The following is a 72,089-nucleotide window of genomic DNA, read 5'->3' as shown; positions in this document are numbered from 1 at the left end:
AAACCATCAGAAGCTATGGGATTTCTTCTAATGGGAAAATTAAAGCAGATTTCAGAACTTCAAAAGCTACCCTGACACCAAAGTGCATTGCCACCCTCCAGCCCCCTGTGCCTTGCCCAGCCAGGTGCTTTAACCTGACCTTCAGCTGGCCTTGAGCCTTAACTCCCCTCTGCTGGCCACCTCATGGCTCCAGTTGTCTGGATTCAGGCATGATGAATAAAAGACACTTCCACTTTGAGATGGGTGTGAGGGCATCTGATGTATCACATGAAAACCTCCTCCTTGCTGGGGAAAACAACCCTGAGCAATTTCTCAGGAGCAGCAGTGATCCAGAAAGGGAGAAAGCACGTGCATGGTAAAAGGAAAATAATTACTCCCTCAGCACTGGTGTATTTATATGGATTACACACAGCTGTGCTATGTTTGAGGTTGGACACTCTTGGCCTAGGGATACAAGAATCTCCATCCACTGGTGCATGGCGGCTGTGCTGAATTCCCTGAAGTGTCCTGATATGGCCCCAAATGGCCCTAAATCTGGTGTTGTACTCTTGTGAGAAAACACCAAAATTTGCACAAGAATCTTTTGTAATTGTTTTGGATTAATCTCAGTCATGCCAGTGATCCTGCTGGCATGATAACTGACCTTTTTCCTATTTCCCCTCTTCTGTTTAGTGTAGGAGTGATCAGCTTTCAGTCAAAGCTGGTGTTTTTATAAACAAATCTGGAAGCAAATTCAGTCTCTTTGTCTATAATGTAGTTTTCATTGATGCAATAAGTTTGCAGAATTAATATCTTCTGAGAGTCTTTATTTGTTAACAAGAGCAAGGTTATTCTAGTGAAGCATTTCTACTGTAGTACTTTAAATACAAAGATGTTTTAGTCTCTCAGATGTTTAATCTCTCATTACACTTAGTGGCTTAAAATACGTGACTCCATCTGGGCAGTTGCAGGCATAAAGAATTTATCATTTGTTAAAAACCATTCATATCCTTCCTGAATCTACCCTTGGTTTGCCTGTAGCTCTGGGAAAACCAATCTTTTCTTTTTTTTTTTTTACAGATGTCTGCAGCCTCCTGCATTACACTGTCACTTCCAGAAAATAGGATTTCTCACCTACAGATGGTGAGGAGAGAGGAGGGTAGCCGTGAACATTAGGCTGAAATTACTTGTCAGGTTTGATCAATTCACAGAAAGACAAAAATCCCTTTTGAAAAGGCACAGTTGATTTTTGAAGATTAGTGGCAGTGTCCTCGCAGCTCCTTTGTTTGGGTGAATTTTACAGAGTGAGTTTATTACCTGAATGAAGGATACATTTGCATGTAGAGGGCGCATAAATGATTTAATTCTGTGCTGGACAGTGCAATAAACAACCCCTCCTGCACACACACACACACAAATATATACACATTCAGCTACCCAGGACTTATGGTACAGGGGGTGGTTCTTTACTTTGTGTTTTCTTTTCCCTTTTATTGCCTTGTAAGTATTATTATTTGACAAAGCACTAGGGAAGGAGTACATGAATCTATTAAAGATAACAATGCTCCATTGTGACACATGAAAGCAGACAAATAAATCTTCCATAATGTGGAATAGCTGGTCCCTAGCTCTTCAAAGAATGAAGAAGAAGTTGATCTTGAAATGAACACTAATCTGAATCCTGCTGTTCTGGGGTGACTTCTTGTTGCAGCAATTTCTCCTTACAATTTAGCCATGCTATGATGTATTAATTACCATCTGTGTGCTCTGTTTAATGGGAGCATTAAGAGACAATACCTGTTTTGTTCCCTCCCAGAGTAGCAATTATTCCTCTAAATAAGGAAGATGAGTGAGTGTGTGAGATGAGTGTGCCTGTGCCAGAAAGCACAGCAAACAGTTCCTGATCTGCTGCATGCTTTTATGGTCCACCAGCATAGACTGCTAACAGGCAGGTAGTTGGCTCTGTCTGACAGGAAGAAAACAAATAAGGTATTTCCTGAGCACTTATCTTGCTGCTGTGATTTTTCAGCCTGGTTTGAGGTGTAGTTTACACAGGCCTGCATCATTCAATGTCCTTATCATGCCCAAAACATTGGGCAATTTTGCCTGAGAGCACCAGAGTTGGGGGTGGCTCAGCCTCACCACCAGCAGCTGCAGCCTCACCACCAGCCTGGATCTGGATTCAGCTGTGCCCATGCTCCCAACAGACATCAGCAAGTCCTCCCCTCTGCCTTGTCTCCCTCCCGGGACAGTGGGATGTCCATCCCCAGGGAAAGTCTGTGTGTGAGCCAAGGGGGCAGACAAGGAATCAGTGCTGTGCCACACAAACAAGTGTCCCAGGCTAACCTGCAACTGCCAGGTGGGTTTTGGGTGTAGAGGTGACCAAGCTAAAGACACGGAGCTCCCAGTGGTGCCTGCAACAGAGATAACAAATTGGGAAAAGGAGTCAAAGTCCCTCTTTATAAAAAATATCCTGAACCCCCATCTTGGGCTGTGTGGAAATCCACTTGAAGTGTTACGAAAGCCTGCTCTGACCCACTTTGTTTGCTGATCACGTGAGCAGCCTCAGGAAAAATAAAGCAACGCTTGCTTCTAGTTGTTTTCTTCTTTGTCCATTACAATTTCATTTTCTAAGATTAAGGAAAAAACAATTGAAGACCCAAACAGCCTCATGTTTCTGAACATTTTGCAGCAGCAGAAAGAAACAAAATGAAACAACCCCTTAAATTATTGCATTTTCAAAAAGAATCATCATCTCATTGTGCAGATGGTGTGCTCCAAGCCCTCATTAGCATCTTGCTCTATTTTTAGTCCCTCTTCTTGCTGCACATGAAATCTGGCTGTATTAAAGGAGTTACCACAATGCCTTCCCCAAATATCATTTTGGTCCACAAAAGGCACTCTGCCCCTTCCTGCCTGGGGTTTTAAGGCACAGCTGACTTCTCTGCAAATCAGTGTCTGCTCTGCAACCACCTCTGTGTTTGTTCTTGGGTAAATGGAGGAAAATCACCTCTCACATCTTCCTCCATCATCAGCAATTTTTGTGTGTCTGTTGTGAAGTAAGTTGTTAATCCTGAAAGTGATGAAGCTCTCCTGTTTGAACTTTGATGAAAGGAAGGCTAGGATTGCTCTGGCAGGCCAGAGAAATGAGGACAATGAAAATCAGATTCTCTGTTTGCTGCTGGACTGGAGCCTAGTGCTAACCCACAGCCCAGGATGCTCCTTTGGTAACCTTTTGTTATTGCCAGGGGGTAAATGCATGACCTTCCTTGGCAATTTTAACGTATGGGAGGAGTGCAAGCACAAAGTACCCTTTGCTCCTAGCCTGTGGTGTTTGGGATAGGTTTCAGTCTGGTTTTCCTGGAGATTTGAGCCCCCAAAAGAATGGAGGTTGATGTGAGCAATGTAAGGATTTTATTCCTTGCCTCCCAAAATCAATGTCTAAATACCTGAAACGTATCACATCCTCTAAGTGCTCTACCTTCACCCTCCACAAGAGAAACGATAGGTCATCTGAGCAAATGCAGACACTTATCTTCCACTTGTCTAAAATCAGAGAGGGTAACACCCATGCTTCATGTCCATTGGGAGAAGCTGGTTCATATAGTCCCTTCAAGTCCACTTCCATTTGCAGATACAGCAGGGAATTTCAGGTGCCTCCACTCTGGATCAGATACCAGTTCTCTTTCACTTTTTTTCTGAATTATTTAGCATGAACTCGATGCCCCTTGCAGTTAAGTTCCAGAGGAATGAATGGTAATGAGGCAGTAATCTGAACGAGAGACAACAGGTCAGCTGAAGGTATCCTGCCCTAAGAAGAGGGTGGAGGTTGTTTCAATAAACCATGAATATTCATCTTGCATGTCTGGTCAGTTTTGATCACTCAGCTGAATTTTCACGGCAATTCCTATCAAGCTTCATGAATGCCTGAAACAGGTTTTGGCAATAAGAAGGCAAAGAAATAAAAATTATGTTAAAAGGAATTGACAGGCAATAGGGTTAGAGATCCTGCCCAAATCTGATCTTGCAAATAACCAGCCTGAAATTAAGTAATTAATCTGTGAAGGTCTTTGATAACTTATGTGGTAATGCTGAAGTATATTCACCGTTAAGTGTCCAGAAGAAAAAACCCAAACAGACAAAAATCGATGCCCAAAGCCTGCAAGAACTGAGAAGCAGATTCATCTTGTTTCCATTTAATGAAATGACAGAAAGATTAGAAAATGCCAAGAGCCCCTTTCTTTGTTTCCCTACAGGACCAGCTTTGGGCTAGACACAGGTCCAAAACTCTGATTCCTCTGCAGATTTTCAGGTTCCTGCCATAAATTGCAGGTGGTGTAAAATCCAGCTCATGAGGGACAGCCCAAGCAGGAGTACAGGGGCCTCTGTTTTGCCTTTGGTGATGGTGACACTTTTCTCTTCAAACCAATTGTGACTGTAGAAGATTAAATGTAACAAACAAATTGTAAGACAAGCTTTAGCAGGCAGTGCATTTTGGCAATTTTTCTTTTCTTCCTAGTATTTCATTTCAACTGTCTTATGATGCACCACCCTCTTCCTAAAAGTAGCCCTCCAGTGCAAGGAGGTGATACAAGCTGAGAATGTCAAATAGGATGAGCATGGGACACATTGTGGAATGTTTTACTGATTCCCATAGAAAGGTTTATTGCTGCTCTTTCATGTAATACATCATCATAAGGGTTCCTAGAAGATTATATATACTGGTTTAGATTAAGAAATTCTCTCAGAGGTACCATTGAATGTTAAATTAAAGCACTTCGTGCAATGTAACACATTAAGTCAAGGTCAAATATTTGGGTAGACAGTGGCATATGAATGAAAACAAATACAGTGACATACAATGTATGTCAAAACATCTATGGAGAAAAACACTGCTTAGGATATGTACAATAAATAACCTATTCCTATGTTACTTTCTTTACTTGAATTACAGTCTGGCATACTTTACCTGAGTTCAGGTGGGTTATTTGTGCTTGTCTTCAAGTCTGTGCTTGACCAATGGCATCCTGGCCAATGGTATCAGCAATAGTGTGGCCAGCAGGATCAGGGCAGAGATTGTTCCCCTGCTCTTGGCACTGGTGAGGCCACACCTCAAAGCCCGTGTTCAGTTCTGGGCCCCTCAGTATAAGAAGGACTCTCAGGTGCTGGAGCATGTCCAGGGAAGGGCAATGGAGCTGGGGAAGGCTTTGGAGCACAAGTCTGATGAAGAGTGGCCAAGGGAGTTGGGGTTGTTTAGCCTGGAGAAAAGGAGGCTCAGAGGGGAGTTTATCACTTCGAGAACTGCCTGAAAGGAGAGTGAGGGTTGGTCTCTCCTCTCAGGCAACCAATGACAGGATAAGAGGACAAAGTCTCAAGCTGTTCCAGCAGAAGTTCAGGTTGGACATCAGGAAGAATTTCTTCATGGAAAGGGTGGTAAAGCATTGCAATAGGCTGCCCTTTGAAAGGGATTGAATCCCCATCCCTGGAGGTATTTAAAAGATGTGGCACTGAGGGACATGGTTTAGAGGCAGCCTTGGCAATGCTGTGTTAATGGTAGGACTCAATGATCTTAGACGTCTTTTCCAACCTAGACAATTCTGTTGTTCTGTAACGATCAGCCTTGCACTGTCTATCCAAAAAAAGAGAACAGTTTCCATTTCTCAAAGGATTCATTTTCTTGACATAGTAGCACAGTGATACTGCTTGAATTTTAAGAGGAAAAGTGATTTTGCAGTTCTGTCATTGATGCTCACAGACAGACAGACCTCAGCGTCTCAGAGGATCATCTAAGCATTTGGAATAAGTGACCTGAGCTGTCATTAATAATGCAGTAGTCATTTTCCAGAAAACCCTCTCCTCCATAGTCCTCTGCTGAGTTCCAGAGGCGCTCACCTTGCCAGCCCAGCTCCAAGCACTCCTGAGTGCACTCCTTGATGCCTCTTTCTGGCTCTCTGGAACTGGAAGGATGTCTCCCAGGCTCTGGCTGGTTTTCTGCTGCCGCGCAATTTGCGATGCCTTGCGCTACTTTGCCTTAGGGTTCAATGTGTCTGTCCTGGGAAATGACACTGTGTTATGACATGTGGCATCTAACACAAGGCTGAAGAGAAGCCCAGGATTGCCTAACCCTCTGGGGATATGAATGCTTCCACAATTATGCTGATATAATACAAAGGTGGTTTGGGTTCACTTTTTCAGCTGGAAAATGTTCATTTTAAAGGAATTAAAGAAAGGGCCTTTAAGCATTGGAAGGAAATGAGATTGCTACCTGTGGAAGAATAAGGATAGTTTTGTGGGGTGTTTGGGCTGGGGGCAAGGCTGCTTGCCAGGGAAGAAGTGTGGTGGTGGGTTAATGAGAGGATAGCCAGCTCTTCTCGTGGGTGGTGACTTCATACCCCGTGACACTGAGCTGGAGCTGCAGCTTGAAGACTGTGGTCTGAGGGACTGAGGATCATGCTCAGGGTCATGTATCTCCATGAACACAATCAAAATCTCCCCTAGATGAAGTGATCTGAATGTGGTTATCACCACTGGATGAGAGGAGAACAGTAAGCCATAGGGATTTTAATGATAATGAAGATGCTTCCCAGCATCACCACTGTTATTTCTTCCTTTCCCCAGAGAGCCTGAAGCTAAAATTTTTTGAAGCTCTCCTGATCACAGCCTCACATAGGAGCTAGCCAAAAGCAGTCTTTAACTATGCAGCCCTTTTCCAGCACACTCCCACTAGAGTACAAATAAGTCCCCAGTCCAGTTCGATTAGTGCTTCTTTGAGCAGAGACCCCCATCGAGTCTTTTAACTTGCAATTATACTCTGAAAGGTCACTCTGGGAAAACTGTGCCATGAGGCTCTGTGTTTATTGACTCCCTTCCCTGAGCAATTTGCTCAGTTTACACGTAATGAATAAAAGCTGTTCTTGGCTGCTGCCCAGCCTGACTGGTCTAATAGCCAAGTTGTGTCAGCCTTCTACCAGGGCATTAACACCAAAACTAAAGGTTGCTCCAGAAAACATGTTGACCTAGGAGTGTCTTTTTCCTGTCACCTTTACATTTGGACACGTTACCATATCCCCCGTCTACCATAATCAGTATCAGGATTTCCCATTTTTGCTTTGAGCTGCTGCTGAAGTCCACTAGTCCTTGCAACCGAATTAAATTTTGCTATCCTTTGTCCCACTGTCAATTTTCACCTTCATATTAGCTTCTAACTTAATTGTCATGGTTCAGACGCGTCTCTAGAACTGCCTGTTGTGTCAAGGCACACAGGAGAGGAGAAAGGGGGTTGTTTTGTTAGACAGTATATCAGCCTTGTAGATGGGTGTAAAGTGTAGGGTTGATTGAACTCCAGGATGGGCAGCTGACCCACCATGGCTAAGCAAGAGCCTTCACCTGACAAAGCAATGGGACTGCTACGGTGGGATGGCTTCTGACGCCTGTGCTGGCTTGTGCTGTAGTCAGATCACAGACTCCCAGCAAGTGCAGTGTGAACCTAACAGCTTTACAGGTCTGGGCTGGGAAGGATCATCCTCATCTCGTGGCCAGATGGTGCAGAGGGGGTTTCTGCAGCAAGTCTGCACCTAGGGGAGTATCAGTGAGTCTGGAGAAGAGCTACACTGTGCCTATAGAGGAAAGCCGTGTCACTGAGGAGCTGGGAGCCCATCTCCCCTGCCAGCCTGCAAGGCCAAAGGGGAAGTGCAACCACCACTGCATATGGAAACTTCCTAAGTCACGACAGGGCTTCCACTTAGGTTGCAAATTGAGTGAAGATGAGTGTGTTTTGCAGAAATAAATCCTCTGATATGTGGAAATGTGATGTTATGGCTCATATACAAGTATTTCTCCATATTTGAGTCAGTGCTCTTTGGTGTTTCTCTCTGTGCACAGCCAAGGGCCCTCCAGGGTGAACACCCCTGTGGTGTTCACCGCAGGCCTCAGTGCCTGGGCATCTCCATGGCTGATGGTTCTGGTTCATCCAGGTTTCCAGCAGAGAGAAGAGCAGTCAGGAGGCACGGGTGAGGTGTGATCCAGCACAGACACTATGATCACATGCTTGCCCTCAGTACACCAAGGACATATCTCATGCAGAAATACTTTTTCAACGTGACTTCTCAGTGTATACACAACCGCAAACACATGCCGGTCCTGAGGGATAGGCTGTAAGGAAAATGAGTTTGCCATAATCCACAGCCTGGCTGTCAGCATCAGCCAGTGTAGACATACACTGCTGGAGGGCCCAGGTTTCATCTTCACTGGTTTTCAGCATGGGAGTTTATCACATGCAGTCACTGTACAATTGCAACAACAATTTACAGTCTGCCAGGAATACAGCCAGTCCTCCTCATACCTGGGGCTGTCCCTGTCTTCTGCCAGTCCAGCAGAGGACCTGCATGGAGGCTTACCCAGAGGAAGCTGAATAAATCTCCTTGGCAGGTCTCACGCTGGTCACACCTTCCAGTGGATATTTATGCTCTTTTTTTGCAGTCCTGCTTAAGTATTTCTTAGTGAAAACTCTGGAAGTGACAGTGCAGTAGCTGTGACATGCTGAAGTTAAACCCTCTCTGCCCACTGGAATTCCTTTTCCAAGGACACATGCCACAAGAAACTGCTGCCCAGAGGCAACAGCAATATATTTCTGTTTCACTCAGGACTCTTGCACCTGATTTTTCTTTTTTTCATTCATCATTTCTTTGAGTAATCAGGGTAGTCCTGAGACTGTCACTCTTCTGGGTATCTCACTCGACATCTCAATTAGGCAAAAACACAGACCTCTTCTGAAACTCACTTCAAGTAATGACCCCTTTCAATATCAGCTGCTACTTTTAAAGATGTTATCAGCCCTCACTCTGTCATTATTTTGTGTTAGTATATTATACAATTATTCCTCTAGTTCCCAGAGAACTCTCTCTGGATCAGAACCATACTGTGGAAGTTGCAGCAGCACCAGCCATGTTTTGTAGTCTACTGTCATTGTCAGAAGGCAGAGAGGAACCTGTATCCTGAAACAGGAAATATCTGATGGTGATAAGAACGGGCCTAATATTTCTGATGTGCCAGATCCTGTTTTAATTCTCAAAACTAAGGGGGAACTCACACTGATTTTGGATGTTGTTAAACTGAACCACTCTAGGATGGTAGCATCCAGTTTTGTGGCCCAGCTATTTGCCACAGTTTGCTAGGAAAGACCCAGACTGATCCCTGTGGGTGTATCTAGTGGTCCTGCTGTGAAAGGCAGAGGCAGAGATGTGAGGCTTGCCTGCATCCCTTCCATGCACTCACGTTGAGGAACCTGGCAGAGCCTCTGTGGAGCCTTGCTGTCTCGTGCCCCGAAACCATCTCAGCCTAAAAGTCGGTATTAGTAGATATTATGGGAACAGTCTCAGAGTCATCAAAGTCTTCAAGCTAGTTGCTTGGGAGCTGTTACCGTCAGTGGCTGAAGCAGAGATTGCAACATGAAGAAAATTTCTACACAGACTGTGCTTGCCAGTCTGGTTTCACCTTGAACAGGTGGGAGATGTAGTTCTCTCCCCACAGTCTGCTCACCAGGCAGTCTGATTGGAAACCAAAGGTCCTTTCCAGATTTGTTTAATACATTACAGTGTTTGCTTTACTTTTTAAAGTGGCCTCAGCAGAGAAACAAAGAATACCTGAGTTTTTCTTGAACTCAAGCCAATAGGATCTGGCTGACAGTGAAATATCTCTTGCAATGCAGACATCCAGTCTCAGCAATAAGAAAGTGCTTTTAAGATCACCTGAAAACTCTGCCCTAAATCTCACATTTGCATTTGAATAAGTTTATTTCTTTGTCTAAAAGCTCTGATTTTTCAGTCTGTACTGCATGGATGTTGAAGCACTTCATCACTGTTGCTATGAAAGTTCAAAGCCATTTATCTTCAATAAGGTTACTTGATGCAATTTCTAGCAGGAAGAACCTCTCTGTCCTGGAGCTTTCTACAAGATTAAGTGATGTATTCAGATAGGCAACGTCTCAGGAGGATTTTCCCTACCTGGAAGACATAAAGCTTGTTCTGGCTGAAGGACAGCAGGCTTTGCAATTGGTGTTTCCCATTTGCTTTCCACTACAGTTTGTTAGTTTCTTTCTTGGGGCCTGGCGTCCTTTTGTGAGAGTACTGTGAGTAGAGCCATCTTTGCAATGAAAATTACTCCTCATTCTTCCCTTGAAGATGATCACTGCCTCCTTATCTTTCACATATACTTTCTGGAGTGGCAGATCCCAAAGGAAGATAAGAAAGCTCTGCATTAGTCGATTGCCTGTGTGGAGAGAGAAAGAATGAGTGCTTGTAGTCCTAGCCAGGGGTATGATGCTTAATGTGATGTTCTGCCAAAGATTTTTTTGTATGGTTTTCAGCAAGTAGTTTATTGTCTTGATGGGAGCTATGCAGGTGAAAAACAGCAAAACCATCAGGTGTCAGGACCTGGAGGAATCATTAGCAGCTGCAGGTAGCTGGGTACCCACCAAACCCAAAGGAGCCGGGCAGGACTGGGGCTCAGTGTTTGTACTCACGATGCAGCAGCCTTGTGCAGGACCATTCACATGCAGACCCAGCTGACCTGATCACCTGCACTGCTCCAGAGACAAGGTTCCCAGGAGAGGAGAGACCTTGTAGCCAGGTGGAAGATGGTGATGAGAAGCATCTCTACACAGAGCCTTAACTCCTGCTTTTTGCTACTCCCAGGGGGTCCAATCGCTTTCCTGGCAGCCCTGCTGTGACCGCACTCCGAGGCGTTCCTGTTGAGTAGTTTCTGTCTGGAGGATGAGCTTTGCCCTCGGGTCTATGTGCACGCCTCTAGAGCCTGCAGGTGCTGCCCTGTGCTACCCTGCTGTGAAACCCTCTCTGTTTCTGCAGGCTCATCTCTGCAGAAGATGAATCATATTTGTGTGTGAAGAGTTCTGGCAATGACACATGGCAATCTTTGTTTTCCACCCTTCACTCTGATGGTGTGAGAAGACTGAGTTTATTGAAAAAAAATTTAAAACTTATGCTTGTGTCTGAACAGTTCAGAATCTGCAACTCTTCCATGTGAGAAGGTGTTTCTGATTCAATTGCAGGAGAAACACATCTGAGTCTGTTCTGACAGACTCTTCGCCAATCAATGTGTCTTTTAGGTGTGTGTTGGGCTAGAAAAACAGATAAATCACATATACTACAGTGCTGTCAATTGGATTTAGTTCCTCTGATGCACAAAAGAGAGACCCATGCAGCAGCATCCAGCAATTTACTGTAAGGGACTCATTTTGCTATAACCCTAACTTGTCCAGAATTTACCACCTCTTGTTCCTTCAGTAGTTTACTGGCATGTATTCATAAGGATGGTATGAAACAGAGGGTGTGATATCAAGTCCAGTGAGAAGAGGACTACTGCCCTACTTCTCAACAAGCCCTACAGCCAGCACTGGCACAGCAAGGTCCTTTGTCATTTTCAAGATGATGAGACTCAGAATGCTTCAGCTGATTTATGAGGAGTCATGGATATATGATGTGAGCTTAATTCATAACGGACTGAGCTGAAAGCACTAATGCTGTTATACTGCAGATCTGACATTTACATTCACACGGTGTCTGGTGAATAGTGCAGAAGAACCAAAGCAGGTTTTCTAGTGGGTCTGGTAGCAATCCATCTGTCTCAGCCTGATGAAATTATTGTTGCAATTTACTAAACTAAGCACAAGAAAATCCATCTGTGAACAGAGAGATATAAAAATCCTAAAAATAAAACCACAAATCTAAAGCCAATATTTTGTCTATGTGAAAAACCAAAAAACAACTGAAATCCCACCAAAACAAAGAGGGAACATCACTCTCAGGTAAGCAGGAAAACAGAGTTTTGCAACAGCTACATAGCAATTTTGAAAGATCTCATTTTCTCCTGCACCACATAAAGGGTACTTCCTTCCTTCAAAGAGATGTAAGGCTGTGTTCTTCACAGGAAGGAATTCAGATTTAATACATTATAAAGATGCAAAATATTGGAGTACAAAACTCGTTTTAGAAGCTCTGATTTCAGATCAAATTTAGGAAGCCAAGCTTCAGCTGCCTTTCTAAGCAGAGTTCTAAATGATGTTATACCATGAGCACTGAAAGAGTGCTTGCAAACTGAATTTCATCATTGGTCCTACTTGCTAGTATTTTAGGATTTATGTCCTACCATGCAGAATATTTGCTTCACCTTTGCTTTATGGCAGTATAAGTTTGCTTATAGGCTTTGAATTATGATGGAATTAGAATGTCTTCTATGGTAGAAAGTCCTTAAATATACCTTAAAACATTTGCACTTCATGTTGAGATGCTTATGAAAGCTGGATTTAGGCAACTGTATCTCATTTCTCCCGAAATATGTCTTCCTTTTCTTTACTGGGAGCCTTACTGGACAGATTTTCATCAGTACTCCAATGCCTCTGATTTTCTGAAATCCCTGCCAGAGCTGGGTCTTTGCAGATGTGAAGAAAGCTGATAAAGGAAGTAACTTGGTTGGCTTCAGAAAGCAGTGAGAGCAATTTAAACAATGGCATCCAACAGGTACAAATGTGAGAAGGCAAGACGTGCCATGGGCTCTGCAAGTCAAAGCATGAAACCACAGCTGAGGGCTTGAGAATGGGCTGAGAAAGGCAGCTATCAGATGAGGGGAGAAGACTGAAAACAAAGTGGAAAAGCTGAACTGTTGGTGGGGTCACAAGAAAGCTCTGGGAGAAGAGCACATGGGGTATGTGGAAGTTTATGTTGGGAAGGTCACATTTCCACTATACCTCCTTCAAAATTAGGGTGCTGGCAAGACATGGAGATACCCATTCCAGAGAGTGGATACTGTCACACTCATCCTGCCAGAAATACACTGGTCCTTTGGCAAGGACCATGCCTCAAAATAGCTACATTTCAGTGGATAGTTCAATAAAAAATGTTGCCAACTAACAAAGAGATTGAAAAAAAATTAATAAAGGAATATACCTCTCCCTAGAACTTGTGGTCAGACATCAAAAGCATCATTACATTTGGTCTCTACCCCAGTGTACAAAGAGCTCAGGAAGTTTAAACTAGAGGAACTGGTTTTATTGAGGTTTTATTGCTTTTACTTTGTTTTAATTCAGCAGCAGAATAATTGTTAGAGGAGCTGGAGAAGCCAGTTTCAGTCCACAAAAGCACCAATGATTTATTTATTGCTATCATTTGAGGAAAGGGCAGCATTTGCTGGTCCTGAATATTTAACATGGCAGGGAAAAAGCCAGCCACTCTGAAGCCTGTCTGTTCCAGTGAGGCACTGCAAATCAGTATGCCACCCTTGGCCCCCTAAATTCAGAGCTGGGAGAGCTGGGAAGCTATGCTTCAGTGCCTGCTTACAGGGCCTGAGACTTCCTCAGATCTCAGCCTGTGTGGTCATGAGCAACCTGTTGAAGAGACCCTCACCCTTCTCTGACCTGCTATGAAAGCCCAGGTAAGGAGACATCTGTGCTTCAGAAGACATTTACCTGCATGGCATTCATCTCAGGAAAACTGCAATTCATTTTACTTCATGCATCATTTATAATAATCCTCAGGAGAGCGACGGGTGGGAAAGATCAGCATCAGTGTTTTTGCCTACCCAAAGCTACAGTGAGATGCATTTTGAAACACTGAAGAACTGTTCCTAGCTTGTTTCCAGCCCTTCCTTGGTTTTCCAAGGGGATCCAGCTGTGAGCCTCTGTCTCTGTAGCTACTAGCTGACCCAGCCCACCAGATGTGTATTGAAAAAGCATTCGGGAGCAGCCAGACCACAGCCACACACAGGCAGAAGGGAAAACAGGAAAAGACAGTTTCCCATGCTTCTCGTGTGTCACACTATCTGTTGAGCCCCCTCCTTCAACACGTCACCTACTGCAGTGGGATTTCACTGCTGCTGTTGGCTGTGGGGGAACAGGCCTGACTGCAGAAGGGAATGAGTGACAGGACATGGCCAGCACCTGCCTCCAACTGTCCCCCAAGGAACCATTCAAGGAAGAAGCTCTTAGAGAAGCCTGTGCCTTTTTGTGGCTGTCACCGTTTGTGAAACACCCTCAGGAGAAGGAAGTGACATTCACCCCTCACCACTGCCCCACAAAATGTATGCAAGGGAAAAAACATTGAGGTTTTGTTTTCAAAGGAGCACATGTCAAATCTCAAAGCCAATTTGAAAACGGGTGTCTTATCACTATTGCTGTAAATCAATATCTAGCAGCACAAACTGAGGGTCTAACTGTCACAGAATTCAGTAGCAACATCAGTATCCAGCTTAGGACCCTTCTTACACTTTGTTTTTTGAAAATCTCTTTTTGAATGCTTAAGGAGAGCTAAAAAGATGAATGTCCCAATGGCTAGGTATGGTTGTATCCATCCTATGGCCAGGCCATCTAGCAAACTGTCCATGCTGTTTTTGATACAAGAGTGAGATTTAACCATGCTCACTGTGACCACCCACTGGCTGTCATTCCCAGTTTAATGCAGGATGAGGCTTCCCAGCCCTCTGCTCAGCAGAGGGAGTGACATTTTCTTCTAAGCTTTCACTGTTTGGATGAGAAAGTTGTTTCCTCAGAAGCTGAAGGGAGCTCTGAAACTGCCAGCCCCCACAGAGCTTGTCTGTGCCCAAAGCACAGGAGCTGAATCACTATTGCTAATATGGAAACCTGGTACTCTTGTCCCGTGGTGGAATACTTGACCTTTCATCAGGCACGGGGGCCTCTGGTCCATTAGGCAGGTATTTGCAGAGCATGGTCAGACCAAAGGTTCCTGCGAGTCACCCTGGGTGTTCTTTTCATTACCAAGTGCTCTTTCCAGTGCTGCTGGAGGGTGGCAATAAACTGATTAGCCTCTTTAAAATTTCTCATAAAATTGTATTAGCAAAACAGTAAATACATGACACAGGGACCGTAACCACGGGATGTTTACATAATGCCCACTGTGGACAAGTACTAAATACCATAAAAGACCTGAGACCCACCCCCCCAAACAAAAAAGTCCACGAGTTCTGGCTCTCAGAAGGCAGCTAGAGCACCATTATTGTTACAGTTGTTCCTCCTCCTGCTCCTCCCCCTCACATTTCAGCTTCAGAGCTGTGAACTTTGCTGGTGGTTATCGCAATTCCTATCGCTAGGCTTCCGTTGTCAGAAAAGAGTTGAGCCAGGGAAGTGTTCAGCACGAGGCAGTCCCCGTCCGAAATGACAGAGTCAACACACTCCAGTATCGACCTGGGCGTCGCCTCCCACTTGAGGCGCCTCTGGTTCCTGTTGAGCTCCAGCCGGTAGGTGAAGTTGTTGGCTTGGGTGGGCGTGCCAATCAGCATCATCGTGGCGAAGAACTGGGGGTGGCCCTCATACTTCTCCTGCTTCCTGAGGACCAGCAAAAACTGGTGGCCAAGGCAAGAGTGCATGATGATCCAGTCCGTGGGTGCGGGCAGGTGCATGTCCGTGGCCAGGAAGACAATCTCCGCGCCCTGAAGGTTGTTGATGCGGTGGGTCTGCCTCAGGTGGGACACCACCACCTCCAGGTGCCCTTCCCACGGGCAGGAGAAGAGCGGGCACGTGCAGGGGACCAGCTGGGGGTCGTGCACCACTTCGTGGTGGTGGCAGGGAGGAAGGATGTCTTGCTCTGTGGACGCCTGTGCAGCTGCACAGCGGGTCGGTGCATACTATGGGAAGAGAGAAATTAAATGTGAGAGCAAGTGGGCCAGAAACCAGTGCAGATATGCACGGTGCAGACCCCACAGACACCAGTCACCCATACTCCTCCCAATGCAGCACCAGCAGGGGTGCAGAGAACTCAGCACACCAGAATACACACAGAACTCGGGGATCAGAGGCAGTCCTCTCCTGGATCTGCACAGCACGAAGAGATGGCAGTTGCCTTGTTCTCCAGGAGAACAGACAAACTGTTCGAGTCATGATAAGTCACTTCAAATGAAAATGATGTATGTGTTTAAACAGCAATTTCATTAGTTCAGGGTAAAAAATCTGATTAAAAGGAAAAAACAACCCAACAAAGCAAGGACAGCATGGGGCATTTTATATAGTTAAGACTCTTGCTGCTCAGAACAAGGGAATGAAATATGTATGGCATTATTACTCTTTAATGAAACATACAGGCAAATACAGGCATTTTTCCTGAAACAATAGACTTTATTACATCCATAATTTGTGAAATAAATGTCAGTTTTTACTGTATATGATACCGTCATTACTTTTTTGGTCAATGTGTTTGTGCCTAATTGATGCCCTTACCATCATAAATCTTAAATTGCTCTCAAAGGTGATTGGATGGCAGATTTAGGGCATTTCCATACTAAAGTAAATTTGGATTAAGGTAGGACAGCTCGCTAAAAAGGCAGCAGCTCTTGCAGAACACTTCCATGTGAGGACTGAAAAGAAAACTGCTCTGTCTCTCTCAAGTGGATGTTTTTGAAGAGAAACAAGACTTACTCACCCAAAAGTGTATTCACATGTAATGTTATTCAGGAAGAGTAATGTCTCTCCACAGTAACTGTGTGCATAGACAAACCCTAAGGCACAGGCATGCTGGTCATGATTCATCTTACCCGATTTTGAGCGTTTGCTTCACCCACCCAAGATGGAAACCTGGTTACCTGAGAGTGCCTGCAGCCTGTATAGTGAGGCAGCCCTTAGAGTGCAGGATTCAGATCTTAGTTGGAGTAGTTCAGCTTCTCAAGGTGACACCAGCTGATGCCAGAGACTGAGGTCCAGGCTTCCTAGTTGTGCCTCAATTTTAGCTGTTTAAACATTTTTCTCTCTGAATTCCTTTCATAAAGGTACATCTCTTACATCCATTAATGTTCCTGATAGCAGTATGTACATATATTGGGACATTTTGCTTTAACCTGTGTCCTAGGAAGATTAATGTAACTCCCTAAATAACATCCCACATATCCTTATTTTAATATATGAACCCAAAATGACATGAACTACATTATAGTTCCAACATTTAACAGTTGTTCTCCTCCATGCCACATTCAACTCAGTAAATCTGGGATTTTTGAGCAGAGGTTTGTTTTATCCAGGGGCCAGCATAATCCTTTATAATGGGTGGTAGATTTGCTGCAAAGGGTGCGTTGTCTTGTTACAGATACCATGAAAGCTTTCATTACAGCCTTCCTGTAAGCAATTTTTCCTGCCAAAACTCACACGTTCCTTGACAGGATGTTTTGGAAGGCAATCTCTTGGGTAAACTGTCCTAACTCTCAGATGGCCAGGGCTTCCTTGCCCACCAGGATGACAATTCCATCTATTCTCATTGTGTCAGTGGCTGCCAAAGGTTCTGATGGATAGAGCAGGGTTGTGATTGCTGTTGCTGTGAAATTCATGGCTCTTCTGTTGCTGTGAAATTCAAGGCACTGAAAGTCAAAGGGAGCTGTTTCTTTTTCCTCTGGCATTTGATATGAAGAATAATTGACAAGTTAAGCCTTACTATTGAAACTGGCAGCTTTTTCTTTCGGCAATTATTACTTCAGTAGTACTGTTCTACTTTTCCCTTCCGCATATTTTATTTGTTTTGCTGTATAAAATTCAAGAATATAAACTTTCTGAGAAGATAATGAATTGAGGACAGATAAATGACTATCATTGTCTGGGAAATAAAACAGGTCATTATAAACTAATCAAGGTTTGTGGCTTTAGCTGCCTGCTTATCGCAGTGGGATTACTGGTTCACACTTAATTCTACATTAATTTTTGCATCCCATTAGGATGAAAGTTATGGTTAATTTAAACTCTTTTTGGTGAAGGAGGCTACTGCAATGGCAGATCGTAAAAGCCTTTAAAAAAAAAATTGCTGAAATGCTAATTGCCTCATAAAATGATTTCTAATCTCCCAATCTAATACAGTGGGTGTGAGCAATTACTTTCTCTCACCAAACTGTTAATGTAACGTTAGTGATTATACTAATTAAAACTAATGAACTTGTACTCACATGCTGATAAACCTCTCAACCACTCGACAAGTTCCAGCCTTCTATCAGTTTTATTTAACTTGCCTTTTGGAAGATGAATCTTAAATTAACCTCTTGACTAACATTCAAAATTAGGTTTTGAAATTTGAAGCTTTATAGACTGTGTATAATTCTTCTCCAAAGATTACCAGAGTCAGAGAAACCATTTCCACTGAGGATGAAATTGAATTTAAAAATGCATTCTCCTAATTTGATGAACAGGGAGAACAATGGTAGCTCGTACATCTAAGCAGCATCCAAGGTAAGAAAATACAAATATCTTCAAAAATCATTTTATGACAAACACAGTTCTATGGCTTGGGAACTGAAAAAAATAAATTACATAAATAAATAAATAAATAAATAAACAACTTACACAATATACCTTTCTTCTTTCCTAAACTTGTGAATTTTTGTGTGTACATACATAATTATGAATTTCCTGTCACAACTCACATTTCTGAAATATTTCCATCAATCACTTCAACAAAGGATTTCTGGTCTAACTTTGTTCATTTCAGGGTTATTGAAAATTCTGGAAACTCAGCACAAGCCACAGATGATATGATCTATTTCTATTCTTTGACTTGGTAAGAACAATCTTCAAAATCTGGCTTCTGAATTGCTTGACATTCCTGTTTCAAAATTCCAAATTTGTAGTATTTTGAAAGAAATGTTTAATAGTTCCCTGTCACTTTTAAAAAAATATCTCAGAGAAAAATATTTTATATTTACTTTTGAGGCATGAGTGTAACTATTGGAGTGTGCTCTTGTTGGTCATTCATACAGCTGTGAATTGGAATGCTAAAACTGAAATGCAAAACGGGCAAAAAATGTTCATCTTGAGTGTATTTAATGCTTGAATAAATATTTATGAGCAGTTTTTCCATGTTTAATCTGCTCCAGTATTTACTTTCTACCATTTATTGCCCGATTACTTAATAAAATAAGGTTTATTATATTGTTGTGTCAGTCCAGTATTATTCTCAATTATCTTTTAGCCTTTGGGCCAATTTCAGTCAAATTGAACTGTGGGATGGAATTCTCAAATGCTTTAATTTTCAACCATTTCTGAGAGAAGAGGCATCAGGGTAGAGCAGCATGACCCTTTCATGTCTCCAGGGAGGAACAGCTGGCCACGTGGGCAGTATTACATTGACAGACAAGAGAGAACCTAAACAATGGCAGTTTGATCCCAAATGGATTATAGACACCAGAGAACTCACATGAGACAGTGTCTTTATGAACAGGAGAAAAGGCTTCAGCCAGAGTGCTCCTCATTAGATGCAACATAATCCCACCATGAGGCACCAAAACCCCAGGAAACCAGGCTCTGCTGCTCACAGAAAAATATCTTTTTAATGATGCAGCTTATTACAGAGCAGTTCTTTTTAAGAACAAGTAATTTGGTAAAGAGCAATTTATAAACATGTGGTGCTTTTCTTATGGAAAAATCCCAACCAAACCATGACTAGATTTGGACTGGGACACAGGTTTTCTGCTAAAAAATGCAGCAAATTGCTTTAGATGTGACACATTTGTTCTACCTTTGATGTTTGAGGGTAAGTCCCTAACCTGAAGACTGTCAGCTCCTTTTACAGCCCATGAAGAGTGCTGGAGTACAATTCACTTGCTCCAAGAGGTACTGATGTAGCATCCCCCTGGACACCCTCTCAACCTGCAGAGAGGACCAAACCCATCCTCAGCACAGACCCACAGAGGTTTTTACTGGTTTCTAGACAAGAAACAGAAGGACAAACCCTGTTTTAGTCAGGAAAGAGCTGCACCACTATGGGCTTCTCCTGCTGTGCTGGAGACAAGGCAACCCATGGGAGAGAGAAATGGATGGCTGAGGGTGTAAATCTGTGGCTCCCTACCACCGCTACAACTACAATGACTTGAGTGAAAGTTCAGGGGAAAGATGAAGAGTAGATCCAAGAGTTAAATACCTCCAAAGAGGTAAAGAATACACAAACACATCTCTGAATCTGCAGCTGCAAAGCTGAGACATCCACCCAGGAGAAGGGCTTTGCTACTGCTCCTCGTGCTCTGAGGGACCTTTGGTACTGGAATTAGTGAAGTCTTTCGCTCAGCTATGGTGAAAGTAGTGGAAACAGAGGCAGCAACCAACACTGCATCTCTGCTGGCTGAGCTCATGGCCCTGTGGGATGCAGGCAATGGATACACCACCATCCCTCAAGCCTTGCTTCTCTGCTGCACTCTGGCACAGCTTCAGCAGGGAGACCAAGTGCAGCTTCAGAAGCTAAATGCCCTGCCATTGAAGTTCTGACTTAAAAATGGTGAATTTGCTCAATATAAACCCCACAGGGTGAGGGAGAGTTAAAAGCAATGCTCCTATCCCATGGCTGAGGGCCTGGACACTGATGACCTGGAGTATAAGGAGGGTAACACCACCACACTGTAGAAGATTAAACACTGCTCAGGTCTTCAGAGTAAAGATTAAGCATCACCTTTCAGCACTTTCCAATGTTCCTCAGTGTTATACTGGAAACCTGGATGCCTCATTCATACTTTTACTTACTGTAATACACATAATGTGCAAAAATCAGCCTTTCTCATCCCTGTGAGCAGTGCCAATGCGTGCCTTGAATATCCCAAGGAGGGAGGACAGGGACTGGTTCACTGCCCAGTAAGTAGGTGTTTCTGACAGGAAAGCAGGAGCTGCAAATAATAATCCCTTTCCAGACACTTCACACCCATGCAACTGCATTTTCTCCAGTGGTCACACACTTTGCAAACACTCATCAATTCACCCATTGCTGGGCTCTTTGCTTGGGGCAATCAGTGGAGTGGTCTGAAGGTCACCACGGTGGGGCTTCTGAGCAGGGTCACACAGAAAACTGCAAAGATGAAAACAAAGCCACCAGACACACCAGTCAGCCCAAAACAGAAGACAGTGCTCCCTCTCTACCCCAGTCCAACCCTAGCACACCCCGAGACATTGTAATCTAACCCCCCTTCCAAGAGGAAACTACTCCTTCCATGTACCCAAACTACTTCCTCTTCATCCACAGCTTTCTTGGCTGGCTTACGGGAGAGTTGGTAGGAGCTGTGCATGTTCATGGCAGCTGCAACCTTTAGTGGGAGCCAGGGATTGAGAGGGGCTGTGCTCACACCCCTTGTTACAATTCCACCTACCTGCCTGCGACAAGGAGCAACAGGAGATGCAGTCACCCTGTAGGTAGGCAAGCAGCTGGAAATGAGACATGAAAACTCAGTGGATTTTTGACAGTGACCTAAAGATTTCTGCAGACAAGGGGGAGCCTGGCCTGTAGCTATGAGATTGTTTTGAGTGAGCAGCTTCCAGGGTTTTCAGCAACTTCCAGCAACCATGGCAACTTTTAGGGTTTCTGCAGAAATAAATAGGCATCTTCTTTGCCAGTGAAATGTGCCATTTATTCAGTTTTCTTACTGTCTTCTTCCTATTTCTTGGCTTCTCAGGGGCTGACTGCTTCTTCTCATCTGTGTGGAAACTGCCTCCAATAATTTTTTAATCCTCAGCTTCTCTCTGCCTCACAAAAGCTTTGCCACCCCCTAACATCCACCTCCACATTACTTACACCCACCTCACAGGGACAGAAGCTCAAAAGAACTATAAAGGTGACATGAAGAAAGTAGTGAGTCTTTTAATCCTGGTCTTCATTTAATTTATTTTCTGCTCTTTTTAATATGCTAATGAGATTTTTTAGAGTCTTTCAGATGAAAGAAAAGAGAAGAAAAAAACCCCAACCCCCTCAACCTATTTTGTCAAAAGCTGTACTTTCATATCTGAAATTAAGAAATCCAAGCCAGGGCTCATGATGGGGATTTATTTAAAATTTTAATTACACAAAATCCTGTTCATTATGAATGCATCGGTTGAATTTCTTAAGTACTGAATATTAGTTGCAACTTTGGCAGTGGAAGGATTTGTTTTCCCTACTATCAAATGGCCGTGAGAGGACAACTTCAAGCTCATTTTACTAATCTCACTTTGCAACATAATCAGGCATAACTTGGTGACACAGCACAGGGATGTGTTAATGGCTGTCCTCATGCTAATTACACACCTCTAACTATGCAGAGAAAATGCAGCTTTAATCCATGCTGCACCACACACTTCTCTCTATCGGATGACACCAAATTTTAGATGAATCCACATATATATTGAGGTATTTTGGAAAAAAACCATTGTTTTTTTGGTAGATCTAGCAAGTCTATGATTCATTATTTTAAATGTATGCCAGGTGAAAAGAGAAATGTTATTATCAAATTAAATCCCCTTGCTTTCTTTTCAAAAAATAAAATATTTCATTTTTTTTCAGCATTAACTCCCATGCAGTTTGGAAGTACAAGCAAAAAACTTCAAGAAACTCAACCTTCTTTAATATATTGAAAACAATGTAATTATAATGAAATATAAACAGGATCCACACTAGAACATTTCAGTCTATAGATGCTTTCCAAGACAGACCCATGTGGACACTGGTAGGATGGAACAAGGTCATGCTCTCCAGCTCTCCTACTTCAAACCTATGTTTGATGAACCCTTCCAAACCCACATGGATATCAAAATTTCCCGTGTTTCAAACTGAAAGGAGATGCACTACCTTGCTGACCCTCAGCCAAAGCTGCAGCAGGGTAATGGACACTCAGGAAAATGATTCTGATTTAGCTGCTGTGTTTGATGGATCTAACCTGAGATCACTCTTTGTGCTATCTTTGGAAAATAAAATATACTGATTAGATACAAGCAAAACCGTGTGCACAGGCAATTTCTGTGGAGCATCTGGCAGTTATTTGCTAGTCAAAATAAAAAGCCAGTCTGGAGGGTGGGACATGCCCTTGGGAGCTGATTTTCAACTTGTATTCTCTCTTCTGCACTTTAGGACTGGGCCCAGTGCAGCGACAGCAAACCACAGCAGAGTGTATCTGATGCTGCATTGCAACTGCTGATGCACTGGGGTGTGCAGACATTTACCGTCTTCTCTTTGGAGTAGAAGACTTTATGCCTTGATTTAAGCAAGGGTGATGCCTCTAAATGCCATCCCCTTTGGCCACACAAGGCAAGTATCAGAAGCCAAGGCACACCCTATCAGCTCTTTCTCCACAAGGGCAGGGGGTAACCATTTTTTATCAGCAGCTTATTCATGAGACACTGCTGATCCTGGCTCAGGGTGAGGGAGTGAGCAGCCTGCATATGTACAATAGAGATAATCAAAAATGCAGAGTTATCTGAAGATTTGCTTCATCCTTAATCCACTTTGTATTTTGGATAAAGCCTGTTCACAAAATGCAAAACCATTATAGACTTTAATTAAAAGCAAAGTGATAAAGCACTTCCAAGCAGCATCTGCTCTGTCTGATAGGGAAGGCAGAGTTCACAAGAGCCCTATATCTGACCTGTTGATTTTGTGGTTTACAACCACACTGAAAAAGAAATTAATATGGAAAATAATTAAAAAAAAAAAAAGGAAGAAAGAAGAAATGATTGCCCACTGTGCTCATAAACATAGCAGTTCAGACTGCCTCTAAATAACTCATCATCTGATATTCATTTACAAGTTACTACAGTAACAGCGTGTCTCCAAGAGAAGCAGATTTGCTGGTGTCATCTGAGATAATTAGACCAAATCCATCCTGAGACAATTGAATTTCTCCCCTTCCATCAGACAATTTCCAGCTATCACAATTATATGACATGTAAATCCATTAATTGGTCTTCCAGAGATGCACCCCAGGAGTGCCAAAGGATGGCACAAACATTACTGGTCTGCTGGAAGGAGAGAAGGGCTGAGCTGGTGGTTGTTGAACAAGCCCACAGCCTCTCTTGGTGGGACCTGTGTCTCCAATCCCATCTCTGCACCCCTGCTGGCCAAGGATTTGCCCTGTGGTCTATGTCACATTGCTCTCTCAACACAGCAGTGTCCAGCTAAGCCTGTGCCACACTGTCACAGTGGAGTGCAGACAGCAGGCTGGGGGCAGGTAGGCGTAGTGAGGAGGGAACACAGGGCCCTCAGTGCTGCCAGCCCTGTCTCCCTGTCCTGTCCCATAGGCTCTGCCTGTGCCTACACCTCTGTAGCAGTCACTGAACAATGTATGAGCCATAAAACACTCCACATCTTCAGTTAAGGCTTTCTCCTGAGAGCTGTTTCTGAGGAAATGCAAGGGTGTCCTAAAGTACTGCCTGTCTCCCTCTTGCTGAGGCATTCCTGGTACCAGCAAGCAGTGGCATCCCAAACCCACCCACAGTGGTGTGGAGGGGGTCATGCTCAGGTTATAGATGAAGGGAAAACAAATTGTTTCCAGCTCAGAGTAACTCTCCATTCCCCTGCACATCTCTGCCCCTTCACTAGTGACTTTCAGCTTGCCCTAGATCTGGATACCTTGCAATGGAGGTGTGGTACTGAAAAAACGTCTCAGTGTTACAAGACAATCCAAAATTCATCCTTATTCCACTGTTAGATAAAAGCGTGTCTTGAGTTTGTGTAATCAGGCTTAAGAAAGGGGGAAAAATCCACAAAACAACCCAGAAAATCCATGTGAGCTATTAGCTTTGGGCATGAAAAACAAACAGCAAGTCTGAGTAAATTAATTTAGTTTGTGTAATGTATGCAAATGCTTCATTGACATATTCTTTGCAGTAAGGAAAGGGGGCATTTCTCTGGGAACATTAGTATTGTGTCTCAAATATTCTTTTAATTTTGTGCAAATCATAGCCTGTTCCTTCTTCATCCTCCCCCTCAAATTCTCAAAGAATAGTTCTTCTAGAAGTTTTCTTCACAAGGGGAGGATGCAGGTAGAAAGAAAGAACAGAAAGGGAGGCTCAGCTTAGCCTGAGAAGACAATGTTCCATTGCTATTAATAGACTGAAAATTTTAAAGGTTTTATTAAAAAGAAAAAAAACAGCAAAAAACTGAAAACCAAAATCCACAACAATCTTCTCAGTTAACATTCCTGCTTATAGAAAGCTACTGTCTATCCTACCCAGGAGAGGCTGAGTCAGTCACTCTCTATGCTGTGCCTCCTGCAGCTCTGCTGTTTCGGGGGACAATCCCCTGGATCCCCTGGCCTGCTGGCCCCTGCCTTCTGACCTCGTGTGCCAACAGCAAGAGGGAGTGTAAAACCACCGAGTCACAGAAGGTTTGGGGTAGAAGGGATCTTTGAAGATCATCTAGTCCCAGTGCCCTGCCATGGACAGTGACATGTATCACTATATCAGGTTTCTCAAAGTCCCATCCAAACTGGCCAATTCCAGGGATGGGGCACCCACAGCTTCTCTGGGCAACCTGTTCCCCTGGCTCACTATCCTCACAGTAAAGATTTTCTTCATTATGTCCAACCTAAACACGCCCTCCTTCAGTTTAAAATTGTTACTTGTTTAAAATTGTTACTACAGACCCTCGTAAAAAATGTCTCTCCATCTCTTTTTTCAGCCCCCTTTATAAACTGAAAAGCTGCAATCAGATCTCCTTGGACCATTTTCTTCTCCAATCCCATCTATTTCATCCTGTCTTCATAGGAGAATTTCTCCAGCCCTCTGATCACCTTCATGGCCCTTCTTTGGATCTGCTCTAATAGGTTCACATCCTTGTCCTGGGATCCCCTAAAGATGGATGCAGTATTCCAGATAGGGTCTCACAAGAGTGGAGTAGACAGGCAGAATCACCTCTTCTGACCTGCTGGTCACGTTTATGTTTATACACACCAGGATATGGTCGTCTTTCTGGGCTGCAAGTGCATATTGCAGCGTCACATCTCATTTTATGTGGACAGGTACCCCCCAAGTCCTTTTCCACAGGACTGCTCCAAACCCACCCATCACTCAGCCTGTATTGATACCCAGGATTGACCTGGCCCAGGCTCAGGGCCTCACACTTCAATTTCATGAGATTCACAAGGCCCTGCTCCTCAAGCCTGTCAAGGTCCCTTTGGATAACATCCTTTCCCTCAAGTGAATCAGCTGCAGCACTCAGCTTGATGTCATCTGCAAACTTGCTGAGGGTGCACTGGTCCCACTGCCTATGTCACTGATGAAGATATTAAATATTAAATTAAATATACAATATTAAATATTAGAGGTCCCAGTATGGGACCTTTGTGGGACGCACCAGTCATTACTGGTTTCCACTTGGATATTGAGCTGTAACATTGGCTGTTACTCTTTGGATGCTGCCATCCTGTCAATTCCTTATTCATCCAACAGTCCATCTGTCAAACCCATACCTCTCTCCAACTTGGAGGTAAGGATATTGGGGGGATTGTACAAAAACCCTTAGAGAAGCTGCAGTAGATGGCAGCCGTAGCTCTTCCCTTGTCTGCTGATGCAGTCAGTTCATTGAAGAAAGCTACTGAAACAGTCAGGCCTGATTTGTCTTTGGTGAAGCCATGTAGGCTTTCTCTAATCACATCCCTGTCTTCCACATGTTTTGACATATTCCAGGAGGATCTGCTCCATGAATTCACCAGCAGACATGGAGGTGAGGCTGACTGCTTGGGTATCACTAGGGAATGATGAGGTTGTTCATGGGGAAAACAGGCACAATCAGAGGTTAGAGACCCATTACCCAGCAGAGCTGCAGTCCCTAGAGTCTAGTTATTTTTAAAGTCAGAAATCCATTAGCATAGATTATGCAGCTCTGGCTGCAATACCACAGGCTCCTTCTATCAGCTCTGGTCTTTCTGGTTCTCCATTTCAAATTTCCTATTTCAGTGCAAGTGGAGCACCAGGAAAAGGGGGCAGAGGACCACATTTCTTATTCAAAGCTGTTCTCACTCTTTAGTGTCCCTCCTCACACCCTCACTTGTCTTGTGGCAAGGTTTTATGTGTTAACTTCAGCCAGGTCCTCCCCATGCTGGCAGTTTAGTACATGTTCTTATAAACTTGTCTGGCTGTACAATACTCTATAACGTGCACATCATAAAAGTGAGTAATTTTACAACTATTCTGATACACTTACGGGTTTTGAGGATTTGACAGTGGGGTAGATTTTTAAAATTTATTTTCAGCTTTCTACAGAGAGCTTTTTAGAGAGCTTTCTGTGTGACACATTATTGAACAAGATGACAGCACTCATTTCATCACATGGAATGTGTTTCAGCCTTTCTTTCCCAGGACAAAAGTACAAACTCCTCTCTTTCTTCCCAAAGTGCTGCACAGAGGAAGCGTGGTTTCTCAGGGATGGGATGGAATGTAGTGAACCTCTACTCCCCATCTCTCACACAGTGCTGCCTGCCTGTCCTCACTGCCCTCTGAGGGTGCCCTCAGGCCACTGAGATGCCTGCTGCAATCCCTTCTCCCTGCTGGGTGTGAGCCTGCAGTGAACAGCGTGGCTTTGCTACAGGAACTGCATCAGTCAGGGTGAGCAATGCATCCCCTGCTGGTTTCGGGTATGACTGGGAGAGCTCCGGGCAGCCCTCCGGGATCAGGCTTAACAAGTAGGAATGGCTGTGTGGTGTCCTGTGCAGTCTGTCTTGCCAAAAGCATGAATAATGTGTGAAAGTGACTGCTAGAGGGACACCCACACTCCCAAGAGGAACCAAACCGCTCAAGTATTTCTACAACTTCACCAGCAGCTGCTGGCTCGGTGAAGGCTGTTAGGCACCTTCATGCCCCTGTCAACAGAGCTTCCATCTGTTTTTAAACCACTTCATTTCCCTCCTTTGCACCCTATAACTATGCAGTGATGGCTTACCCTGTAATTTCCAAATCCACAGCGAGCCCATGCTAATTCAGAGTAACATCATTTAGATCCACAGGGTTTGCAAAGACTTCAAGGATAAAGATAATATTCAGCCAAAGAACCACTGTGACAAACAAATGGCTAACTTCTGGATGGGATTTGTCTCATCTAAATGTATATGTCTAACAGATCAACATGTTCAAATCTGACCTGCTCATCTGAAGCTCCCTTAATAACAGAGATAAGATGTACCTTCACAGAGAAATTCGTCATCCCTATCTTGAACATGTCCATCTTCATGAAAGATGATATTACCATGAGCACCTGCAGGAGATGTTCACTTCTCTTCCTAAGCTAGAAGTGGAGCTGGGGTCACTGGCCCAGAAGTGGGCACCAGGCTTGCAAAGTTTCACCATGTTCAGTTATCAGCAGCCACTCAGACTCCGAGCAGCAAGGGTGTCAGGACACAGGCACTGTGACTGTTTAATGGGTGATTATGAGCTGCCTATTTGCCTAATGCAGAAAATCCCTTGAGCTGACACATTTTCTTCCCAGCTAAGGGCTGGTCATCCTAATTTTCAGGCATCTAGATTTAACAGTGAAATAAAACTAATTTACAGCTCTTGCCATTAGGAGGACAAATTTTCATCTCTGTCCTTCGGGTGAGAGGCACTATAACAAATGAATGATTGCTGACCCATGATACCTATTAGAGATTGCAGCTGGGTCATCTCATTTGTTGTTTTAACACAAGAAATTAAGAGCCTAGCAGGGCTATGACAAAAATCGAATTGATAATGAGATGAACACTGCCTTTACCAGAGGCTCTTTCTAGAATTATATGCGGGAAAAGCTCAGAGACATCAGGACTTTGAGCTGTGGGCCCAAATTTTTGGAGCCTAGTGCGACTTTCCACTTGCACAGTCTTCCTCCCATTGCTACCTGGAAGTGCAATCCAGCTGCCACATGCTGGAGTTCATAGAGACAAAGGCTCTTTTCCCTCTGTCATTGCCTGCAGCTAAACTCCCCACAAAAGAGGTTTTGAATCAAAAGGAGGTAAGTGTATAGGACAGTTTGCTCCCAACAGCAGCCACCCTGACACATTCCTGTGCTCTTAGTCTGATGTTGATTGGAGACCAGTTGCTGCTGTCAAGTAACAAAGTTGGTCTCCTTCGAAAGCATTCTCAGTGTAGGGAAACCAACAGCTTCCAGGTTTTAGGGGAAATATTGAAGAATGTCGTGAATAACCTGACTCTGAGCTGTGTGAAGGCAAAATTCGACTCTAGAGATCTGCACAGTCTCGAACTCAAGACACACGTTTGGCTTCTTCTCTGCCCCTCCTGCCCCTAGACAGACTGTGTGGCCATCATGCCCTAGTGGCTCAGCACCACAGCACCCATCCTGGTCTGAGCCTGTGCTCCTCGTGTACCCTGGGTCCCTTATCCAGTGACATTGCTCTCCTCCCTGCAGCCTACCCTGACTCTCAGCCTTTCCCAACTGCATGACACACTGCCCTGGCCTTGTGTCATGTACTGAAGGAAAGAAAATTCTAATCTTTGCCTGCCACTCAATCAACTAATAGTTGGTCTTCAGTTGACTTCTTGTTCTTTTTCAGGACTTAGGACTTGTTGCAGTCCTAGGATTGAAAACTGTCCCATTGTCTGTCACACCTAGAGGTCTGTCCACACTCTGTCACCAAGTGAATCTGCAGACACAGAAAGTACCATCTCTGCTTTGCTTTCCACGTGAGCTTTCTCCCCATTTATTTCTGCTGCCTGTTTTATGTGAAGATCTGCTTTAGCTTTTGGGCTTGCTCCAACACTATTCGCTAAAATTATATCAAGTATTGATCAGTAACAGATATATTACAGGGCAATGCTAGTGAGGATACATTAGGTAAATGGAGGAGCAGGCCCATGCTGCTTTCTTGCTTTTACCAGAATGGCAATCAGCAGCAGCAGAGTTGTACAGGGTCTGCAACAGCTGTGGCTTGAACCAGCCAGAGATCATCCAAATTAATAGAGTGTGGAGAAGACTCAGTGCTGTGTTAAATGCTGTGGGCCTGGTAGTGCCCTTGGGTACAGAGTACATAGATGGCCTTGTGAAATGAGAATGGTTTAAGGAAAAATCCCTTGCAATTCAAGGCCCCTTAGCGTTCTCATGATCTGCCATAACGATCCATGTTTCATTTTCACTTATTACTGCTCAATATTTAATTTCCTTTGTGCTTAGAAAAGTGCCAAGCCCAGGTGACAGTGATTGCTGGCTACTATTTTTCAAGCCGTGTAACTCAGGCAGTGAAGTAGAAAGGACAGTACCAGAGAGAACAGCAAAGGGGAGGCATAGTCACAACTCCAGGTGGTAGACATTAAGGTGACACTGGTAGAAAATGAGAGTGAATGCTTCAGGATGAGAAACTGAGGATAAAAGAGCATTAAGAGGAATTATTTGCATTGAAGTAGGAAGCAAGATAATCTACAACTCTTTTGTGAAAGTCACATGTGAAAATGAATATTGGTGACAGCAGTATCAGCCCAAACTGACTTGCAAATGCCCTTTTGTTGGAGTTCCTCGCTACTGACCATACAGAGGTGACTGCAGTTAAAGGAATGCAGGTGGAAAATTTAGAAAAGACTGCATGAAATAGCATAAGGATTGAGCTGAACCATCTGTAGCCTTAGAGTGTCAGAGTTACAGCTAAACTTACTTCCAGTTTGGTCTGGCATTGCCCTGATTCTGGTTTCACTTGGCTATTTCTCTCCCCTGCCTGTAAGGGGAGTTGAGGGTGACGAAGCTGCTCTCAGATGCAGATATCAGGTTTTTAGTTCTTACACTAAGGTGAGATGAATCCACTTTGCTCCTGCCTCTGACCTCCCTGGTAACCTTCAAGCCCTTTGAGTCTTTCTCTTCCTGATCCATCTATCTGGCCCCACGCTGGCTCATCCCTAATTTATCAGCAAAGACTACCTTTATACAAGTGAATAAAACAAATCAGGGATCATTTCCTGGCCCTGAGATCAAGTGGAACATCTTTTGTCCTTGTGGTTTGATTTACCTCTCACACAGAGTGGCCTCTACATTGTGTCTGTTGGAAACAGCTCCTGGTCTCTCCAAGGCAAGTAAGGAGAATGTTTGGTGGTATGTGCCAAACCCGGGGAGAATCCTGCCCATTACACTGCATGGATAATTGCAAATTGGTGTTGTGGCCTTGACCTGCTGTGGTTTGGTAGATAGAGCCACATCTGAATTTCCCACACCCAGAGGTTGCTCAGCATGTGCAGGAGAAAGGTAAAAATCCACGTCAGGGGAAATCGTGTCCTGCTCCCCAAGCCCTTGAAGGTTAATGGCTGCACAGAGACTGACAGCCTTCAGGGACTTCTTTTGACATCTTTCCTAGGCACTTGGTCATTTGAAAGTGAAAATAATAAGCACTTTCCTGTGAAAGGCTTTTTCTTCTGGCCTCTTATGTCAAGATGCAGTTACATGTCAGGTACGTGTTTGTTTTCATAAGGCGCTATGTTAAAAGCCTCTCTTCCTTCAAGTGCACATTTTGTCAGCAGCTTTTGGACTGATTTCAACTCCTCAGCTGTACTGCAGCCCTTCTATGTCTAGAAGAGGGCATTCAGGTTTTACCTTCCCTGTCAGCTGCAGAGTCACACCGTTTTGCAAACTGCCCTTGAAATCAATGCTGTTGCTGTATTAGGAATACTTAGCACATAAATTGTAGGACATGAGGCAGTGTGTGTAACAAGGCATGATAACCATGCACCGAACCTGCTGTACAAGCTCATTTCAAGACCTAGCACAGACTCCTGGCTCTTCCACTGCTTAGTTCAGAGCTTTAAGGAAGGGCATGCTTGTGAGCATGCATTGCTAACCACGTCCAAACTCCAGTCAGTCAGAAATGGGGCTGAGATTGCTCACACATTGTATCTTTTAATGCTGATACGCCCACATTGCAGGCTTGATGTTAAAATGAGCTTTCCCACCTCATTTGTTCACCTTCACCTGAATCTGAGGATGTTACTGGGTGGGCAGTGGTTAAAGAACAAATAAAATGGGAATGGAAGGGTCATATCCCCATTCAGCAGGTGCCTCTGCAGGGCTTGATCGTGTGCACAGTGATAAACAATTACAAATGGACATCTTACCCTGGAATAGTGAGACAGTGAGGGAAAGAATGGGAGCTAACTGTGCAAGTTTACATATGCCCAGGCATTTGACCAGAGAAAGGATGTATCCAGAAGGTGTTTTTGTTTCCAAACCTACGAAGAAAGGCTACATCTATGCACATAACTATTAAAGGTTTATCTTCTGTTTCACAAACCCAAGCCTATAAAAAGACAAACTCATTTAGAAGGGTAGGACTTTCTATGCAAAAAACCTAAAGGCTCCTTAGACATGCCAAATTGATTTCTTCGTCTTCAGGCACGAATATCAATTAAGCAAAGGTTATGTCCTAGCTTAAAAGCAGAGTGAGATTTATGTGAGTGACCAGTTTCAGTTACAGGGAATTAATTTTAAGTGTATGCAGTAGTCATAGGAGTGCATTATTTCCTTTCATGTCATTTGTTTCCTGAAACTGACACTCTGGAGCAAGGGTATCTCAGGCAAACCTGGCTTCCTGTTATACATCCTCATCCCATGCACACAACTGCACACACCAGCTAAGGGGTCACATTCAGTTGAGCATGCTCAGCTGTGGGCAGGTGACACAGCTGAGGCACGTTCAGTGGAGGCACCTGGAGGTTTTGTAGACCGCTGGTAGCGGAGCTGCGGCTCCAGGGAGAGGAGCGGGTGCTGAGTGGCCAGAATGAGTCTCGTTTGCACTGCAGTGCTACATTTCTCACTTGGCTGCTTTAGTGTTGTGCCACCCTCATTATTTCTGCTGTTGTTTTCTCTCCAGCACTGAGCATAAAAGAGAACCTTGAGAAAGCACTGTACAGAAAGGGTGAACCACTGTAAACCCAAATTCTTATCTGAACAAAGCCAGGATAACTCCACTGCTGCCATTCCACAGAGCTGAGCTGCTAGGAGCAGGAAAACATGGGGACAGTAGAGGCTTTCACAGTTTTTGTGCTGACGTGAAGGAAGATAAATTTAGGACTGAGCCCCAGTTTCTGTGGCTTGTTTTTTTACAGGAGAGAGAAAAACCAGGCTGTGGTTCACTGTTTCCATAAGAGACATAGGTATTGAATGATATTTTTTCTATCCCAAGACGCTTGTGTTTTTGTCTGCATGATGACCTTGCTTCAACGGAAAGAGTGGAAGGTGATCCCTGCTTCAATCTGTTCTATCACTCCCGGGGCACTCCTGTGGGAGGTAGCAGGTGCAGCTCCCTCCCTTTTGGGAGAGACTTCTTACTTGTCAAGTTGCTCTGTAAGCAATGGATGAAACATGGACTGAAAGCTGCTGCTAGGGAGCTGTGTCTTTTCCTGTCCTCTAGACTGTCAGTCTGTGTTGGGTACCCACAGATTAAATACAGGACCTAGTCCATTGGGACTATCTGATTTTGCACCCAGGGATGTACAAGTGGGAGATGCAGAGCTGAGCAAGATGGTCCGAGGACATCATCCCTGGGCAAAGAGGCCCACTGGGTACATTTACACATTTTCAGTGGCAGCTTTGGTGTACAGGCACTCCTATTGTCTCCAAGTGATCAGATGAGTCTTTTGGAGTCAGAGACCAAATAGCATCGAATTGTATTTTAGGAGCTGGATCTTGCCCTCCGTCCCCAGCAGGTCATGTTCATGAACAGGCAAAGGAAATAGCACAATTTCCTACCACACTGGCTTAGCCAGCATCCCTCATGGGAACTTATCCATCTCCTATTTACTGGGGGACCACTGAAACCTGGGGTATCTCAGTCTATTGACTTCCTTATGACTGCTTTAACTTTTTGTCTGGTTCAGTGTGACACAAAATGCTTGGGAGCTCTGGCACCCAAACCTGTTGTGCCAACACTTCTGCAGCTTGCTCTTGGGTCACTGGGTTTCTTGTGGTCCTTTACAGCACTGAGGTGGAGCTGTGATAAATCAGATGTGATGGGTGCAGCCTCAATGACCAGGTTCGGGAGCCTCTTTTTCTATAAAGCGCACTTGTGGAGGTGTGGTAGCCCATTGCTCCCAGATAAATGCAGATAAATAAGGAAAGACTAAAGTGGGTTGCCCTCCCCTGCCTGAGGATGTGATGAAGGGCACAGCATTAATAAGTCTGCACAATAACATTTCTGAGCACGGAGCCAGCACTGGCACCCTCAATGTCTCCTTTCCCTACCTCCTCGGAGACAAATTGACCCTGCCTAAGTAAGAAAGGACTTTCCTAATCACATTAGGATCAGTTTAGATGGCAGAGAGGGTAACAAAATTAGAGCTTTTAAACCATTATCTCTTCTTAATGAACATCTGCGTTGATACAAGCCCATGGAGAGTTAAGGAAAGCTGAGCTATGTCTGATCTCATTACAGCTTTAAAAAACAAAATATGTGATGGAGAGCTGGTTCATGGTTGTAAGAAAACCATCAGTCTTTTTATAAGTGGCAAGGAAGGGCTCTGCTCAAGCCCAGAGTGGCTATATTCTGATTCTTGATTTAAAAAATAAAATGAGCTTTGATGCTGCAAGTCTTTTCCTAGGTCCCATATGCAAACTAATGTAATACCTAGTCAAATAATGTGTCTGTAATTTCATATTATATGTGTCATGCCATAGTGTTTTAATCCTGTTGTCTGCATCTTGTTTGATGCAATAATTGTTGTAATATTTTACATAATCAGAATTAATATGTTGTATGGAGATGCCAGGGAGCATGTCTGATCTGCTTGCTACAACAGCAATAACTGGAGTGATATTGTTATTGTACTCAGAGGGAAACATGAATTCCGCACAAAAGCTGGACTGGATGAGAGAATAGGACTGGATTTTGGCTAATGTCATATAGACCCCTGAATGGCAGGTCATACAGTGATCAGAAGTTTTACTGCCCAACATAATTTTCTTAAAAACAGTAGATGGGAGTTGTTCACATATTTCTTAGAATCACAGGATTGTTTAAGTTAGAGAAGACTTTTAAGATTGAGTCTGACCATTAACCCAGCACTGCCAAGACCACCACAAAATCATGTCCCTAAACACCACATCTACCTCTCTTTTAAACACCTCCAGAGACCCAACCACTTCCCTGGGCAGCCTGTTCCAATGCTTGACTACCTTTTTAGGCCAGAAATTCTTCCTGCTATCCAATGTAACCCTCCCCTGGCACAACTTGAAGCCATTTCTTCTTGTTCTGTCTCTTGTTACCTGGGAGAAGAGATTGACTCCCACCTGGCTCCACTCTCCTTTCAGGGAGCTGTAGAAAGTGGTAAGGTCCCCCCTGAGCCTCCCTTTCTCCAGGCTGAACACCCCCAGCTCCCTCAGACACTCCTCATAAGCCTTGTGCTCCAGACCCCTCCTCAGCTCCACTGAGGACACTCTCCAGCACTCAATGTCCTTACACTGAGGGGCCCAGAACTGAATACAGGATTCGAGGTGCAGCTTCACCAGTGCTGAGTACATGGGTATGATCATGGCTTAACATAAATTAGAAAGAAAATAGGACTTCCTGTTGACTTATCAAAGTTTAATTTACTGTTAAAAACCACTGTCCTTTTATGTACCTATGAAAATTGAACTCCTGATCATCCACACACCTGAGCAATCAGCTCACTGCCTGGTTCTCTTTGCACCACCCTAGCTACATCTCTCCAAAGGGAAACTGCTGTGGCAAGAGCTAACCCTAACCAACTGAAGAAGTCGTTTGTATTAACTTTAGGAAAGAGGTTACTTCCCATCCCTCTCTTATTTATACATAACCCACCAGTCTAAGATGTTGATACTGTACAAACATCACTTCTGCAACACATTTCTGTTGATGTGTGTAAGGGCATACATGCTGCAGGCACACACAGTCTCCTTTTTCCCTTCAATTTGGCAGAAACCTAAGTCTAATTTTGAAATGTTACACCTCACATATAATCCCCCAAAAGAGTTTGCACTGCAGATCCCTTCAGCAACCTGGTTCACAGCACATCCCTAAAGCCAGTAATACTGGTAACAGCCTGAGATGGGAGAGCAAAATCTTTTTAAGCCAGCCTCACCACCAAAGTCTTTTATGAAACTACTCTCTCCATCTACAGACATTTAATTGCTACCTAGCTTTTGGCCTCATTAAATTCCAGATAATTAATCCCCAAGTACTAGATATTCACTCTGCCCCAAGACATTTCGACAGGTTTTCTTAGCAGTGGCCCTGAAATGATTATTTCCTGCTCTCAGTGCTGAACATGCTGTCTCAAGCAGTTTGATGCATGTCCATTAACAGCACACCACTTGGCTGTACTAAGAGCAAGAAAAAGACAGGAGAAAAGTACAAGCCTTGCACTATCATCAACTTTTCTGTGAATTTGGGTGATGAGAAAAATGCAGATTTGTCCTCTTCCAGGACAATTACCCTGTTGCTCTCCAGGGAGTTCAGTTTGTAGAATGGCCAAAGAGCCAGGCTGAGCTTCAGAGCTGCTGCCATGCATCTCTCATGCCTTGGAATTGTTACCTGCCCATCCATTGGGGAGAGAACAAAACCCAGTCCTTACATTTGGCACTGAAACCATCTCCCACTCAGACTGTTCATTCTTCAGTTCTGATTCAAAGGTGGATAAAACCTCTAGAAAATGTACACAACCTTCTCCCAGTTGTTCAAAAGGAACATTAAACTCAGCTGCAATTTAATCCTAAATAAATCCTACCACAGACTTAATTCAACCAAAACTTCTCTCTTCCTCTTAAATAATCAGCAGAAGGCATTTGCTGTAGGTCTCTCCTGCATGACCAGCAGCAGCAGAGGCACAGCTGGAAGGCAGCATCCCACAGGCACTGCCCAAGCACTGCCCCTGGGGACAAACAGAGGCATCTTGCATGAAATTTGCACTTTTGCCCTCAGGCACTCAACATGTCTTCATTTTTTTTCTATTTTGTATAACAAGTTTAGTACAATCTTGAGATGATACAGCACAGATTTGAAAGTAACTTTCTTAATTCAATTTCTAAATTGTTTGGGCTAACAAAACAGCCCTGACAGGAGTTGGGATGTTCTCACAAAGCTCATGGACTTCGAAATTAAATAAGGAATTGTGTTTGTCCTTCAAAGGGCACCTTTTCCTCACTATAAATGCTATCAGCTTACATTTACTTTTCTTCTTTTTTTAGCACTCTATTGCTGCTTGTTGTATGAACAGGTGCCTGGACTGATTATCTCCAAACCCAGAATAATTAATGGCTTTCTGTAACTTCAACATCAAATGTATTTTGATCAGCTTCAAAAAAACCCCCTTCTTTCAGCTAATGGGAAGTGTGAACCTCTAAGTGCTGAGCCCGTGAGACTTTCTCTGACTTCAGAAGAGGTTTCATCTCTCATTCCACAAAATTACTGAGAACATCTTAATGAAAAGAGAGTGGAGTTTTCTCTTTTCTGTGTTGCAGACCTTGCTTTAACCTCAGAAAGGCCCTGGTTTTTCCAGCTCTAAAATGCAGGTGACAATATTTATAAGTCAACTGGGAGTTTCTACTCGAGGGACATTTTAGGGAAGCCTAGATATTTGCCAATGACGAACACAATATTTTCCAGATCAATGAGCTGCAGACTATACACTACAGGCTAAAAAAAAAAAAAGTACAATAATATCTTGTAGCAGTCCCCTGAAACAGGAGCTTCAATACTTAATTAGAGCAGAAGTAGCATTAAAGTATTTTAATTCTGCCAGGCTGGTAAGGCCAGGGCAAAGAGAGCAGAAAGCCCTCAGCTGATCCCCATGATAGAGGATGACCAGGGCTGCTTCAGGAACCTGCAGGAGCAGATGCTGTGCAGGGAGAGTGCTCTCAGCCCTCTCCTGGATGGGGAAGCCAGCTGGATGGGTCAGGAGGTGACTGGGGGAAAAGAAAAGGAGCAATCCAGCAAAGTGGGGCAGGATGCTCAAGCACCTGTGGGAAAGCAGTGGGGAGAGCTGGGACTGCTGTGGGGTAAGTGGTGTGTGCAGACATATTTTTACAGGCTTTTACAGAGTGCTGAAGCATCAGTCAGGAGGTTTGCAAGCTGGGGTGACTTTCACAGAGCCTCAGAGGGCAGAAAGTGCTGATCCAACAGTCAAGATGAGCTGTAACTGCACCTGCAAAAGCTGGGCACAGGGAAAAGGGGCTGTGGAGGCAGCAGGCTGATGTGATGAACACCGAGGGAATGCAAGCCTGCTGCAAAGCTGTACCAAATGGATACAAACTTTGCTGCTGTTTTGTTAACATTCAGGAAGAAGAAACACTGAACCATGCCTTCCAAGTCTTGCCAAAGCCTTCCGAGGTAATCAAATGTAGCACTTTTTTTTCTGCTGACAGTACCATTTCTAAAAAGATCGTATTTTGCCGATAGACACGTGATCTCTATTGACTGAAGTCATTGTGTCCAAACCAGAGGACTTTCTAAAAGACATCTGGGAACTGAAGTTATGGCCTTGAGCTCCTGAGGAAGGATCTTGGTTTTGGATTTGTGCGGCTAGCCTGGTTAGGTTGCCATAAGAACCTCTTCTATCTTTAAAGGATGTGGATTTATATCTTTGAGGCAAGAAAATGTCAGTGTACCCTCAGCAAAGTTTCATCTTATGTTATGTCAGTGAAATTTCAAATAGGAACAGGAATGGAAGTGCCATTTAACTTGTGCAATTTCCATCTCATCTGGGGAGCTATAGCAGAAGGAACACCAGAGGGACCACACTGTTACTAGCTCCTGATGGGTGCAAATTCCCTTCCTAATTAATATTTGTTAGTGTGCATGTATTACTTAACCCAGGCCTGAAACAAGAAATGTGTTATTCATGGTAACCATCTCCTCTCCTCTGATCATGACAGGCCAGGAGCTCTATGAAAGATTTTGGTACCTGCTCTGTCTACAGAAGAGTTGATTTATGGTTCACTTAATGAAGATTCTTCTATTACATATCGATTTTCTGCATGTTTAATAGTTTAACTTTGAAATGATGTGAAGGCCATAACTACATTAAGCTCATACAAACAGCAAAACATAATAAAACAAAAATTGCTGCTGACCTGCAGCTGGTGCATTCTCCCTCTGAGAGCCTGCCTGAGCATCATAGCCAACACGTTCTCTCAAACAATATTTCTCATAGGTGAGCTCATAAGCGAGTTAATTAAATACCAAATTGGTTATTGTGAGTGCATTTACTGGGCATGAAAAAATAATGCATCTCCGACATTTCCCTCTGTAAATATGTTTTAAATCATTTGTTGGTAGTTAATTACCATGCTGCAAAATTAAAGGCAAATAGATATATTTTGCATGCTATAAGGAAGCTGCTTTATGGTAATTAAATAACACCAATAGATTATGCTTGGATAAAAATTCTGGAAAATCAGGAGCATCACATAAAAAGTATGGCATTTATTGGTTCCCCGGGCATAGCTCCTGCATTAGGTGTAGGCACAGAAGATAAACCCACACTAGTGACAAGGGCAGCACAGAGCAGGAAGGAGGGGGCTGATCTGCAGCAAGCTGTTATGTTTTGGAGATAACCTGTCTCCACTCCCCGCTCCCTGGCCATGAGGTTTGGGGTGGTTGCCAATACTGCAGAACACCAGAAGTCACTTTCCACCATGGGTAGCACCCATGTGTGAGCCACAGAGCACAGATGCAGGCTTGAGACATCAAAGGGCCCTGCACCCCTGCTGGTTTTGTCCAGAGAAGGATTTACGCCTTGAGCACATGAATTTATTTCCTTCTTCACCTCAGGGACAGGGTATGAGGGGTAAGCCCATCAAAACAAAAGGCTTCCTGCTCTTGCTCCTCTCTTTGCTTTACAGCTAGGGCAACCACCTCCTGTTTGGAGATTTGGCCATGACACTGTACTGCATCCCAGTCAGCCTTAGCCTGGTCTTGCACACTGAAAGTGAAGATAACGCATGAAAAAAAATCATATGGAACTGCGACAGCCTCACTACTTGTTTGCTATAGTGAAAAGTATCAGAAAAATTAAGTTCCCTGGCAGGACAAAGGAAGATCTCGCCTTTGACTGTGATGTGTACATCTACTATTGCATGATATGCCCCTCCATTCTTGTTTGGCCCTGTCCTAAGGCAGTGCACCGTACACCCTGGACATTTCTGCCAGTTAAGAAGTTCCTGAAGATCACTGAGCTAAGAAGTTTTTTTTTTCCATGTTATATTTGGACATTTTAATAAGAATTAACTCCCCTTCCCATAATCAAAGCCCAGAGACTGGGTGGCTGCACTGCAGACACAGATTTCTTCTTCAGGTCTGGCAGCTCATGATACTTGGGACAGAATGAGACAGTCTTATCACTGTAGTGCACAGGGAACCACCAAGAAAACCCAGCATGATGAAGACTGGTTTTGTTTACTGGTGAAGATAAGGCTGGCAAATACTTCCACACATGTATTTTTCTATCGAGTCATTGGTGTGGTGAAGCCTAGAAGATTTATGACTGAGCTCCCCAGGGTCTTGCCTTTGCAAGGGAAAAACACAGAGGTTGCTGCACTGACATACACTTTTCCAAAGCACAACCTTCACCTGTGATCTAGGTGGCAGAATTTTGCTTGGGTTGGAAGCTGAAAGAAAAAGGTGCCAACTTTGCTGTTTTTGTTAGGGAAAACAGTCAAGCTGTTGGCACAGCTCTGGCCCCAAGCCTCAATGCACAACGACAAGGGAGGTTAAGGGAGCTGTGTTTGCCTTGTGGTGTCTACTCCAGACCCTCATTTTCTGTGCTCCTCTGCCTCCTCCCACAGTGCCAGGCTGAGGGGGCATCCTCTGCCTCCCTCCTGGCACACTGCACAATGCTGAGGCGGCATGATTGCTTCTTTTCTTCTCAGTGGTGGCTGCATATTAACTGTGGATTAATGAGCCCTCTAAGTATTACTTACTGCTCCTAGAATGCTTTATATTTTCTACTTACATTGTAATCATCATTAAGGGATTAAGGTAAAAAAAATTTATAAACTTAGATGGCTACAGTTAAGCTTCAGCATCCTCATTTTGTTTCTTACCTATTTACAGCTGTGAGATCAGTAGAGCATATCCTTTGGCCTTACTGACACCAAAAAGATTGGCAGCTTCACAGTATTTATGGCAACAGCATCAGTTTTGCAGATGGGTCCTTTGCACACACACAGAAGGTTAACCTAAACAGGTGATTTAACCATTTTGGCCTCCACCCCAAACCACTTAACTGATGTCAGGAAATATTGTCCCTCACTAATTTACAGAGAGACAAACCAAAGATTCCTGCAGAGCACCCCAGCTAGATGATGGCTCCTGCAGCTCCAGCAGCATGATGGAGTGCTGCAGCACATGGATAGACCTGTCAGGTTTGGAGGCAGACAGACCACAAGGCCTTGGCAGGATGCTGTGTTGAACAGATCCTGTCTCCTGCAGGGCTTATTAGTTCAGGCACAGCGCCTGCCTGATGCAGTTATTTAGGCTCAGCCTGGCTGGTATCCAGCCTCTGCTGCATCTCTGCCCCATCTATTCTTGCACCCCTGCTCCAGGACCTAGAGGGGCAGGAGACAGACAGCCTGCCAGGGCTGTTGGTGTGCCCACAGGCTGTGTTTGTACATGGAGGGGAAGGGCAGTTTTGGGTACAGAGGAAAGCTCAGCAAACTCTGTCACTGCTCCCTGTAACCTGGGCTCCGACGGGTCAGTCATCCACGAGGGCTGTCTAGGGAGCTCAGGCTCATTTTGCCCATGAACTCAGGAACAGATGGATGGGTCTTGGCGAAATCTTGGTGGTGCACATCAAGATGTAGGGTTGTTCCCCACCAGGCAAACACATAACCCACGAAAACCAGACCTAAGTTATAGGACTTCTTGGCTGCAGAGGGGTAGATTTTTGCTCAACTTTTAACAGTCAGCTATTTGCAAGTACCAGGTGGCACAGGTCTTCCTGGAGCACCTGAGCTGTAACTATGGGTCATCCAGGACTGAAGGAGGCTGCAACCCACTGTGTGACTTGCCTGTAGAGAGCCTCAAGGTGCTCTTCCACAAAAAATTACTCAGAAGCTACTTGATCTTCAAGTTTCTTCTAAAAGCCAAGAAGCAAAAGTTACTATTACAAAAAATGCTGAAAGGCTGCTTTTGGCAGATTTTCCCTATGAGTGAGTAATGAAAAGGTTTTCCCTTCCCCAACATCTGCTTCATCAGACAGAGTTCTCTTGCTACTGGCTGTTCATTGGCCTCTGGCAAATTGAAGTTGCTTTAGTTAAAGCAGCAAATAAGCAAAACATCCAGACACAGCCTGGATTTATCTGCGAACTGGAATGTTCTTTTCTAATCACTGGTTTATTATTAAAAAATCATTAAAAGCTTAAAAATTATTAAGAGATACCTCACCAGTAAGCTCATGTTTAGCTGCAAGTATAAATTATCTCCAGTTGCCCTGTGAAGCTTCTGGAGATTAAGCTGCTTTCAGATCTGTTTTCTGATAGTGCCTTCATCTTTTACCAACAGCCTGAAACAAAATTCAGTCTTTATAATCAGTTATTTACAAATCAGTGGGTTATGTTTGTGCAACCATTCACGAGCTTAATATTTTTGAGTCTCTTTTTTTGAAATATTTTCTATGGCAGAAAAAACTCATTAAAAGTTTTGTTTTCTTTTACAGCTGTATCATTTCCCATGTGACTTAGACTCCTGAGACTCCAGGCAGGAATAGTAATTGGACAAAGGGTTCCAGTTTGGCTGTATGGGGGAAACCAGAAGAAGCGATGGTAAATTACTGCAAATTATTTGCATCTGTTTTCTTGACACAATTTAAATCTTGACCTGGGCATAGCCATGAATAGTCTGCAAGTAGACATGTACTATTTGTAAGGAATGTGCACCTGCTGCATTGCTGGCTTCTTTGAATTTGCACTCTGCTGGGGCTGGCGTGTGGCTGTGAAAAACTTGTACTTTCAATCACTCCCTGAAGCACAAAAAATGAGAAGTTTAAGCCTGAGTTGATGTCTTGAGAGAAATATTTATATGAGACTGCTTGGCTCAACAGGGGTAAAGACATCCCCAAAAAGCATTTGCCAGAATAATGACAGAGAGGAAACTGAATGAGCCAGACAATATCCTGACCACATCACAACTATTTCATAGGAATGTGAGGAAAGAAAATAAGATGTGAACTTATCTCCTAAGCCAACAAAACTGAAACAAAATAGTTTTGAAGGACCTGTGTCTTGGACTCTTGTCAGATACCTTATGGTGAAGCTTGCTGTGGTGGCCTGGGACATTCCTGATTCCAGGACCAACATAGCCACTGCCAAGGCAGCAAAGAACAACATGTACTGTATTTCAGCTGTCCCTCTAGTCTGACATACAAATGCAAACTATTTTAATAAACCCACAAAAGCCTGTGAAATGGGTTGGGGGTGGCCTGAGGACCAAGCTTTGTTTGCCCCTCTGCCGCTGCAGCACCAGGACTGTGACAGCTTTTAAGGAACCATCAAAGTCATGGGGAATGGCAGTATTTTACTCCAACAAAGCCCCTCAGTAAAACACAAGTCACCCACAGACTTCCATACTGCAAAACATGAGTCAGCCTAAAAAGACTGGGGAAATCAGCATTTCCTCATCTCTTGTGATGCTATCTCATCCTAAGTTACCAAAATCTGTGCTACACATCTGCCTTTCAGTGATCAAAGACAAACAGAAACAGACTCCATTGAGCCTGTGAGCAGACCCAGAATCCAGGCAGGGAACAGAAACCACACTACATAAGTAACCTCTCTGCTTTGTGCCTCTTTGCACAGTGAATTAACACAGCTTGCACCTCCAAAAGCATTCCTGAAGCATCAGGGATTCTGCCATAGGGGGAAAGTAATCATGAAGCAGTTAATTGACTAAGCCTTGGAAAATTTTTTTCTGCTGGAAGCCATCCCATAAGGAGAATGAAAGGAAGATTTGTCCAAGTGGATTATTTTCTACGTGTGACTTGCTCTGTATTATTTTCTCCACTCAGCTCTCTTTAGGAACATATTTACACTTGTGTCCTGGTGCAAAGTCTTTTCTGGTAGATGTTGAACAATCTGTCTTCTCATTGTCAGAATTTATTTAGTATTGCTTGTAATAACAAATAAGGGTGCTTGTCCCAGAGCATATTTTGGAGTAGGTCTTACTCTCTTTTGCCATCCTTCATCTGCTACAGTGACCTCTTTTCCAGTCCAGACTGATTTAATTAGCTGGTGATGTCTCTGGGCTTTGGACCACCATGAGGATTTGCATTTCTGATGAGTTTAAATTACCAGATACTTGTGTAACTGGCATAGATCCATACATTTTCACTGCTGTCTGTCTCCTGTGCTGAACCTTGGATTCCCAAGTGTGTCCCACATGACTTTCTGTCTGCCTTCCTCATTCTTTTCAGCTACATTTTTCTGATATGAAAATTTTCTTTGGTTTGGTCACTGTTGAGGCAAATGTTCGAAGATTGCTCTTGACACCCTCATGCTGCTGCACCTCCTTGTTCACACCAAATTCTGTTTTCATGGAGTACTGCAGGGTCAGAACAATTCAGGTGGGCAGTTCTGGATGCCATCTCAGAAGCTGCACTGCAGCTGGTTTACAGTCTTGCTAACAGAGCTCAGGATGAGGCTGGTCTTTGCTCCAAGGGTACATTGCAGGCTCATGTTGAGCTTATCTACCAGGTAGGTGCCCTTTGTCCCTCTTACCTGGCAAAGGTAATAAAATCCATGCTTTATTCACTCCCTTTGCCTGAAATTCTCTGTCATCAACTTGTCCAAAAAGTAATTCTCTACTTTTTTTCCTGTGATGAGTTCCTTCTAGTAGAAGTAAATTGAAAGCTCTCAGCATGCAGTTATGCTGTCAGACCTTTTTTTCAGCTATATCTGAAGTCTCCCTAAAAGCTTTATTTTCTGGAGTGGAAAGGAAACTGTCTTACCTGAACCCGTACTAAACAGCAAACATAATATTTGCTGTTACTGTGCCCAAACTTCTGGATTTGCCTTAAGGATACATCTGTCCTTCTTGGTTTTTCTTTTGTGTGAGTCAAAGGAATTGTGGAGTATCAGTGGGGTCAATTTAACCTAATTCAGCTAGACAAAAATGACATAGACATTCCAAGCTAGTCTTCCAGTTTCCTTGATTGTTGGTGGCAAGACAAACAGTCTTTCATTGAGAACGAAGAATCTCCCTGATCCTAGACTCCTGAGGATGTTGCACCACAGAGAGAGCCTCAGCTCTCAGGCAGAAGCAGCAGGGAACTCACAGTGCTGCCCTCCTTTTACAAGTAAGCCCGGACTTCCCTGGACTCCCCCGGCCTGCAGTGTGCCTTTTCATACAGGGGAGCCCAACCAGCATAGACAGCACATCCCTGTGTGCAACCAGGTGTCCTCAGCTGGGCAGACATTGCAATGCAGCACTCAGACATCCCTGCTGAGGAGGAGATCTTCAGTCTGCCCTGCACCCTTCAGAAGAGATGGGTAAGTCTGCTGAACTCCAGCAGGTTTTCATATGGTCCTTTGCTGGATCAGGTTTGATGATTTTTAGAATGTCTGAGTAAGTATCTGATCCTGCAAAACACCCATATTTTTCCATCTGTGTTTGTGCTTGACACTGAGCCCCTGAGTGCTCCTGCTGAGCCTGGGGTACTGCCGTGATCACCTCACTTGCACCATTCTGCTGTTCCCATTTCATTTTCCCAAAGCCTGAAGGTGACCGTAACCTTCCCCTTACCCCAGCTGCCCTATGTAATCCCTGTGTGGTGGTCATTTACTCCATTTTTACGCTTATTACTTTGCTTATTTTCCACATGGCGGTTCCCAGGAGTGGAAGAACATTTTCATCCTTTGCTGATGTGCTTTTCTGCTCTGTAGCATCCGCCTCCTTGCTCATCTATAGCATTTGTGTTTTGCACAAGGAGATGTTACCAATTTAATATTTTTCTGTCTTATTTATGCTCCATTTCTCTGTTTCTCTTTACATTTCAGCTGGCATTTGATGTGAAAGAGTGTGTGATCTTGTGTTTAAAATATTCACAAGGACCTGTGTCTCTTCTCAGCTGTGCATTTACTAGGAGCTGATGGGCACTTCATCAGCTACTCTGAACCCTAATATTTCCGTGTGTGAAATACTAAAGCTGTTTGAATGATTTATTTTCTTTTTTAATTGAGGAGGCCAATCTGGAAGTGAAAAAGGGTTTCAGTTTGGATCGGTTCAGAATGAAATCGCTCTGGAAGAAAAGACTAGAACTAAGAGCACTGCATCTGGTATGGAAATACGTGGTTAATTTCTTCCCCAAGTTGTTTCAAACATTTCTGTCTCTTAAAAAAAGAACACAAAAATAAACATACAAAGTACTCAGAGGTCCCTGCTGTTCTCCACCAGTGACGTTTTCATGGTGTTTCTGAGATGAAAGGGGAGAACTAAAGATAAATCCATTAATGTTACATAAGATGCTCAGAAATGCCTCTAAATAAATAAAAGTACTTCAAATTATACACTGCACATGTGACAGGAAATCTATTGGCAGTGCTAAGATGCTCTTCCCTCTTTGGAGAATGCTATGGGAGAGCTGAGCAGGAACATTGCAGGTGCTTGCTAGTAGCAGGTCACCCAGAGCGATTTTCAGGAAGTCTCCATGCACAAGAGAAATTTTTCCATCCAGCACAGCCCTCAATAATCCCAAGGGGTAAGAGCTTTGTGTGAGGCTCTGAAAAACAGCTGAGCCACTGCTCTGCCCAGCTGCTTGCCCTTGCAGGGTGGAAGCAGAAGGGACGTGTGTCTACTTTGGTGGTGCGTACACAAAACCTCCAGCTTAAATCCCTGCTGAAAGTGGATTTGCTTTGCCACACCAAAGCAGAGAGCAGATATTCTCTTTTGGGAGCTGGTGGGATCATTTCCATGCCTCACTATGCTGGGTGGACAACAAGGGCTGTGCCTCCTTCAGCTGGACCTGTTTGCTCGACCTCCAGTCCAGTGCAGGATGGCAATTGATTTTTGCAGGCATGTAAAGCCCTTGGCTTCCTCGCCAGCTGCATCCACGGCTGGTGGCACAATGTTTCATTGATTTTTGTAACTCTCCTGGTCTTGCCCCGATATGTTAAAGTGAAACTTCATCTCTCAATAGCGAAATTGGTGGCATCAAGGATTGAATGATTGAGATTTCTTCTGAAACAGCTTGGAGGAAAATAAGACATCCAAAGCTTCAGTGAAGTTAGTGATGCTTTCCTTTCAGCAGGAGCAAGAAAAGCCCCAAATTAGATTTTTGAACAACAGATAAGGAGAATCTTTTGCTTTAAGACTCTGATACAGCAGGGAATGTGGAGCATTAAAAAGAGTAAGAACAGAGAAGAAAAGATACTTATCAAAAAGAGGCAAGCTATAGAAAGAAAGAAAAAGAATGTAGTCTGATAAGGTGTTTAATGACTGAACATTTGCACTTTTTATTTCCAAACACACCACCACACAGAGGTGGGCTGGGAAGTTGATGTCAAGTTCAGCTAAACCCAAGTGGCTTCCCCTAAATCCATCAGAAGTTGAAGTGGCTCAGCTCTGCTCAGTTCTGCTGCAAAAAATCACAGCAAAAGCAGGCCCAGTGTATTGCTTAGACCTTGTTCAGCTCTCCAAAGGAATTCCCTCCTTCCTGGTGGCTCATGTGCTGCCTGACACCCATGGCTCTGTACCATTCTGTGCCACACCACGTGTGCCAGTGCCAGTGCCACAAGAGGTGCCAAGGGCAGCCCATCACGGTCATTGCTCCCATGGTCACCGTGCCAGGGGAGCAGCAGACCTCAACACCCCACCCCATGCAGCCAGGAGAGCATGGCTGTGTCCTCCCTTGCTCCTCACTTCCTCACTCAGTTCCCAGTAAAGCTGCATAAAGACTGTCTTCCCCCCACTGCCACCCTGTGAAATTATTGCAGGATTGTTTTTCTCTCTTATGCACTCAGCTGAGGGATGGCAATTTCCTGTTGTGAGGGGATGACTTTGGGGCTGCCAAAAGAGACACAAAGCCTCGACTCTGAGCCAGGCAGAACAAGAATTATGGGCTTTTAAACAGCATAGGAAGCACCAAATTCCCAGGAAGGCAGGGCGCAGACACAGCAGCTCCTCTCCCTCATTTTACCGGAGCTCTTGGGAGCCGATGCACTACCTTTAAACTCAATTTCTTGCATTACTTAAGAACCTCAGATAGTTTCTGAGAAAAAAATGAAACTTTTAAATGTCACCCAGCTACATATGCTGGGAGTTCTTTCCTACCAGGTGAGAATCTTAATGGTTAAACAAAAAATTATACTCTCTGGAAATTCTGACTTTGAGGCAAAATTCATGGTGTCTGGGAACCTGACTGAGGACATTTTAGCACCTGGGACTTGCAGGACCATATTCAGTGTGACTTTGATCTGCTGGGAAGCAGACTGAGACCTTGCCACTGATTTCATGTAATCAAGCCTTGTATTGGAACACCCCTTTTTCTTCTGCACCCTCTGTGTTAGTCACAGCAATTCCTTTGGGACAGGATTTCTCCCAAGAGAGTTACCTGGGCTATTATGTCTAACCTGAGAAATTCCTGATATACTGAGCTATATCAGAGGGAGTGGATTACAAAGGAGTATGTGGCACTCTCTGATGGCCACTTCTCACCCTGCTGTCAAACACCGTGTCAAGGGGAGAGATGTCTCTCTAATATTAAAATAATAGTACTGTCTTCCATTGATAACATCTGACTTCAAATGTCCTGCAACCAGGTCAGATTTAATATAGAATTAGAGAATCCTAGAATAGTTTGAATTGGAAGGGACCTTTTAAAGGCCATCTGCTTCAGCCCCACCACAATGAGTAGGGATATCTTCAACGAGATCAGGCTGCTCAGAGCCCTGTCCAACCTGACCTTGAACATTTCCAGGTACAGGGCATCAACCACCTCTCTGGGAAAACTGCCAGTGTGTCACCACCCTTACCATAAAAAACCCTTTTTCATTATATCTAATTTAGATCGATCCTCCTTCAGTGTAAAACCATTACCCCCGTGCTATTGCCTCAAATTCACTCTCAAAATCAAATGTGGGTAGGAAAGGACTCAGTGCTTGCCTACTCTATCCCACCTCCAGAGCTGTAGCATAACACTCAGGCCCAGTTAGCAATGGTAATTAACTTTCCACAGTGGGTGTGGGCTGGGAGGTGAGGAGGAGGAAGCCTGAGCCTAATAACACAGAAACTTTTGAGGTGGGGCCTCTTTCCCTCCCTCTCCCAAGGAGACAGTGTGGTTGTTATTCTGTGAGACCACACAGGAGCCCGGAGCTGCCCTGCAGCGCGCTTGGAGCGAAGCCCGTGCTGCCCTTTGCCCTCGGTCCTGCAGGCTTAAGGCTAGTGCCTTGCTGGAGACAGGGGTTCCTGGGCCAGGAGAGCCCCTGGGGAGAGCTGACAGAGCGTGCTGTGCCTCCCCTCTGCAGGGCACCCTCAAAGTCACACCTCAGGACAGAGCGAGGTTCCTGGGGTGCTCGGGGTCAGCTGGAATCCCTTCAAACAGAGGCAGGGCTGAAGGAGGGGGGACAAAGCTCTGCCTGCTGCTACCCACATCCCCATGAAAGGATTTAAAATCTGATGTGCACAGTGCTCACACAGCCCTAGCCCACAGCTGGGGTGGGGAATAGGCAGGAGCCCGGGTTTGCAGGTAGCAGAGCATTTTACAGATCCTCTCACCGCAGCCGTCACAATCCTGCTGGACACTGGGGCCAAGTGCCACCTTGTCTCCAAATCACAGCGCTGCATGGGAGATTTGAGGTTGTCTGGGCTGAGACAGTGGCGTCTGGGGGTTGGCAGCAGCAGGTTTCAGAGTCGCTCTCCTGCCTTGCACCAAATAAATGGATCTCATGGAGGTGTAATGCACTCTAGTATTTTAATCCTCCTGGGGATAAAGTGGATTACGACGCTATTTGGCTGCCACTGGGTGCAGACCCAAACTCTTATAACAGGATTCCAACCCCTTCCTAAAGTCAGAGCAGATTTGCTTGTTGCTTTAAAAACTAGCTGAAAGACAACTTGGACCCATAAACCATTTACGACCCTTTTAGAATATAAGATTAAACTATTTATGACCTTGTTTCAATATTACTTTTTTTGTAAATCAACAAGTTCCTTGAAGTCCTACAGAGGTGAAGATTGGTGTTTTGTAAAAGAATATTGTAAACACATTTTTTTATTATTTAAATGAACAGTTTTCACACTCCCCAAAGAGTTAAAAATTGTGTGTACAAACCTAGTAACTCCTTGAATGAAGAAGGTCTGTTTTACCCAGCCATATGCAGCATCTCATGAAGCATCAGCACCTGTCTGGAAGGTGATTGCACTACTATCCCTGCCATGTGGGGCTGGCTATTGGGACAGGGACTGATCCTAAGGACTGAGGATAACCCCCAACTTCAACTTCTTTCCAGTTTGCAATTCTGGGGAGAATTATTATTGACAGGTCACAAATGTACAGGAATTCACTAAGCCTCACCTCTGCAGGATCAGAAAACCCTGTCCATTTCTTCCATGCAAGTGGAGGACCTTTACACTTCCCCTGCATGCTGGGACCTGTAGCCAGCAGTATAAGTGTTGCTCCTTTGATCAGTAAGGCTTTGGAAGGAGCACCCATTTGGCTAGAGAGCTCTGTTGCCCAGCTATACCTCTCCACGGGAATATGTCAAGTTGACCACATGCTTGAAAGAAGACAGGTTACAAAGTAGTGTATATAATATGGTTGAGGATGAAGGTGACCTATAGAAGTGTGGTAAGTAAGTGGTTTTCACTGCTGGGCAAGTGAATTTTGATCCCAGCATAGCACTATGTTGTGAGACGCTGCTATGTCTGGCAAAGCTTTGTAGGAGGACAAAGAGCAGAAAGCGGCAAAAAGGACAAAGGCTCTGAAACAAACACCCCTCCCATTCATACTCCTGCCAAACCAACAAAACAGAGGGGGACAGTTGCAAAATTGTCTTTCTTTCCTAGAGTCACCCATGTCAGCCTGTCAAACGCAGGGAAAATAGCAGCAGATCAATAGAGGTGTCTGTGCTGACACTTTTACCATCTTGCCCTTTAAGAAACAAGAAAATGTTCATCAGCCTTCCCAATTAATGAGCCTTTCAGTGGGAAGAAATACATGGGTTTCTCTCTAAGTGTGTGCTTCTCTACCAACCTCTGGATCTCTCCTAAAAGAAGAGATGAGTGATGGGCTCTGGTCATTGTCAGAGGTCCAGGGTGTGATGATGATGACAGCGTTCTGCATAATTTTACAGGAGTGCCCCCTGGTCTGGCTGCAGGTCTGTGTCAGCAGAAGCTGGTGCAATCTTCCCTGGAGTGTACCAGGTCTCCCCTATCCTCTGCTGCTCACTGAGTGCTTTCCATGATGCCACATCTCTGACACTCATGCCTGATCACCAGCCACAGATCCTCCAGAGTGGGCTGAATCCCACTACTACCCCTGAGCACTCCCTTGGGTGGAAGGAGTGAAAATGGAGGTCCTGCAGCAGTTGACTTTAATGAAGTTATGTGCATTGGCACAGATTGAAGACCTGACCCGTGTGAAGGATGTCAACATGCATAATCACACCAGAGTGTGATGCCTGTCACTTATCATTTGCACCAATCAGCCAGGAGTTCCCTTGCACCAGCACTGTGGAGATGCAGAATATAGTAATCCCTTTGCAAAGGGCTTACAATTTTGGAGTAAGCACAAACCTTTAAGCCTTGAAGAAAAGGGAGAGAAATGACACTGCTCCCAGCCCTTGTTTCCTAGCAGGTTTGTATTCATCGACTGCGAACCTTAATACGGTTTTCACTCCACTTGTCAATTGTTAAGATAGATTTGGGGGCTGTCAACAAAATGTCACAGTTGAAAAGACCCAGCTAGAAATAATAGACTAAGAAACATCAAAGTAGTCGTAATACTGTAAATCACCACAGAGGAGTGAGTTAGGCCCTTTCACATTTCATGGTCCCTTAGATGCCTTTTGAGAGCAACAACAGCCTCCCTTTGCATCCCTGGGGGAGAAATGGGCACTCCGAGAAGCAGGTTCACCTGGCTGGATTCTGACACCAGGTTTTGGACAAGGTGCCTTGCTTGCCCAGAGCCAGCAGGTTTCAGCTGGCCCACAGGCTGCTGTGGGTGAACAACTGTTTGTGTCCTGCTGAGCACAAAGGGACCGGACCCCACATCTCCTCTGGATGCTGCCACAAAGTGGTGATGCGTTCCTCATGCAGCTGGAGGGAAGCCGAACACCTGGGGAACGTGTCAGACCTCAAGCCCACCATACTGATGTGGCTGGTTGTGAGCTGGCTAACCTGGGAGCACTGGCACAGCACCTTTCACTCTACTGTCAGAGGGTTTATCAGAGCAGAGGGTTTGTCGTCAGCTTGTTAATCTGAATGATGTCTCAACAGGCTCCTGTGGAGACACCTGTCCCCTTGGGTTCCCAGTGCAGCCTTATCAGGGGAGAAATTCCAACCCAGGATGAGACAAATGTTGCTGGGGCTTCACTGACACACCAGACCTTTTCCTAGAGGGTTCTGTTTGTTTCCAAGACAATTTTGCTTCCAATGCCTACATTCAAAGGCTGCCAAGGCAGTACTGAGATTGTCTTTCTGCCGGGCTTTCGGTCTGAGCAGAAAAGAGCTTGGCCATGGGGGATTTTAGCAAAATGAAATGCCCTGTGTGTTTAACAGTTGCAGCTCCTGCAATAGCAAACCTACAACTCAGCAGGACCTGAAATTATAAACTTGGATCTAGTCTTGGGCAACTGTGGAACAACAGTCAGCCCCCTGTGTGCTTTTAGGACCTTACCAGACAGTTCCACTGGCACTGAAATTGTGTTGGGACCTGTTGTGGGTTGACAGACTTTTCTGCTCACTTTTTTTTTTTTTTTTTTTTTTTTTTTTTTTAATAATGAAAATTATAGATGAAAGTAGCAGGAGACAATCACATAAAAGAAGGTTGAGCACAGAATAATTCACTTACAAAATCTCCCCATGCACTTAGGAATGCAGCTGGTTCTTTTACCCATTCAGACAGCCAGACCCTTTCGAATAATGACAAGGCTGTGTGGTTTTAACTTATCTTGAGAGGAGCGAGGTGCCGGGAGAGGCGAGCTGCACCCAGGCTGTTCATCCCCTGGGAGTGCCTGCCCCAGCCCGCAGTGCTCAGAGCACAGCCTTGCGGGAAAATCCTCCGGAGCCGGCACCCTGCTAGAAGCCATCTCCTCCTGCCTGAGCACAGCTTGAGACGGGAAAGAGGACGGTGGGAAACATGCCCTTTTTTTTGTGAGGCGATGCTGTTCTGAAGAGGGATTTACCCCATCAATGGACTTCCCAGGGACCAGGAGCTCGGGAAAGATGCTTCCTGCAACAACTCCAAGTACCTCACAGGGACCCTTGCAGTGCCAAAAACCAAGTTGTTCTGAATTAAATTAATTTCTAAGCTTGCACCAGGATAGCGGAGCTATTTCACGAGTCAGGTCAGCAAGTACTTCTCACAAAACAGAAGCCACTTCATTAAAGTTGGTCATTCACTAGTGTGATAAAGTAATTAAAGCCTCCTGATTGCTTTCTCCCCCTGCTGCTCCTTCTCTACTACAAACATGAGGGCTCTGGTATAGATGGAGCTGTCGACACTTTGTCAGAGAAAATTCAGAACTGTGCAAGTAAAAGAAATGTCTTTATGGGGACTATAAATAGTTTTGCATTAAAGCAAGCGTAGTCTACCTCCTAAAATAGATTCACCTTGCAAAAAGCTTAAGGGCAGTTTTAGCGCCAGAGGAATGCCTTCAACTCCCCCCAGGAGACAGAAACAACAGTTTCTCCCCTGAAAGAGAAAACGACAGCAGAGGAGATCCCTCTGCTGCCACCCCCCTCTTCCTGTTCCCCACTGCCTGGCAGCATCCCTCTGTGCTGGGGTGTCAGCCTGGGAGACCACACAGCATCCTTCTGCTAGAAAGGGATGTTGATTCATCCAACTAACTTTTCCAATCATTTTTACTGAATGCTTGCAACGTGCATATTCATTATGTGGGTGAAAAGGATGAGGAAACTTTAGGGAGGGGGAGCCGTGACTTCCCACGACCGCTTGGAGCAATGGGTTGCTTCTCCTTTGCTCCAAAGGGAATCATGCATTCAGACAATGCAAACATCCTCTCTGCCAGGGCTGCAATGTGTTAACAGCACTCTCCCCTTGCTGCCAGAGCTCAGTTTCATTCCCTGTGGAGAATCACGGGTGGCGGTGGTGGGGAAGATGAGGAGATGTTAGAAGAGAAAATATATTTTAACTCACCTTGAGGCTGTGTGTTGGGTTGACAACACAGACAAGTTGCCCAGCAGCTGAGAAAACCCTCTTTGCCTTGTAGTGCTGAAACCGCAGGTGAATAAGATCTAACACAGCCCCAAAGCACTGGGTGAAGAAAAGCATCACAACTTTTGGCTTTGCTGCTGCTGCTGCTGCTGGTGCTGCTGCTGCTGCTGGCAGTGGGCAGGGGAAGCAGCCGGGGAGCTCTGGAGTCCTTGAGCCCGGGGTGGGAGTGTAGTCGGCGAGAGCTGCTCTCCGGCACAGCTTAGCATGCCTTCATATTCATCATCAAAATAAGACGGGAAGAGGCTTGCAGCAGCGGGGTGGCCAATGGAAAGGACAGGAATGTTATCCTTGAGGTCCGGAGACAGCCAATAACAAATGCCTCCCCTCTAGAAACTCCCTGATGAATTGAGCCTGGTGTAGAATGTATTATTGAACATTACCATACATCAGCACATTGCATTTATCTTGTGATTACAGCCAGTCATATGTAAGGCTGTGGAGATATGCAGGCAAAATTGATTGCTTAACATCTCCATTTGTTAATTGCCTTAACTTAACAAAGGAGCGCTCAGATAGCAAAGCTACATGTAAGGCGAGAGGAAGAATCCCTCCAGTGAAACTGTTGGAAAGCAGCAAAAATAGGTTAAGCAGACTACGTTTTACTGAGGGAGAAAAATCAAATATGCAAAAGGAGTTACAGTTCCTTGCAGGGGTTAAGCAGAAGTAGAGCTTGCTACATAAATAGATTCTCGTCTGTGCATTCACAAGCTTCAATTTGGATTTTCACTGCTCTGAAGTTTTCTAAATTTTATATCCTGCTACTTCACAAGAGTCCCAGCACACAAATAACATTTTCCCCATCATTGAAAATAGGAGAGGTCAGGTCTCAGGTCTGGTGTAACTTGGAATCACTCCATTTAGAGACAGCAATGTTTTCCTGATTTACACTCGCTGGTAGATCAGGTCTGTTGGACACAAAACATGGTAATTACTGGATGCTGGAACTATGGGAGCATAAAAAGGCACAGAGCATGCTTCTAAAAATAATGAAATACATGATGCATGAGAGCACACACACACAGAGAAACTTGCACTGAGGGAAAAGTGGCTTTTAAATCAACAGAATAATTAAACATGCAGAAGGCTTTTGCTTGTCATTCATCTGTGTATCGGTGAGCAGGAAATTACGAATTAGCCATTAGATAGTCCTAGGCATTAAAAAGGAATTAGGGAAATGCAACGAAAATAAACATGCTTTTAGGTATTATTACCAGTGCGTATCTCTGTTGGTGGGCAGGGATCCTTCTCGAGCCATTGAGTCTCATTAAACTTGAGTCCTTCTAACTGGGTTTTCTGGGAGGTGCTGAAGCAGCTAAGGGAATCAGAAAGCACATTCATTTCATGGGACAATCCTGTGTGATATGTTGCTCTGCTTGTTAATAAATCAAAGAGAGTTAATTTAATTAGCTCTCTGCCAGAACTTCCTATCAGGGTGATATTTAGGCTTGCTAGCTAAGTACTCAGATGGCTTATTTAGCCTTGGTAATCCTTTTTCCCTTCAAAGCAGAACAGAGAAAAGTAGCTTTTCTTTCATTTTTTTTTCTTCATTTTAAAAGTGAGCCCCATGCTGGGGGTGAGACTGCTGCTACAGACAGAGCAGCCCCCGTACAGCACAGGAATTAGCCTGGGACTGTATTGTCACAACTGCCTCTTCCTAAATCAATACTGCAAGCCTGGCTCTGCCAGACTGCAGAGAGGCTGTGCACAGAAAAAAAAAAAAAGAAAAAAAGAAAAAAGCCTGAGTAGATAAATAAGTGAAAATTGTGAAATGCTGGAGCAGCTGATTACACAACCCTCAAAAAAACCCATTCAGGATGGGAAGAATATGTATCCCTCAGTTCTTAACATTTGGTTGTAAATGAGAACAGGAGATAATTTTTGCGGTGCTGAGGGACACTTTGAGAATATTTTCAGACAGACTTGAGGACAAGTGAGTGAATCGTTTTGCTTAAACGTATTCTTTCTCTCTCTGTTCCCAAAGAAAAATGAGCCTCCAGCAATTTATTATTTGTTTTTTCCTGATTTATACTTAGTAGCTGCACAAATCTTGATACCAGGAAATTTCAGTCTGCAAGTTACCAGTGCAAGTATTCTGCCATCAAAGCCATAAATGAGCTATGGTCCTTGCTATTTGCACTGGTTATTGCCACCTGAATCCCTGGGGATCATTTCTGTTTGACTATTGACTAAATGCCTAGACTTGGGGAGCACCACCATAACCATGGACAGCAGAGATGAAACTCCCCATCCCTGCAGTCTTGCTAACCTCAGGGCTCTGGAAAGTCTGTGATCCACCCCCCTGGAGACCCAGCTGCCTTCCAGGGTTGGCAGGAGAGGTATCCCTGATCCCATAGGCACATAGGATCATCTTCAACCTGAAAATGTATTCATGCCTCTGGGCTGGTATACAAAAAGAGTTGTCATTCTCCAAAAAAAAGACCACGTTCAGGAATGGGTGAGGGACCTTTGCAGTGCCCAAATCCCTTTGTGCTTCTGTGCCCATCATACTTGCTATGTATGACCTTCTGAGGAGCATCTGGCTGCCACCAGTATCTGTGGGGAAGGATGAAAATGAGCATTCAGTGCATCTGAAAGTAACTCATGCTCACTGCATCCATGGTGGCACAACTGGAAAATATTTTACTGCCCGTATTTTTTCCAGAGATCCCCACAGAGCACATGCTTATTGCATTTCAACACAAGATTTTAGCAGCTGCTTGATGAGGGACCCTACACCCACCAAGACACAACAGCTGGCTGTGCGTGCAATTTCTCTTGCAAACAAAGGATCAGCAGCATCGTTTGGCATGCGGGTGTGGATCTGGTTCTTTCTTCTGCTTTCACACACAGAGGCTCTGGAACTGCACAACTCCATTAATTTGAGTTCATGGTGGTCTCATCCAGGTTTGGGAATTCAATTGGCCCACCTGGCCTCACACCACGGAGCGGGTGCTCAATGTCATTGTTTAGCTGTGTGGATGCAGCCAGAGAGAGGAGAAACAAGTTCACCTGCAGGGGCCATTTGCTGAATCCCATTTCACTGTGGGTTGCAAATTTCTGATGGCTGCAGCCAGTATTTCCAAGGTGATTAATTCTATGGCAGACAAGCGGGAAGTGGCAGAAGTCCATGAGCTAAATCTCCATTAGGATCCAGATTTTGCCAAATTAGCAGCTCAAGTGGCATCACTGTAACACACATGGGATTATAATGCTCTAACCGCTGAGCTGCTGCTGCGGCTGCATCAGGTTTGCATGGTAATAGGATCAGCCAGGCACAAAAACCAACCACAACAGCAATGGCTTTCCAGTTTTTCAGCCCAAACTGCCAAGGTGAAAGGAGAACACTCGTGGGAAACCTCAGGTGTCCAGACACTGTGTGACTTGGCAGGATGATAGCCTGGGAGATGTGTTACTCTGTCCAAACCCAACATGAGGTTTGGGGTTTCAACCAAATTTGTTTGTCTCTCTGACTGGGCACTTTTGGGAGTGACCTTCCTATATGCTGCTTTGTCTCTTCAACAGCCATAGGGGAAACCTAACCTGCTATGGACCACATCAGCACTAGTATTTATCCCAAGAACAGGAGAGCAGATGCTGCTCAGGGTGTCACAAGTGTCCTTTCAAGCCCTTTACTAGCCTGCCCATGTTTCTGAGTGCTTGTAGGATTTCTGGCAAGGCTGGCTGACGCAGGATGTCCTCTGGCTCCACTCTTTGTATTTCCCTGAGAAAGGAACCAGGCCAATCTAACCTGCCACCTGGCTGGGACATCAGGCAGTTTTCTGCATCCTTTGGATACAAAGAGTACAAAGCTTCATGTGGTCTCCTGGCTCTCACAGCAGGTTTTGAGGAGAGGTGTTTGCACTGTTACCATTTTCCTGTGCTGTCTTTTTAGCAAGATATGCAAAAAGTCTCACTAGCTCAGTGCAATTACCCCTCCAGCCCAGCACCCTGTCCCCTGCAGTGACTACAGGAGATGGCATTTTGAGTGGACTCATGGACAGGGATCATCACTTGCTGTCCATTCTCCTGGCATTCCCTAAACACCTACAGCTGTCATCCTGGGGCATTGGAGGGCACATCCATAGGGAATCAGAGCCTTTTAGGAGCAGCAACCACTTTTACAACTGGAACAAGTGTTGCAGCCCTCCACCCTGGCCCCTGTAAACCATATGTCACTTCACACTGACTGCTTTGTGCTTTGATTGGAGCCCATTCTTTCCAAAAAGCCTGGCTTTGAAGATCCCCATAAAGGAGACAAGTGGCATCTCCTGCTAAGTTCTTCCGAAGATTATTATCTTCACCACTAGCATTTTTCATCATATTTTCAGTCTGAATTATTTTCTGCACGAGCTTCTGACTTCAGAAAGTCATTGTGCTTTCCCTTCCTGAGCTGGGGCAATCTCTGCCATCAGACTTTCTCCATGTGAAGACCCAGTTTTGGCCCAAACTCAATAGACAGGTAGTGTTGCCTTTAGCTGACTGCAGGCATGGAGGAGAACCACAGATTTCCCTGAAAAATACAGGGAGGTTCTCTGTCCTCTCATCTTCTTGGGCAACTACAATGATGGGAGGTGAGAATATAAGCAGATTTTTTTCTCTTATTTAGTAGTCATTTTTTTTCAAAAAGCAAAGTGTTGTCAGAATTTGTTTGCTTTACCAAAGTTCTTTATCTGTGATGAATTATTTTGCCAAATAGGTTTTCAGAAATCCATTTTTACTCCATTCATCAATATAAGCTATAGATGCACTGGAACTGTACATGTACTTTAAGCAGCAACTGATCCTAAATGTCTCAACAGTTTTTATTTTCTCAGAACAGCTTTCATTGGGCAAGAACTATCAAAAGCAGCCTTTGAGCAGTTAAATAACATGCCAATTAAGACATCAGTGATAAATGCCACAGACAATCTTACAAAACTTGGGAGAGGGAGAAAACAGAATTTTCTGAACTGTGACCAATTTTGAAATTCTGAGGTTCTTCCCAGTGTTTTCTGAGTGCTGCCTTCTGCTCTGGGCAGCTCACCTTGAACCGTGCATGGTCATTGCCCTCAGAGCTGCCTTGCAGCGCTGCAATGCAACACCATCGTTGGAGTAACTGGGGATGCATGCTGCCTTTTTTTTACACACTTGGGCCACATCTCCCCCATCTGTCACAGAGCAAAAGTCGTTCCTGCACCCCCTGGCCACCTGCAGAGCCTTGTCACTGCACAGCTGCTGAGCTGGTATCTTCCCTGTTAATCTTCCCTTCGGCAGAGACTTAAATTCCTCGCTGGTATTGGAGGGCACTGATGTGACAAGATGTGTTTTTCTTTCATTCCTTTCAAAGCCATCCTTCCTATATTAATATTAGCACTACATGAGTTTTCTAGTTGTCGGGTCAAGAGGGAAATTCTTCATTTCTCCTTGGGGTACATCTGCTGGCGAGGGAAAAATGTTGCTGCTTCTGGCGTCTTAATTTTGTCCTTTCACACGGCTGCATTAGGTATTCTCTGCCTTCCTCTGCTCTCTTATTAACAGAGGAGTTTATGGCAATATCTCATGCCACTTCTCTGCAAATGTTATACCCCAGAGAGCATCTCCTTTAACTCTCACCAGCAAGCCAGCAGCTCAATAAAGGCACTTCACATTTTCATGCTGTTACTAGATAAAGTAACTGCCATCATTTCCTATTCATAGCGGTTGCCTGGTGCCCAAATTACCATAAAGACCTATTGCTTTCACTTGCCAGCCTAACAGTGCCCACCGGAGACTGCTGCTGCCCCAGGCCCTGCCGGCTGGGTGGAGGGACTGAATCTGTCTCAGTCGCCTTGCACTGGAGAGAAAAACTCCTGCAGCCAGAAGTGATGGATGGAGGAGGCTCCTTCTCCTGCCGACAGGAGAGCAGAGGCTTGCTCAGAGCTAGCCTCTAACTCTGAGGAGGTTTGAAGGGATGAGGAGCTTTTCCGTGGCTGGGAGCCCTGCCTGAGAGGCTGTTTCTGCCCTCTCTTTGCTCCCAGAGCAGGACCGAGCCAGGAGAAGTGGCAGCGGGCACGGCAAGCTGGTGGAAGCGTGGCTGATGCCCTTTAATCTCCCCAGTGTGCTCTCAGCTCCAGTGCTGGTGTGAAACCAGGGTGCTGGGGCCTCCCGAGGAGCCTGCCAGAGTCCCAGTGGGCTTTGTTCAGTCCAGCCACTTTAAAATAGACTCAGAGACACAGGCACGGAAATGTGCAAAGGATGGACAGGTAAAGGGAAGGAAACAGACTTGCTGTGCTCATGCCAAAGGATGAGAAGATTTTGGGGGCTGCAGAGGAGCCCGGATGAACTAGGTACTGCTGCTCCCATCTCCCCCACAAGGAGAAGGACATGTAGAAAAAGAGGTGGAGGGCTGTATCCAAACAGCTCAGCAAGACAGGCTGCTAAGTTCCTGCTCTTCTGGGTCACAAAAATGATAAATTATTCAGGCTGGGAATGGTTGGACATTTGTCTAAATTTCAGACCCCTTTTCTAAATTTCAAACCACTTTTCATGAGTCTCTGGGACAGACTACAGCAGTATCTTCCCTTGTGGTCCTGGTGAGACCAGCGGCCACCTTCACTATTGGACAGTCTCACCGGGTCCTGCCATCTAAAGGCTCACAGATCCCACAGATGACCGCTGGCCAAGGGGCACATGCAGCCTTTCCAAATCTATATCTGAAAAATGTGCCTGCCAAAGCCAGTGTTTCCGAGGCTTTGTTGCAAAGCTCAATTAGCTAATGGCAGAGAGGCTGGGGAGCAATGAGGATGAGAGGCAGTATTCAGTGCCAAGTGCTGTTGATTACCATGTCCCATCATGTCACCAGAGGTGCCCATCCTGCATGAGCTCTACCCAGAACAGCTTGCTTGGAATGTGTCCTTTCACATCTGCGCAAGTACCAAAGGCATCCTGGCAGCTGGTGGCATTTTTCCAGCCTACAGATAGCTTTGGTTGAGCCCACAGAGGTCAGAGATGGTGCAGGGACTCATCTGCCCAGAAACTATACACAAAAAAAAAATGCTGAAGAAGAAGGGCCTCACCTGGAGGACCAGATCCTCTTCCTGTGCTCACATGTGGTGCTCCCACAGTGGCATTTGTTGACAGGTATCTGATGGCAAAATTTCACACCTAGACTACTAATTTCACCCTCAGGATAATCTCAGGAGAAAAGAAATGAGGTGGCTCTCCTCTGTTTCAGTCCTCCCTGAAACAAATTCTGGGGCTGTCCTTCAGCTCAATATACCCTTGTAATTATGATGGAGCAAACCAATGATTGCCATCCCCAGGTGCCCAGAGCACTGAAAGCCACGCAGCTCCCTCTGGGCTACGTTCTGCAGGGACTTTGTCTCCCTGTCCCCCTGGATTAGCATCTCACAAACCAGATACAGGCTGAGGTGTAAGATCCACATCACACAGCCCATCTGGCCTTGGATAACATGGCAAATACCACAGCGAGAAGTGCTGGAGGGGATTTTCCAAATATGACCTCTTTTTACCTCTTCTTTGCATCCCAGGTGAAAGAGTGATGCTGTGCCATGCCTTAGGCATGGCTGGAGTCATGGACAGGGCAAAAGATGTTGGTAAAGCAGTGGAGAGGGGCAGAAGGTGAGAGCTGGGGGGGCAGGAGTTCTGACTATAAATAATTCACTGTCCTTGTGTGGTAGAAGGAGATATATCTGGAGTTATTAACCTGGGTTATAAACCCTTAATTCACTATTTCCGTGGAGCAAGACAGCACAACTTCCCTTAGTGCTGGTGGGCATGTCACCCAGAGTCCCTCTGGGCAGGTAATTCCTCACCATTATAGGCTTTCAACAGTGCTTGAAGTAAATTTAAAATATGTAGCACTGGAAATGACAACAACCAAATGAATACTTGCAGCCACATCACATTCTTGGTTTCCTTGGGGAGAGCAGTTTCAATACTGACGGTGTTGTCTGTTTTGGGGCACAGCTACATGACAGACCTTATTGCCTTTCTGCCTGTGTTTGTAAATTTAACTAAATTAATTTGATTTATATAGTCAATAAACAGGTGCTTCTGCCCCATGCTCTCAGACACAACTGTCAAGTGGACTGCTCCTGCAGCCACTTCTCCACCAATAGTAATAACATCTTTTAGTTGAAAACAATAATTTTAAGGGGCAATGGTCCTAATTACATAATGTCTTGATGGTGGCTCTGTTTTCCAGAGAACAACTAATGTTTTTTACAATGAGATCAGTTATCATCCCTGGGGACACAGCCACCTCCTTCCTGGAATGCTTTTCATGCTAGAGGATGCTCATTGAAACCAAGAGCAATATTGTCAGCACAAATCCCAGCTGACACCACGCGTTCCTGGCTGTGATACAGCCAACTCCCGAGGGGAGAGCACAGCCTGACCTTGGGCAGCCAGCAGAGACCAAGGCTGAAAGCTTCCTGCCTGGGGTATAACTCTGCTGCTTTATGCTGGAGGGAAAATTCCTGCAGCCTGCTCTCCAAGGTTTTTCCAGCAGAGTGACTACTGGGAGTGAAACGTCTGGATGTGCAAAGATCCCTCTGCTGGCAGTAACAGCTGAGGGAGCCTTCCCAGTGTGATTTGTGTGCAGTGGCACTGGGACTAAAACTGTGTGTGCTGATCCTCATTGCATGCCACACTCGGGCAGTAATTCAAAGCCTGATTTCCTTTCTTTGGGGGCTCAGTGTTTCAGCTGCTTTTCAGTGCTTTTTACCAGGAATGTAAGCCCTCAGTAAAACAGCATCCAGATGGCTCAACACAAAACCCTAAAGCAAGTTCTCAAGACTATGCTGACTATGTCTTGACCTATTACTAGAAACTAAACAGCTCCTGCAGACCTCTTGCCAGTAATTAGCCAGCAGACACCAAACTGCTCCTCCTCAAGCCCTTCCACCTCGCCGCTCTCCCACCGAGCTGTCGCCCTCGATCAAGGAAAGCCCCAGTGAGCAGATGAGCCCTGACCTCCGGCCTCGAGGCCGCCGTGCTCCGGCTCAGGGGCTCCCAGGAGGTTTCCCTCCAGAATGCACATTGGCTTACATTTTAAAAGGCAATTTAAAAACCATGATACAGCTAACACTGAAAACAAGACTTCTTTGAAAGCAATCCCTGTCACACAGCATAACAATGGCATGCCTCAGGGTTTGCCTTGTTTTTTTTAATGTAAAGATATCAAATGATCAGCTGACTCTCACCGTGTTATTTCACCTCTCCATAAGAAGCAAGCCCATCAGACACACTTTTCTTAATTACTCAGCAATCCCACTGAGATTCATTTATCTCCAAGGTTAAAATATGCCAGGCATTTAAAGTACGAACCAAATTATTATATTAAAAGTTTGCCAGAAGGAGTATCAACCTTTTAGGGGTGTAAACTTCCCTGTTTGAACGATTCAGAAAGGTGGCTGTGATATATTCAGTTTAGTTTTTTCTTTCAATGGCTTTATGAATGTTTTCTCTACTATCTACAAGCAGTGTACATCTCATTTATATATGACATGTTTGTTTTTAACCAAAAGCAAATCAATAAAGGGACTCCACTTTTTATTTAATGTTACTGTTGGATGGCTGCACAAAACAAAAAAAAAAGCCCACAAATATAAGTTGAATCATAAAAATCCAAACAGCTACTTAACAAAGCATAAAAAATAGATGCCAAGCCTTTGTGTTTTGGAATTAGGTTATAAACCATGCCCCTGCATCTGAAATGCAAAGTAGCAGAACTGGAGGATAAGGCAAGATGCAGCATCCTCCTGGCATGGTGGCTTTGAATCAAAGTCCAAGAGGAGTCATCTTGCCTCAAAGAACACCTACTAGCCATCCTGGCCCATCATAAGAAAGGAGGAGCTGGGACAAACTGCAGTCTCAAAGCTTGGATTGGGATTTTTTTCCTCAAATTTTTATTTTTCGATTTTTTTTTTAATCCCAATGCCATTCAGCCCCTGACCCAGTGTGCAGCCTGGGGGTTACCACCTTGTCTGCATTTCTGCTGTGCCTGCTGAGGGTGAGATGTTCCAGTGCACAAGCACAAGTGGGGCAACGTCATGAGGAGGGACCTGAGTCATGAGTCAAGTCATGATCTTGGCTCCTGAACACATTTTCTTTTAGCAAAGAAAATAAGCACACTTTTCTTCCTCCAAAACACCACTGGAGGAGGCTTGGCCACCCTGTGTCTCTTGGCCCTTTGGTGCCTGCCCTGAGCTCATCATGGCTGAAGCCCTTCAGCAGGAGGGCAGAGGTGTGGGCTTGGGGACAGCATGGTCACATCCCTGTGGCAAGATTTGGCATAGAGAGAGTCTGGGTGCTCCAGGGTGAGGCAGGGGTGGGAGGCACCCATGGCACCCTAATTTCACCTGCAGGGGCACTCATACCACACATGGGTGTCCTCAAGCCCCCTGGGAAATCCAGCCTTTCCCAGCCTGTGCATTTTTCACTATCACAGTCCCGTTCATCTCCTGCTGCCAGTCCTGCAGTGGTGATTTCTTGCTTCCTGTCGCTTGTCTGGGTGTGGCCACATCCATGGGTGACAGGGGCTTCTCCACATCCAAGGCCAGGGCAAGGAAAGTGGGGGAGGAGGAACACAGCACCCAGATTAATTCACACGTAGCAGCCGCTGCTAGTATTACTGGTTTCCATCATGAGAAAGGTGAGCAAAGAAAAGAACTTAAATGGCTTTTGCTTCTTGACTTTTCCACTGATTTTTCCACTGTTCTCAGATCCCATCAATAAATTTCTCCTGAAGAAGAGAAAGTCCTTACAGATGGTTTTCCAAGGCTTTGTGATTAATGTAATCGGAGCCCTGATGGGTGTTGATCTGTGTTAGAATGTCAGTCACATTTGCAGGTAACCTGGACAGATCCACTCCACTCCACTTTGCTGGGCTGTAGCACAGTCAGATCTGTTCGAGATGCACTTTGTTACCGGCAGAGGTGCCCTCAGGGCACTGCATCAATTTGCAAGCACTTAGTCATCGCTGCCTCTTAACCCTCTGACCACCAGGGTATTTGCATGTTGTAAGTTAAATAAACTGTATTCGGTGGCTGACTGGGGTAAATAGCGATTTCTTTAGCTAGTGGATCCCAATTAACCGGGTCTGAGTGAGGAAGACAAACCTGTCCCAGTAATATTGTCATTGCATTGCTATTTCAGCTGAGGATCTCAGCGATCTTTATGCCACAGTGCAGGGGACAGGGCCCATTGCTGCCTACAGCAGAAGCCTGGAAGTTTCCCTCATTCTGGTGCTCTACTCCCGTTTCCAGCTCCAGCCTTCTCCTGCTTCCTAGAGTCAGAAGTAAATGGGGAATTGTTAGTTCTTTTCCCCCAACACCAGAGCACCACGAAATCCCACTGCTCTTCAGGACATTTAAATGATGCTGACACCTTCTGCAGGGGCTGAGCCAGGGAGTGCTGACCCTTTGACCATGCACTGACCCTCCGACCACAGCACCAGCCCTGTCCCTGGCAGGGAGGGAAAGGGCATTTGGGTGGAAGGAGGCAAAACAAAAGGAAATGAAAGAGGATAAGAAAGGAGCTAAGGCTTATGTGTGACTAGATCTGCCAGACTGGTAGAGAAAATTGTCCCTGATGTTTTCCAGTGAAAAACAGCTTTTGCACTCAATACATGTTTTCAAGTACATGATTATTTTAATGATTTTTCATGATCTGAGAAGTTTTGATTGCCAAGAAACTCCCAAATGTTTCTGTTTTGTAACCTATGAGTTTCTCAGAGAGAAACTTGAAAATCAGCACAGACAAAAAGAGTCCCTAATTCCATGGGGAAAAAGAGACCCAAATCAGCTCTGGCTGCAGCCTAGAATCAACCCTGCAGATAGTACCCAAGAACAATCTCCCATTCCATTAGCTCAATTCAGTGTTAAGCAAAACTTACCCCTTGTTTAGGGCTGCAGAGCAGGCTTCCTCCTGATTCCTCACAAGAGGGAGTAGCTGTTACACCACGCAGCACAGGGAAGAGGCAATGACACCATGTCCTGTGTCAAGGTCAGCCTTCTTCTAGACTCTTACAGAAAATATTGAGAGAGCAGCTTTCAACCCATTTTTCTGCTTGAATCACATTTCAATGAAAGTTGGGTCAGGAAAATCCCAGAAGAAAGGGGAAGTAAAACAGGGATGTGTAGCAAGTGCTAACAAGAGAGCATAAGAAGAGGGTTTAAATGGGCAGCTTACACATAAAGTGTTTTAAATCTGATGGTAAGCGACTACTGTTCCTTTGTGCCTTATTATTAAACTGTGTTGGATTAATTCGACATTAAGAGGTATTTCTGTCTCTGTCCTCCGCCACACAGACACATCATTCCCGTGAAAGACTGTGTTTCACTTGTGCCTCAACCAGCAGAGGGGGACCACCTTCTGTTTGCAGAGGTAAGAAGTGGTTTCCTCTCTCCTACTGCTCACATAGACTGTTTTCCTAGATACTATATGGGAAAAAAGAATTCTGAAAAGTGAGGATATTGGCTGTTCAGATTCAGCTTGGCTGCTTCAGTTCTTCCTAATCAAAATCTCACTATCTTGGATAAATTCTCTGCTTGTGAAGATTGCAGCATGCTGCTACCAAGACAAAATTTTGATGTTCCACCTTGGAGAACACACCAATCAAGAGATAGCTCTTCAGGACACATTTTCTCAGGTGCTCTGGTGTGTCCAGGTATATAAGGAATGATTTGTCTCAGCTGCATACAGAAACAAATATCCCTTAAGAAAGTTCACTTTTATTACAACCACACTGAAAAGTGAAAGGAACAGGCCTGAAAGCTGTGTTGTTCCTTTGAAAGTGGCTCTAGGGCTGTAAACTAAAAGTCATGGGTTCTCTGCAAGGTTTTCCACTGATCTCAGTCATTTGGGCAACTTTCAATTATTCTGTTCTAGATCTCAAAGCTGGACTAAAAATAATAATAAAAAAAGAAAGTTAAAATAGCAGCAGTTCCTGGAAATTCTCCTGAGCTTTCTGGTACAGTCCCACTAACATGTATCAGGAAGCAGAGAACGACTGCATAAAGCATTTGACATTGATTGAATATATAGATTGGTGGTGTCTCAACCCCTGTTTTAATCTTTCCATTACCTATGATATTTTTTTACAGAAAAAGTCTTATTATTTAGAAAACAATTTCTTGCAGCTTTCAAATAGATGAGAAGCTGCAGCATCTTAATGGAAGGTAAATTACTGGTGCTTTCACAGCCAGAGCCTGTCCCTGGGCTGATGGAAAGGTTAACCATTCAGCACCTCCTCTGTCTGAACACTACTCTCCGTGAACAGGAATTTGGCAGAATTTGTCACAGTGTATTCTGGGAAAAGCTTCTCCACATTTGCTGTGAGGGATAGTTATTTCATGCCAAAAGGGACTCAATTTTCAGCAGCAGGGAAATCCCACATGGGGAGAGCATCTGGTAGGGGAACAACCTGCAGGGAGCCAAAGGCGCCGGTGCCAGTGGCTGCCACCCCTGGTTGCCAGGTGACCACGCAAATTCAGGTGGTCTTCCCCCACCTCCCTGCCCCGAAGCAAATGAGCAATCACACTTGAGCGCCAAAATCGGGTTCCAGCCGCGGTGTCTAGGTGGGAAAGGCAATTCCTTTAATCCACTAAGCTACTTTAGTTCCCCGTCTTTATCTGAAACCCACAGGCAGCAAGTGTCACTGGGAACTTGATGGACTGAACCACTTAATGCAATCAGCATTTCAGGGTGCAAGTTGAGGTTTCTTGGTTACCTTGTTTAAAAGAAAAACAGACAAAAAAACCCCAAACAAACAAACAAACAAACAAAACCCCCGTTTTATTACAACACTCTATTGGATGTTGGAGGCAGCATTTTGGAACCAAGTCCTCATCAGACCTTTGTGCAGGTCAAAAAGACATCTCGGCATAGCATGGGGAGGACAGAATGGTGTGGGGTGTTTAGTCTGAAAATGGCTGGAAGCCTGGAAGTCTGTCTGTTTTTAAAAGCCAAGCAAATTCAACACAAATGATAGAAAATGTGGAGCTGGTTAAATCCATCGGACTGCCAGTAACACCGTGTGACATGTTGATTTTCCTGTCTCTCTCTGTTATTTGGTAAACCACAGAGGCTTCCCAGACCTCCACCCTGAATCCAGCTGTCACAAATCCAATTTTGGGAGTGCACCGACATCGCAGCCCTTGGATGACTGCAAGCACTGCGATGCATAATGAAAGTCGTTTTTGGCATCAGGCTGTTAAAGCTCCCTCCAGCTCTTATTGTTCTTAGATTTTGGCATGGGGCAACTCCTCTGACAAGAGGGAAAGCTAAAACTCCCCTCTAGCTCTTCCTGTGGGTGGGCAGGTGTGAGGCTCAGGCGATGCTTCCCTCCATGTGCCACCCTCAGCCCAAAATTTCCACAAGAAAGTCACAGAGGGACTAAGGAGAATTTAGGAAAGGATGAGGAGCTGGCACTGAATGGGGCAGGGGGCTCTCAGCTGAAACTGCTGCAGCAGCACCCTGACCCCAGGGTTGAGCCTTGGCATGTCACATTCCCACCCCAGGCCCCTGCTCAAAGACATCTCAAAGCCTTGAGCAATGTCCCAAAGCCCCCCTTTCCCACCCTCACCACACCAGTCAGCTTGACACAAAACTTCATATGCTTCATTACCCTTCATGAGGTTATTAAAGGCAATCAAGTGGGGAGCTCTGGGAGGGGAAGGTTACTTCCAGTGCCTCTGAAGCAGGGAGGGGTGTAACTGCTGAACAACGTGCCCTCATAAGGCTTTGAAAGTCAAAGGCAGGGGCACCGGGAAGATTGGTTGTTATATTTGCCTTTGTAATCCACTCAGCCATTTTATTCCATAAAGAGTCTATTCTACATTTTGCTCTGACACCCTGACCATGTGCCAGGGCTCCCCCTTTGTCCTCTTCAGTCATGGGATCAGGAGATGGCTGCTCTCTGGTAGCTTCACCCTTGCCTGTTCCCCTTACTGGGGAACAGCATTCTGCCCCTCTGTCCATCAAGTCCATTTCCAAACAGGGGTCATTACCCAGAGTTTCCCTTCATCCATCTCTCCTTACTTCTTTTTCCACACACATGCAATCCTGGAGCTTTTGCCCTACTATATTTTCCCTCTTACTTCTTTTTCCTCTGGAAACTGACATTTCTGAAGTTTCTGTTTCTTCTCTCACCTTTGGGTCAGATCTTTGTTCTTCCCTGGGAGACAGTTGCCAGTCTGGGACACAGCAGAGGGGACAGGGCAGTGGTGCCCTGGAGGAGACCACAACCACTTGGAGAGCAATTTCCTGTTTGTGCAGCCCTGAGTCTGGCTCCAGACCTCAGGACAGCACAGCTCTCCCTGGGTTTCTCTCATCATCCTCACAGGGGTCTCCAGCTGTTTCCTAAACTCATGGCTGTTACAATCACCCCCCAAAACTGAGATGTACCACAGTTTAGAGGGAGTTTGTTCCACAGCTCTTCCCAGGGGGTGCAGGGCACTGCTGACTGATGGTTAATGGCAACAGCCACGTGGGTGAGATCCAGGAGTAAATTGAAGCCCCCCTTGAAAACAGGCGAAACAGATGTTCGGAAGGCTCGCACTCCTCATCATTAATTTTGGAATGTAAATGCCTGATAATTCCTCATTTTATTTCCCAGCCTCACTCTTAGTGTTAGGGGATCATGCAGGGATGCTTCATATGTCAGTTCTGAAGGTCACAGCAGTGGTGGGAACATACCCAAACAGGAAAGGGAAAAGGGAGCAGGGGACCACTGTTGCAGTGGTTGAGTTTTGGTTCGAAACAAAAGAGTGTCCTGAGCAACGGAGAAAATGAAATATCAGGGTCTGAAACCAAAGAGGGAAAGGGGGAGACCTGTACTGGACAAACAGGACTACTGGAGTTGAAGTTTATCCTTAGCTGAATTCCCGATCACAGTGTTCAGATTTTTATTAGTAAAAAGACACAGCATTTTTTCCTCTTAAAAAGAATTTTGCAAAAAAAAGTCTCTGAATATAACATGACTTTGTTGGGAGCTAGGTCTGTCCTGGAAAGCAAATTATTTTTCTCTCTGTAGATTTTTACTGCCTGAAGAATAGAAATTTCACATTATCTGCCCCTTAATTTTTCTAACTCTTGTACTTCTTTTTTCAGACATTTGTTTATACTCTTGTCAGTTGCTTTTCCTTTTCATCTTTCTGTTCCCCTCTTCCCAAACATTGTCACTGTTCAGACCCAGCTGGCAGTGGTTAGGATTAGAGATTGGGATGTGAGCTGGAAGAGAATGAGGTTTTGCACTCTCCAACCTTGTCACTTAGACCCCCACGCTCACTTGGGATCTAACTCCTGTACAGAAAGAATCCTGCAAGAATAACATTGACAAGGAGATTTTACTGAGGACAACATGTGGACAATTTTGTGGTGTTGAGTCTAGAAATTTCCTGCACTTACTGGGGCAGCTCAGCTGGCCTCTGCTGCAGAAAGAAGGACCTGGTGTTGCTCATGGAAGAAGGTGCAGTGGAAAGCAAGAGCCTAGAAGACACAGGATGTGGAATGGGTCCCACAGCCCACAACATGAAGGAGCAGCTTACTGGACCTTGGTGCACAGTGGGGAATACTGGACCTTGATGCACAGCAAGAACCAGCAGTGCTGATAATATTAAAGCTGGATTTACAATGCAAAAGCTTAACCAGTGAGCTGTATTTCCATGCAAATGGATTTCTATGAATGCATGTATGGAAAAACAGCAGCATGGATGAGTGGAGCAGAGCTGAGGCAGGCAGGCGCATCCAGCATGAGCAATTTACGATGTTAGTTGGGAGACCAGTGGAAACTCCTCTCACGTTCTCTTAATGTCTAGAGTTTTGCTTAATAAGCATGGAAAACATGCATATTTATTCTAACCTTTAGCAGTGCTTACCGGGGATAGGTCATATATGTCTTTGAAGACAGCATGACCACAGCAGTATTCCTCAGGGATCTGAGTAATACAAAGGCACCTCCAAGTTTTCCACTTAATAGACTTCTGTATATCATCATGGACACTTGTCCACACTTGAAATGTGGCCTTTTAATAGCCGTGGAGCAACTGGAAATAATAAATGAGAAAATGTCTGACTAGAGCAATATTAATTATTTGTACCAAAACCAATGTTTGCATTGCTGCCAATGTGATGTTGTACGTGTAACATTAGCTTCGGTTACTGCGTTAAAAGGTCAGCATGAAATGAGGAGTAGGAAAACATCTCTGGTTTGTGAACATATGCTGTAGACAGCCAGGAGTGAGTTATTACAGCCCTCATCCTAATGTTTAGAAAAGCACAGGCGTATGTTATTCTAATCACTCACCATTTATGAATTTCAGCTAATACTGACCAAACAGAAATCATGTGCATGTGTACAGACTATTTTTGATTAGCAGCTAAGCCCATTCCCAAAAAGACCACAGGCCCAGAGAGACTCTGCAGCTGTGCCTACAACTCGGATAACGTCTTGGCTGGGAACAAACCTCCATTATCCTTGAGGAAAAAAATATGCACAGTAATCAGGCAAGGAAGATGTCCAATGTACAGTTAATTTTGGTGAGACATATTGATCATTTTGCAGTAGTAATGAAGTGAGGCAATATTTAGAGGTCTCCAAGGGTTTGCTAATCAAGAGGGTTTTGCCTTGGTGCTTCAATGTGATGCATTAGAGACAACACAGACAACACAGAGAACCAGTCCAAGGACCAAGTGATGATCTCTGCTGTGACCACATTCCCAAAGTGCAAGACTCTTATCAGTATTCAAGTGTGCCTAGCAAAAGACCATGAAAGAAACCTGTGAGATGTCAAAAGCTGATCACAGAGGAGTCGAGCTGTCGTAGTTGGGGGGGGGAAGTGAATTTTTCCAGGGGGATGTAGGCAGTCCAATCAGTGATCAGCTTTTCTGCTGGCACCTGGGTTGGTCACTCGGAGGTTTGGACACGCCTCTGAGGACACAGAGTTAAAAGCAGGAGTCTGAGGGGTTCGGCCTCTTTTCAGATCCTGGTTTCAGCAGAGGGACGTGTCAGGCCTCCTTCTCCTGCCCGGCCACGAGGCTGGGTGGGGGA

The 72,089-nt window shown here is 44.7% G+C and overlaps 1 protein-coding gene across 1 annotated transcript; it reads right to left on the bottom strand.

The window, feature by feature from the left end:
* Positions 1–15,033: 15,033 nt before the first annotated feature.
* Positions 15,034–54,369, bottom strand: SIAH3 (siah E3 ubiquitin protein ligase family member 3). The gene is given in 8 exon segments (XM_063393529.1): positions 15,034–15,581; positions 20,767–20,776; positions 28,093–28,121; positions 29,866–29,886; positions 31,671–31,691; positions 33,682–33,717; positions 37,354–37,366; positions 53,978–54,369. Coding segments are annotated over 8 exon segments (813 nt in total). The 5' UTR covers positions 54,113–54,369.
* Between the last annotated feature and the right edge of the window lie 17,720 nt (positions 54,370–72,089).

This window comes from Prinia subflava, chromosome 3 (genome assembly GCF_021018805.1).
Source record: "Prinia subflava isolate CZ2003 ecotype Zambia chromosome 3, Cam_Psub_1.2, whole genome shotgun sequence".
NCBI classification, from domain to species: domain Eukaryota; kingdom Metazoa; phylum Chordata; class Aves; order Passeriformes; family Cisticolidae; genus Prinia; species Prinia subflava.
The sequence above is the reverse complement of the archived record's forward strand: the minus strand, read 5'-3'. Positions and strand labels throughout refer to the sequence as shown.